The sequence below is a fragment of the Nerophis ophidion genome, linkage group LG15 (assembly GCF_033978795.1).
Source record: "Nerophis ophidion isolate RoL-2023_Sa linkage group LG15, RoL_Noph_v1.0, whole genome shotgun sequence".
Classification (NCBI taxonomy): Eukaryota; Metazoa; Chordata; class Actinopteri; order Syngnathiformes; family Syngnathidae; genus Nerophis; species Nerophis ophidion.
The window spans coordinates 29,640,116-29,712,204 of record NC_084625.1 but is presented as its reverse complement, the minus strand read 5'-3'; the positions used below and the strand labels follow the sequence as shown (position 1 = coordinate 29,712,204).

The 72,089-nt window shown below is 39.9% G+C and overlaps 1 long non-coding RNA gene across 1 annotated transcript; it reads left to right on the top strand.

Annotated features, from left to right (window-relative positions):
• The first annotated feature begins 39,700 nt into the window (after positions 1-39,700).
• Positions 39,701-60,764, top strand: LOC133569851 (uncharacterized). Its single transcript, XR_009809938.1, has 3 exons — positions 39,701-39,810; positions 59,362-59,544; positions 59,750-60,764. It is a non-coding gene; the product is annotated as an uncharacterized LOC133569851 (long non-coding RNA).
• Positions 60,765-72,089: the final 11,325 nt, after the last annotated feature.

Below are 72,089 nucleotides of genomic sequence, written 5' to 3'. Positions count from 1 at the left end.
ACAAAGGATGGGGTGAGGTACACCCCTTTATCCACAACTGCTTAAGCAAATAGTCAAACAGTTTAAGAACAACGTTTCTCAAAGTGCCATTGCAAGAAGTTTAGGGATTTCAACATCTACGGTCAATAATATCATCAAAAGGTTCAGTGAATCTGGAGAAATCACTCCACGTAAGCGGCATGGCCGGAAACCAACATGGAATGACTATGACCTTTGATCCCTCAGACGGCACTGTATCAAAAACCAACATCAATCTCTTAAGGATATCACCACATGTGCTCAAGAACACTTCAAAAAACCACTGTCACTAAATACAGTTTGTCGCTACATCTGTAAGTGCAAGTTAAAGCTCTACTATGAAAAGCGGAAGCCATTTACCAACGACATCCAGAAGCGCATGCAGCTTCTCTGGGCCCGAGATCATCTAAGATGGACTGATGCAAAGTGGAAAAGTGTTCTGTGATCTGACGAGTCCACATTTCAAATTGTTTTTGGATATTTTCAACATCGTGGACCAAAGGGGAAGCGAACCATCCAGACTGTAATTGACACAAAGTTCAAAAGCCAGCATCTGTGATGGTATGGGGGTGCATTAGTACCCAAGGCATGGGTTATTTTCACGTCTGTGAAGGCACCATTAATGCTGAAAGGTACATACAGGTATTGGAACAACATTTGCTGCCATCTAAGCGCAGTCTTTTTCATGGACGCCCCTGCTTATTTCAGCAAGACAATGCCAAGCCACATTCAGCACGTGTTACAACAGCGTGGCTTCGTAAAAAAAAGAGTGTGGGTACTTTCCTGGCCCGCCTGCAGTGCAGACCTGTCTCCAATCGAAAATGTGTGGCGCATTACGAAGCGTAAAATACGACATGTATTAGTTGAACGACTGAAGCTCTACATAAAACAAGAATGGAAAAGAATTCCATCATCAAAGCTTCAACAATTAGTTTCCTCAGTTCCCAAATGTTTATTGAGTGTTGTTAAAAGAAATGGTGATGTAACACAGTGGTGAACATGCCCTTTCCCAACTACTTTGGCACGTATTGCAGCTGTGAAATTCTAAGTTAATTATTATTTGCAAAAAAAAAAAATAAAGTTTATGAGTTTGAACATCAAATATGGTGTCTTTGTAGTGCATTCAATTGAATTTGGGTTGAAAAGGATTTCAAAATCATTGTATTCCGTTTATATTTACATCTAACACAATTTCCCAAATCATAAGGAAACAGGGTTTGTATATATATATATATATATATATATATATATATACATATATATATATATATATATATATAGATACATATATTTGTATATGTATCTATATATATATATATATATATATATATATATATATATATATACATGTATATATATACTTAAGTTAAAGTTAAAGTACCAATGATTGTCACACACACATATATAAACACACATGTATATATGTAGATGTGTGTATATATGTGTGTTTTTCCAATGCAATCAATCCACTTTATTTATATACCACATTTAAACAACAATAACGTTTGTTGATCAGCCATGTTAAAAACAATATTTAAAAAAAAAACTATATTATGCTCCACCAATGACAGAATAAAAACAAAAAATAAATAAATATAAAACCAATAAAAACGATATAAAAACAAATATGATTAAAAACTATTTTAAAGGGTAAAATAATATTTGTGTAAATATTATTTGTATGTATTTATGTAATATATGTATTCATATCTAAATCTATAAATTTAGGGCAGACACAAGTAAGAAAATAAGTGAAAACAACGTAAAAAGTGAAATGTTAGTACAAGGTTAAAATATAAAATCTATATAAATATATGTATAAATTTTCATTGGCCTTCTTAAAAAAACATGCATCATCTATGGCCACTTACGCAAATTATATACAACAATGTCATATTGACACCACGCCCCCGCACCCACAAATGAATTGCCATTCTGTGGGAAACTCTGACTGGTATATGTTTGTATGAACACGTCTAATGAAAACCATTTTGTGCATGCTAATTTTTTCCCTTATTTTGCCATATTTGATGTCCGTGCTGTCCAAAAGAAGACATTTTGTTCTCGTTGTTGAAACCACTGAAGCTCACATCCTCAGAAAGTGGTGGTGATGTCATGTGAAATGAATGTTTTTTATACGTCCGTCATTTTTACGATCTAAAAACCTTATATATCCTACCCCTCTTTTTTTTTGCTTTTTTACCAAAACTAATCTGATAGATGTTAAGAAAGACCCCATCCCCCCCTCTTCCCCTTTGTTCTGGTCAGTGGGCTCATGCAATGTTTATTAGATTAAAAGTCAGTCACTGCGACGAGGGGAAAGGTTGGAAAGGGAAAATGCAAAAACATGAAGGCAGAGGCTGTCATTGGCTGCGGCTTCCCTGCAGTTATTTTCCTTATATATTACATACATTGTGGAAGGCAGCACAGAGCTGAGGAATAGATGTGTCCGTGATTTAAACCAGCAGCACTGCTTTAATGATCAGACACCAATCAGAATAGACATATGTGAAATTAATCAAGGATGACCAAATGGCGAGGGAAGTGCGGGTAGGAGAGTTCATCCTTCACATGTGAATTGTCACAGCAGCTTGCATGATGTGCCACATAGTGGGGGTTGATTCCCATTTGCCTGGATTTTTGCGACTTTGTGACCGGGAATGATTCACTCACACTGACAATCTCATTACTGGTCCTTGCACAGCACAGGGCTACTGATTCTATCTAATCACACCAAATAGCTGGAATAAAACAATATGAGCGTGCTGTGTAATTGTAAATCTAAAGCGAAAAAGAGCGCCCGGTAGTATCTAGTGATTGTATCAGCGAATAAACACGGTACTGTTTGAAATGTATTCTTTCTGCATTGTGATTGCACATTGATTGCACGCCGGTTAATTGTAAGTCACTGACAACTTTACGGGAAAACATGTTCCATTCAGAACATTCTTAGAAAGGGAGTTTTAGTCACAAATAGAGTTATTAGCTGTTTGATTGGGCTGCGGAGCTACCATGAATTGATTTACGTGGACCCCGACTTAAACAAGTTGAAAAACTTATTCGGGGGTTACCATTTAGTGGTCAATTGTACGGAATATGTACAGAACTTTGCAATCTACTAATAAAAGTTTCAATCAATCAATCAATCAAAAAAGCTGGCACTGAGCGCCAGGACGGACAAGCTCCACAGTGTCCTGGCTGAATGAGCAGGTATCTGACACCTCGGTCTCCTTGGACGCATCCTCGCTCATCCATGCGGACTGGACACAGGCCGAGAGTTGGTGGGAGGCCGAGGGTGGGGTCGGCTCTCTTGGTTGCTTTGTTGGGTCTGCTCCTCTCCCCGGCCATGCTCCCCCTACCCCAGCAGACGATGACGTAGAACACGCAGTGTCTGTTTTATTTTTATTATTTTTATTTTCTAGCTCTATGTAAACATGGCTGGTTGCATCAATCAATCAATCAATCAATGTTTATTTATGTAGCCCTAAATCACAAATGTCTCAAAGGACTGTAGAAACCATTACGACTACGACATCCTCGAGAATTCACATCCAGTGGGACGCCAGTGACAATGCTGACTATGAGAAACCTTGGAGAGGACCTCAGATGTGAACCTTGATGTTTCCCTCTTATACACATGTTTATGTGTGCTATGGCTATGAGTTTTTCCCCTCAACCTCAGTCTGAACCTCTTCTCCAGGGGCCCAGGCTTAGACTTGGTTGCACCTCCTTCACCACCTTTGTGACTTTCCAGACTTTACATGGCTCAGAGGGCTGAACTCTCACACTGACTCCATTCTTGAGACAATCCAAGTCCTTGACTGAGCGGTTGTACTATTTTTCCTGCCTCACTCTGTTGCCTTTCAGTCCCAGCTCATAGTCCATGACCCTTGGTGTCAAGAGGGTATATTTTGTTGGCAGTAGGTTTCAAATCCTCCTACTACACAGTCTCTGTGCAGGGCTTGTCTCCAGGCCTTGACTGGGTGTGTTTCGATGATCCAGCATGCCCGGCAGCCCTCAGATTCATCACTTTGCTGTCATTACGGCAGACTCGGCCATCCCATCGCTCTGTGGGTATCCCGGTGATGAAGTTCTGTGCACAAACTCCCATCTTTGGCTGAATCTCTGGAACTCTTCAGACAAATATTGTGGCCATTGTCTGACACAACAACATCCGATTTGCCATGTCTTGCAAAGTGAGCCTTGAGATTACGAATTACAGTGCTGCTTTTTGTGTCAGGTAGGTAATCGACCTCTCATAAATTGGAGTAACAATCTACTGTAATCAAATAATCCCTATTTTTCCATTTGAACAACTCTGTTCCAACTTTGGCCCATGGTCTAAACACCATATCATGTGGTTTAAGTGTCTCTCTTGGCTGCCTGTGGTCTACTGATCTACAAATGTCGCACTCTGACGCAAAAGTCTTTACCTGGTCATTCATCCATCCATCCATCCATTTCTACCGCTTTGTCCCTTTTTGGGGTCGCGGAGGGGCGCTGGTGCCTATCTCAGCTACAATCGGGCGGAAGGCTGGTACACCCTCAACAAGTCGCAACCTCATCGCAGGGCTAATACAGATGGACAGACAACATTCACACTCACATTCACACACTAGGGACCATTTAGATTTGCCAATCAACCTAACCCCAGGTGCATGTTTTTGGAGGTTGGAGGAACCCGGAGCACCCGGAGAGAACCCACGCAGTCACGGGGAGAACATGCAAACTCCACACTGAAAGATCCCGAGCCCAGGATTGAACCCAGGACTACTCAGGACATTCGTATTGTGAGACAGATGCACTAACTCCTCTTCCACCGTGCTGCCCCCATGTAATTCATACCTTGCCAATATTTCAAATTCACGTGGTCTCCTGAGACATCTCTCAACTCCTAAATGTGATGAATGAATGCGGCGTATAAGATCAGTTGTCAGTATATCAGGAATAACTGCCATTTCGCCCCTAAATACAATACCATCCTGTACACTAAGTTCATCCTGAAATGAAAAATAGTGCTGAATGTCATTTTGCAGCTCCTGTTTAGTCCTTGGCCAACCTGACAGAATAAAGCCTAAAACTTCCTGCAGTTTAGCATCTTCCCTACTGGCATCTCTAATGGCAGGTAGTCTCTCTACCGCATAGGCAAGTATTTCACCATGTTCACATTCTTGACCTCAGTCTCGATATCTCCTTTCGTGCTGTCTGGCAAATAGGCCCTGTGTAAAGTATCCGCTAATAGCATTTCTCGCCCAGGCAAATACACAACATTTATGTCATACTTTTGCAGCCTAAGTAGCATCCGCTGCAATCTTTTATGTGCACTAAGGAGTGGCTTTTTGTGAATATTCTCTAGTAGCCTGTGATCACTCTCCACTGTCACTTTCCTGCCATAGGTATACTGATGGAATTTTTCCGAACCAAAAACAATATCTGCGAGTAAACCTCTTTCGGTAGCAGTGAGAGCCCTACTACCAAACGCCACGGGATTGCCTTCCAGAGTTAAAGCAGCCCTAGACCAGTGTCTGACGCATCACATTGTAGTGTCAGTTCCATGTAAAGAGTAAACTCCTCTTTACAACATTTCCACGACTTTGCCAAGTTAGTAGAGTTCAAACAAAGTATCGGCGGGAGTCTCAGTTGCTCCATTTCCGTTTCCCTCACATTACTCGATGCCACGGTTTCTGTCAGCTCCGGTCCCGCTAGCTGTTAGCCGTTAGCGGCGCTTCTTCACGTTTGTGGCGGTCTCAAAGTTTAACTTCTGCTGCCACCATGTTTCACTCTCGTCTGTTATGTTCCTAACAGTTAGAGCAGTATAGTTGCTCACTTCTTCTTTGTTGTCAACTTCAGCGCAGTTACAATCTAAAGTGGCTCACTCACAGGAGCCCGCTTACTTCCTGTACAGTGTGTCTCACTCTAAACCAGGGGTGTCAAACTCAAATACAGAGTGGGCCAAAATTTAAAATGAAACAAAGCCGCGGGCCAAGGTTGGACAAATTAACCTTTTAAGGGGGATCCAAAAAAGTTTTGCATCGAATATTGAACAGGCAAAGCTTATAAAACTTTATAGTGACATGCAAAGTCGAGTTTCAAATTATCCATCCAGCCATCCATTTTCTACCGCTTGTCCCTTCTGGGGTCGCTGCAGCCTATCTCGGCTGCATTCGGGCGGAAGGCAGTGTACACCCTGGACAAGTCACCACCTCATCACAGGGCCAACACAGATAGATAGACAACATGCACACTAGGGCCAATTTAGTATTTCCAATCAACCTATCAATAATGATTTAAAAATATCAATGGCATACCAAATGAAATTTAAATTAAAATTGGAGGGGGGGGGGGGGTTTGGTGGTAGCGGGGGTGTATATTATAGCATCCCGGTAGAGTTAGTGCTGCAAAGGATTCTGGGTATTACGTGTGTTACAGTGCAGATGTTCTCCCGAAAGGTGTTTGTCATTCTTGTTTGGTGTGGCTTCACAGTGTGGCGCATATTTGTAACAGTGTTAAAGTCGTTTATACGGTCACCCCTAGTGTGACCTGTATTGGCAGTTGACCAAGTATGGCTTGCATTCATTCGTGTGCGTTAAAGCCGCAGATATTATGTGACTGGGCCGGCACATTGTTTCTATGGCGGAAAAGCGGACGTGACAACAGGGTGTAGAGGACGCTAAAGGCAGTGCCTTCGAGGCACGCCCCCAATATTGTTGTCTGAGTGGAAATCGGGAGAAATTCGGAAGAATTGTTGCCCCGGGAGATTTACGGGAGGGGCAGTGAAATTTGTGAGGGTTGGCAAATGCGTTGTAACAGGGCACCGCCCCTGTATAATTCCGGCGGGCCAGATCTCATCTTAATTTGATATTAGCTCAAGGGCAAAATTAAATCACACGGCGGGCCAAATTTGGCCCACGGGCCTGAGTTTGACGCCTATGCTCTAAACGTTTCCCCCTGCAACATGTATTAATATGCTGGAGTGTCAACGTAACAATCATACTGTAACAATGTCAAGAATGAGACGTAGGTCCCGTTCTCAGACATATTGAACTATTGTGCTGCAGACGTAATTGTACACGACAAAACAGATGGAAACTTGGAAAAGCATGGAGATCTGCAACTCATTTCTGTGTGAAGGAAATAGGTATCAAGACTTTCCTGGATAATTATGCATCGTTTTTGCTCAGTTAAGGTTGCATTTCATGATTTACATTTGCGTCGACTGCCATCTTTGTTGCTTTTGCATGTGCTGTTTATGAGTTGTGTTTTATAATTCCAAATGTCAACATTGTGTATGTGCTGTAAGCTTCATTTATGATTGTTGCCTTTGGTAAAATGATTAACTCTTTTAGGTTTTGCTCACATTTACTTTCTTTTATTTAGACTCGCTGAGTTGATGATTTTCAAAACACTTCTAGCAAACATGTATTTAAGAAATAAATTATAAATGGGTTGTACTTGTATAGCGCTTTTCTACCTTCAAGGTACTCAAAGCGTTTTGACACTACTTCCACATTTACCCATTCACACACACATTCACACACTGATGGAGGGAGCTGCCATGCAAGGCGCAAACCAGCACCCATCAGGAGCAAGGGTGAAGTGTCTTGCTCAGGACACAACGGACGTGACGAGGTTGGTACTAGGTGGGGATTGAACCAGGGACCCTCGGGTCGCGCACAGCAACTCTCCCCACTGCGCCACGCCGTCCCTATAATAATAATAATAATATCAAGATAATGCTTAAATGGGAAATAATAGCAGAAGATCAGATATCTTTTATTTATTCCCACAATGGTGACATTACGTTGTTGCAGTGCATGTTTTACATAAAATAACAGAAGTAAAGTGTAAAGAAACTAACCCTAACCCTAACTCTGAAACAAAAACAAATTGTAATAAATACTACATATTGCAGGCAGCACAGTGAAACAGTGGTTAGTGCATGTGCCTCACAATACGAAGGTCCTGAGTTCAATCCCAGGCTCGGGATCTGTGTGAAGTTTGCATGTTTTCCCTGTGACTGTGTGGGTTCCCACTGGGTACACCGGCCTCCTCCCACCTCCAAAGACATGCACCTGGGGATAGGTTGATTGGCAACACTAAATTGGCCCCAGTGTGTGAATGTGAGTGTGAATGTTTTCCGTCTACCTGTGTTGGCCCTGCGATGATGTGGCGACTTGTCCATGGTGTACGCCGCCTTCCACCGGAATGCAGCTGAGATAGGCTCCAGCACCCCCCATGACCCTAAAAGGGACAAGCGGTAGAAAATGGATGTCAGTCAGCCGGCTCCTATTTTACCTGCTTTGTTCCTCCAGTCAGTGCTGGATTATTTTCGCTCTTGTCGTTGCTACCTGTTGTGTCATGTCGTATCATATTGTATCAATGCAGCGTTGCGGTAAGCTATATTTGATAGTGGTTTGTAGCTTATTGTCTTTTGTTCCCTGCTTCCAAGTTTGTTTTCATATTATAAGTACGACTTTTGTTTCTCGCTCGATACCTGCTAGCTTCCACGGTAGGCCTTTTTGTTTGTTATCCGCCCATGTGCGCGCTTTTTGTTTGTCCCCTTTGTTTGTTTTTTTGTCTTAGTCTTTTAAATTAAATAATTTATTCTCATTTCATGCCTGTCTCCTTCTAACTAACTCTGACAAAACTCAGGCATTCTTCAGCTTTGCTTCCTTGGACTGCTTTTTTCGCCGCTGTTTCGTAAAATCTTGCACTCTTCCGCCCTTTTTGACTACCTCTTGAAGAACTCTGAAAAAAACTTTTTTTTTTCTCGATTCCATCGATTCGTACAGCCGAAAACAATGCAAGCATAGGGCATGTTTTCTTTGAGAAAGGCTAAACGGCACCTAGTACCCATTGAGAACAGTGCTAGCTTGACTACCACGTACATTCTATTGTGGGACGTGACATCAGTAAAATCCAAGCAATACAGTAGGGATCGACCTAATGATATTATTATACAATTGCATTTGATTATATGTTTCACATACACTTTAAACAAATAAAATATTTCCAGTTAAAAAAAAATAATTGCAGTTCAGTCTTCCCAATTTAACTTTAAAATTAAGGTATTTTTTACAGCATATTACTGGAAATGGAATAAAAGTACTACAGTTTTTTTTACAATAAAATTTTGGCAACTAAGCTGTCAGTTTTTACTGTAAAATCTCATGATTTTTACAGTGTTCAATTTGTTGAAAAACTTGCTTTGAAATCATACGCCAAAAATATTTTTTATTAGTGTCTTTTTTACCTACAAAATAAGTTTGAAATGAATGATAGTGTAATAGTTGTTGCATTTGAACATTTAAAAGATATGCAATTGCATTCAGCACATAATTTTGGTAACACTTTAGTATGGGGAACATATTCTATTCAACAAAGACTTAATTTAGAGTTATTTGTACACGAGGGGAACATATTGTAAGTAAAAAAGACATAAACGTTAGGGTCAGGGTTGTTGTAGTTTTGTGTTTTGTTATGTAAGAACAGACCATATTCATTAAAGTGGTATTAGTGGGAGAATCATATACAACAACTTCCTCACTTAGTACTAATTAGCAATACTTCTGAGGATATTGAGGGAAGACTCCTAGTTAATGGCTGAAGGCCATGCAGAATAAGGCATTAATAAGTACTTAATAATGACTACCGTATTTTTCGGACTATAAGTCGCAGTTTTTTTATAGTTTGGCAAGGGGTGCGACTTATACTCCGGAGCGACTTATGTGTGAAATTATTAACACATTACCGTAAAATATCAAATAATATTATTTAGCTCATTCACGTAAGAGACTAGACGTATAAGATTTCATGGAATTTATCGATTAGGAGTGACAGATTGATTGGTAAACGTAGAGCATGTTCTATATGTTATAGTTATTTGAATGACTCTTACCATAATATGTTAGGTTAACATACCAGGCACCTTCTCAGTTGGTTATTTATGCGTCATATAACGTACACTTATTCAACCTGTTGTTCACTATTCTTTATTTATTTTAAATTGCCTTTCAAATGTCTATTCTTGGTGGTGGGTTTTATCAAAAAAATGTTCCCAAAAAATGCGATTTATACTCCAGTGCGACTTAAATATGTTTTTTTCCTTCTTTATTATGCATTTTCGGCAGGTGTGATTTATATTCCGGAGCGACTTATACTCCGAAAAATACAGTAATTAAGAGCCAATATTTTACTAATTTGCATGTTGATAAGTAACTAATTAATAATTGTTCCCCATACAAAAGTGTTACCATATGTTTTTTTCTGTCGACATGGTGAAAACAAAAACCTTCAGAAAGAAAAGATTAAGTACTTTATTGACCCTCATTATTTCAAGGCTTTCACGGGCGACTTTGATGATGTGGCGGGCCAGGAGTTTGACACTTGTTCTTAAGTATTACACCGTCATCATTTGCTATTAAAGTAGGTCTTCAGTTTCTTAATTCTAAGTGGTATTACATACAGGACCATCGAGAATGTTTCTGATATATAAATAACCTTTTAGATAATGCAAGTTATCATTTTTTTGTTTCTATTTTGTGTAATTTACTGTTGAGTACTGTAGTATTTTGTTCAATTTACTACCACTCTGAGCTGAGCTACCTCCTTTGTCCCTGATTGGCAATTAAGATGCTTCTTATGCCACCTATATCCTTTGTGCACTTTACTGCTGCACATATTTGTTATTTTGTGTTACTTGGGTTTTCCTTATTAAAAAGGGCTTCTTTTCTGCACTTACCTGACATCTCTGTGGCCTGGGGTACAGACAAACACAGACCGTGACATGTACTCTCTTGTACTTCCTCATAGGAGGACGTGGGCCTGGACTCAGCATGATTGCTAATGCAAAACGGCATGCATTACCACCCGTGGGTGTGTCATATAATGAAAGCTATTCTCACCTGATATTGATAATAACCACCGCCTTGCATTATAGAAATAAACAAAACTACTCAAAATAACCGAACAAAATAAATCTTACCACTACCACTATTTTATCATGCTTTTTTTATTAAAGGCCTACTGAAATGAGATTTTCTTATTTAAACATGGATACCAGGTCCATTCTATGTTTCATACTTGATCTGTGGAGGTTTCCTGCGTCTCGCCCGGCTTCTCCTGACCACAGTATCACACAGCTCAGGATACAGGTTTGACACAGTATTTAATACATCTTTTACTTTACACAATTGTACGTCTTTCCAGCTCTTCGGTTTGACACAGTATTTAGTACATATTTTACTTTACACAATTATCCGTCTTTCCAGCTTTTCAGCTGTCTCTTGTTCGTCTCTGTGCGTCTCTCCTGCGTCCTCCTGCGTCTGTCTCCCTTCATGGTCTCTAGCGCTGCTAATAAAGGGAACAGGTGATTAGATAACTTGTTCCAGCTGAGGTATCCACTCACCTGTTGGCTGCTTCATGGCCGGCCCCTGCACACACCCCGCCCGCAGGGGACGCGTGGAACACGCCCCTCTCCACATGATCATTTCACGATGTTGCCATATTTTTGCTGAAAGGATTTAGTAGAGAACATCCACGATAAAGTTCGCAACTTTTGGTCGCTAATAAAAAAGCTTTGCCTTTACCGGAAGTCGCAGACGATGACGTCACAAGGGTGAGGGCTCCTCACGTCCTCACATTGTTAATAATGGGAGCCTCCAGCAGCAAGAGCTATTCGGATCGAGAAAACAACAATTTCCCCATTAATTTGAGCGAGGACGAAAGATTTGTGGAAGATGATATTGATAGCGAAGGACTACAAAACAAAAAAATAAAAATAAAAAGTAAAAATAAAACATGCGATTGCATTGGGACGGATTCAGATGTTTTAGACACATTTACTAGGATAATTCTGGGAAATCCCTTATTTTTCTATTGTGTTGCTAGTGTTTTAGTGACATTAAATAGTACTTGATAGTCGGAGGGGTGTGTCCATGGGTGTCTTGACGCCAGTCTCTGAGGGGAGTCGACAGCAGCTGCATGGACGGCACAAGCTCAGCTGATCTCCGGTAAGAGGCGACTTTTTACCACAATTTTCTCACCGAAACTTGCCGGTTGACAAGTGGTCGGGAACCATGTTCGCTTGACCACTCTGATCCATAGTAAAGCTTCATCTCTGGGAATTTTAAACAAGGAAACACCGTGTGTTTGTGTGGCTAAAGGCTAAAGCTTCCCACCTCCATCTTTCTACTTTGACTTCTCCAATATTAATTGAACAAATTGCAAAAGATTCAGCAACACAGATGTCCAGAATGCTGTTTAATTGCGCGATGAAAAGAGACGACTTTTAGCCGCAAATGGTGCTGCGCTAATATGTCCTCTACAGTCCGTGACGTCACGCGCACTGGTCATCATTCCGCGATGTTTTCAACAAGAAGCTCTGTGAGAAATTTAAAATTGTAATTTAGTAAACTAAAAAGGCCGTATTGGCATGTGTTGCAATGTTAATATTTCATCATTGATATATAAACTATTAGACTGCGTGGTCAGTAATAGTGGGTTTCAGTAGGCCTTTAAGAAGAAGTAACTTGCAGATAAAATTATATCATAAACAACTACAGTGTTCCCTTAACTAGGGGTACGATCTTTTACATTGGCCTGGGATCCAATATCATTCCTTAATGTAACCAATTTTCAATACTTTTTAGTTTACTTCATGAGGTCTCAGCGCATCGCAAATTTTTAAGTAACAATTAGTACAGCGAGATTTCAGTACCCATTTGAGTTTGCATTGTACAATGACCCAGGTTTTTAAGTGTATGACGTGTTAAAAGCACAAGTGACACATTACTGCATGGCCTTGGCATTTTGTGTTCCCAGAATGCCGAAGGACAGGCACCAGTGTGCAAGTAAGAGTGTTTTAATCCTTGAAAGGAGCACCAGGAAGTACAGCAAGGAAGTGCAAAAATAACCACATGAATGGTTTGCCACACAGATAACAGCTAGTGACATTAGAATACCGCTAGACTGAAACGTAAACCTGAACGTAAGCAGTCACATAAAGCAAACAATGCATTGAAAGCAGAGTGACGCAGTTATATAAAGCTCTCTGATTAGCGATTTGAAGCAGGTGAGCCTCCTGATCACTAATCAGAGGCAGCTGAGATTAAGTATTTATAAGTCCATGCAAAAGCTGTGTGGACTGTGGGTTTATTTAGACTTTAAATGCATGTCCATCCATCCATTTTCTACCGCTTATTCCCTTTTGGGGTCGCGGGGGGCGCTGGCGCCTATCTCAGCTACAATCGGGCGGAAGGCGGGGTACACCCTGGACAAGTCGCCACCTCATCGCAGGGCCAACAGAGATAGACGGACAACATTCACACTCACATTCACACACTAGGGCCAATTTAGTGTTGCCAATCAACCTATTCCCAGGTGCATGTCTTTGGAAGTGGGAGGTGTAATATTCATAAAAATCTATATAAATAGCGTCCCTACATTGTGGAAATTCACGGCAGACCTGCCACGGACATCTTTTTTCGAAGATGTATTTCTTCAGTTCAACGAATAACATCCGTTGCTTCTTCTTGTCAGTGTCCTTCACATTTGCTATTTTTGTTTCCATGGTTGGAAAACAAAGTTATGTCTTGTTAGCTATTAGCCAATGCTAGCTAGTGAGTCACGGAATGTTTTTGGTGGGCTCTTGCGTAGTTTACAGGGAAAATCTAGCTGTGGAGAGGCTCGTAAACCGAAGTTTTGCTCTCAACCTAAGGCCACACTTGCCAACCTTGAAACATCCGAATTCGGGAGATGGGGCAAAGGGGTTTGGGTTGGGGGGGTTTGGTGGTTGCGGGGGTGTATATTTTAGCGTCCTAAAATAGGAGTGCTGCAAGGGCTTCTGGGTATTTGATCTGTTGTGTTTATGTTGTGTTACGGTGTGGATGTTCCCCTGAAATGTGTGTGTCATTCTTGTTTGGTGTGGGTTCACAGTGTGGCGCATATTTGTAACAGTGTTAAAGTTGTTTATACGGCCACCCTCAGTGAGACCTGTATGGCTGTTGACCAAGTTTGAATAGCATTCACTTGTGTGTGTCGCATATATTGTGTGACTGGGCCGGCACACTGTTTGTATGGAGGAAAAGCGTACGTGACGACAGGTGGTAGGGGACGTTAAAGGCAGCGCCTTTAAGGCACGCCCCCAATGTTGTTGTCCGGGTGTAAATCGGGAGAAATTCAGGAGAACGGTTAACCCGGGAGATTTTCGGGAGGGGCACTGAAATTCGGGAGTCTGCCGGGAAAATCGGGAGGGTTGGCAAGTATGCCTAAGGCCCTTTCTACACTAAAGTTATCCAAAGTAAATCCCACCTAACCTTATCCTTGTCCACACACACACACGATGGTCGTTTAAGACCCCTTCACCCTCCTTCGTCCGCTGGTGCAACGTGACCTAGTACGCAGGCGCAGAAAATGCGCACATCATAGTAACCTCCAGTTTGGTGCAAGTTCTTAAATTAAGTTGGAACTTATCTGAACATTATCCAGTGTTGTGGTATTTAAATGAACTGGAATCCAGCGTGCTGTGAGGCCCTATTGTAGTGACTCACACCTGAACTGACATAAATAATAAAATCTTTAATGGAAATGTAAAAGTAAATAATGTGACAAAGAACATTTTACATCAATCAATCTAGGGATTTAGATATCTGGTCAGAACGCTCCTCACTCTTTTGCCTTCACCTTCACTGTCCATTTGTTTTTGGTGACTTCATATATTCTGGACCTAGGCGTTGAGTTTGCGACATATATGGCGGACAATAACTGATACAGTCTGCTTCGCCAGACCAAATTTATGATGTTTTCCATAGTCTTTCCCTCGACGTCCAGGTAATACAAAGCACACGCTACCTTTTTTATCACATCCACGGGAGCCCGTAATCTTGTTGACTCTCCTTCGACAAATGGATAAAGTTTTTCTGTAAGTAGAATCACAGCTGACCTGGACTTTCGAAAGTTCTCTTGCCGTCTGAGATGTGTTGTATCCCAAATAGCTGCAATAGCGCGTTTCCTTCACTTAAGGTATTCATGTGTGATTTCCACAAGTGTGAGGAATGACAAACACGGACATGTCTGGATGACTCGCCTCCATCCATCCTGCTTGTTATGAATCTGGCCGTGGCGCGTTTTTTTTCTGACGTCACTTCCTGTGTGGGGCACGGTCTTTCTGGTGTCACTTCCTCTCAGAACTGTTTGTAAACAATAAATGAATCCATACAAAGTCAAGAGCCGGAGATTCAAGAAATACACGGTGCACTTACCCGTGTAAAAATGGTCTGATGAGGGGGACCTTAAACTATAGTTTAGTGTGGCCGAAACGAGGCTTTGGCTAAATATTTTTTTGTTTAAAGGGTTAGTGTAGACCAGGGGTTTCAAACTCGATTTACTTGAGGGCCGCTGGATGCAGAGTCTGGGTGAGGCTGGGCCGCAAGAAAAGATTTCTTAAAAAAATGTTGCATACTCCTCAGCATGTCTAGTTGTATAATGACATTTCAAATTGTATCCCTTGTGCTACGCAACTTTTTCCGTGCAAATAAGACACATTGAGGTGCCCCTGTGCTCAACAAAGAAATATTGCATCTCCCACTTTTCCTGGAATAGTCTTTGCACATATAACCTTTCTCTTCACTGCAGGCTTTGAAAAAGACATAATATATTTGTATTTAGCCGACGCACGGAGAATAATGTTATTTCCGCAATGTGTGTCATTCCGCTTTTCCTCCCTACAGCAACACGTCGGTCGGCGGATAATAGCTGGGAAAGTACCTGGATAGCAAGCGCAAAAAAGTGACGGCTCCCAGAGTGTTATCCGGCGTCATATAGAAGTATATGTGTGATGCAATGCAAATTAAACAATAAAAAAAAATAACGGTTTGAATTGGTCCAGGTTATCGGGGACTGTTATTACTGAAGGACAGGTGGTGCGGTGTGACTGCAGCCAGGCACGTAAGACAACCCTCGTCTTCATGGCAACGTCTGTCGCTTTCACTCATTTGCTGCTTTTCCACTAACGCAGGGGTAGGCAACCCAGAACTTTGAAAGAGCCATTTTGGACCCAAATAACACAACGCTGTCAAGCGCCATTCATATAAAACTTGCGGGCCACACTAACATTAAACTTTCATATTGAGGTAAGGGCCACAAAATAACGTCTCGTGGGCCGCGTGCCTGAGACGCCTGGTTTAGACATAGCCTGAAACATTACAATTAACCGAGGAACAGCTCATATGTCAAGACTTGATAACTTCTTCTTTAAATCGGACCAAAATTCAATGTGTTTTCCGCACGCCAGAAGTGCCGCGTTCTGACTGTATCGTCGTCCATATACATCTGCAGGATAAACCCAATCCAGACCACACGGCTCTATTATATACAGTAAGTGGAGCTTTTCATGTTACATCCCTATTGCTTCCATTTCTCTGTCCAAATTTAACCTCACTCAGAGTGTTTCATGTCTGTTCACGTCTACGCGGCTCAAACCGCAAAATTGGGTACAGTAGATAATATGTGTGCACAAATCAATAGCACTCTCTGCCTCCAACCGTCAGCTGCATATAAGTCCACCTTTCAACAGGCCACACCATTGATCCTTCACCTGGCGGGGGGTCTTTTCAATGCGATGCCTAATATCCTCATTATCTGTCATGCACGTTCCCCCTGTTGCTGCTGAGGGGCTAATTATCCTGTGATTAAGAGAGCTGGGAAAGCGAAAGCTCTGTCACACTTTAAGGAGCTCACCATGGTACAAATTTGAGATATGACTTTATATATCAAATAAAGGAGGATTAACAGCAATAAGCAAATATGCATGATCGGGCTTCCTTATACTCTTAATTTCTAAATTGTGTAATGTATGTGCAATCATGGTCAAATGTTTACATACACTTGTAAATAACAAAGTCATGGCTGTCTTGAGTTTCCAATGCTTTTTAAAACTGTTATTTTTTTTGGTGAAAGATTGATTGGAGCACATACTTGTTGATGATAAAAAAACATTCATGAAGTTTGGTTCTTTTATGAATTTATTATGGGTCTACTGAAAATATGACCAAATCTGCTGGGTCAAAAGTATACATACAGCAATGTTAATATTTGCTTACTTGTCCCGTGGCAAGTTTCACTGCAATAAGGCACTTTTGGTAGCAATCCACAAGAATGTTTGACCACTCAACTTGACAAAATTGGTGCAGTTCAGCTAATTGTGTTGGTTTTCTGACATGGACTTGTTTCTTCAGCATTGTCCACATGCTTAAGTCAAGACATTGGGAACCTTAATTCAAGCCTGATTTAGCCATTACTAAAAACTAAAGACAATGGTGAAGTTATAACACCGAAACACCCTCAGTAAGAGGTGCTTTAAGACATGGCTAGCTAGCTAGCGGCTAAAGTATCATTCCTGCAGGACGAGAAATAGCTAAACGTGCTTCAGGGGGGTGGCTGATGTTGTGACTGGTGGCAGCGTGCGCGTAGTGGTTGTCTGGGCTGACGAACTTGCCGGCTTCATACTCGTTTATTGTCGTGTTGGTTGGCTTGTCGGTTGTGGGCTTTGGGTGCCTTTGCGCCCTTCGCGCCCGGTGTCAAGCCGGCGTCCGGGGAGGGCTTGTCGGGACTTGTCACTGGGTGATGGAGGTGCGCGGTTGGCAACTGCATCCGGGCTGCGTGTCTGGAGCTCCTGGGTCCCACCTTCCGGGTGCCCATCTTAGTTGGTTGGGGCCTGCTGGGTCTCGTCCCCGCGTCCATTGTGATAACTTGGTGCTGCAAGATATTCCGAGGTGCTGGGAGTCAGCAATCTGCTGGGGTAGTGACCTTGTGTGTCAGCATGTCTTTGATCTTCTTTAAATATATATATATCCATCCATCCATTTTCTACCGCTTATTCCCTTTTGGGGTCGCGGGGGGCGCTATATATATATATATATATATATATATATATATAGATAGATATATATAAACATATATATATATATATATGTGTATATATATCTATTTATATATATATATATATAGATATACATACATATATATATATATATATATATATATATATATATATATATATATATATATATAGATATATATACACTGCTTGGTGCCTCGTCTGAGCTGCTGTGACTTACATTACCACAGTAACTAATTACATTACCATTGTAACTAATTACATGATCATAGCAACTAATGACATGAACATAGTAACTAATTACATGAGCATAGTAACTAGTATATGATGCAGATTCCAAGCATGTAAAGACTTAGTATAGTTGAAGACTTAGGGTCATTAAAAAAGATGGGTGCAAATCATCATGATGGCAGCTACACTCATACTTGCCAACCTTGAGACCTCCAATTTTGGGAGGTGGGGGGTGGGAGGCGTGGTTGGGGGTGGGGCGGTGGCGTGGTTGGGGCGGGGGGCGTGGTTAAGAGGAGAGTATATTTACAGCCCGATATTGACAAGCAGGCCCAGAGCATATCCCCAGAAATATACATACATATACACACACACACACACACACACACACACACACACACACACAGATATATGTATATATATATATATTTTTTTTTTTCTTTTTATATTGGCTCTAATTAATATATATATATATATATGTATATATATATATATATTTTTTTTTTTTATATTGGCTGTAATTAATATATATATATATATATATATATATTAATATATATATATATATATATATATATATATATATATATATATATATATATATATATATATATATATATATATATATAAAATAGATAGTTGAATTTCAGACAGCACCTATCAAATACACAGTACTAAAAAAACAGTTGTTTTACTAACTGTACTGTGCTTGCTGGGTACTAAAAAAAAACAACAACACTTACCTATCACTATTTGAGTAACGTCACTTTCGAGTTTCCAGAAGATGGCGCCAGTATGTGCTTTGTCCTGCCGTCTCTTGATGTCCCGCCTCGTGGCTCCTCTCCCCCGCCACCTGTGGGCTGTCTGTCGGGCCCGACCTGGATTAGCTGTGTCCTTGGACGTGCTGGCCCCAACCAGGTCCGGTCTTGTGAACGCATGATTTTTGACAAACAAAACGTTTATCCTGAAGGATTTCTTCACTTCCCGCGGGCGGCGGCCTTGACTTCCTCTGTGTGACGGAAACATGGCTGAGACCCGGTGAGTCCGCCCCTCTTAATGAGCTTCTGCCTCCGGAGTGTTCCTACTTTAATTCTCTGCGGCCGTCCGGTCGAAAAGGAGGAGGATTAGCAGTCGTTTTTAAAAATGATTTTAAATGCCCTCAGATCCGCCTGCAATCCTCCTTTTCAAGCTTCAAACTGTGCATGTTTGAGCTGGAAGGGGCGTGGCCTCCAGCTCCAGCTGAATTTTGGGAGATTTTCGGGAGAAAATTTCTTCTGGTAGGTTTTCGGGAGAGGCGCTGAATTTTGGGAGTCTCCCGGATTTTCCGGGAGGGTTGGCAAGTATGGATACACTTTACATCTTAAACATCTAAACAAAATGATTTAGGAATGTCTGGCGGGCCAGATTGAAAAGTTTCACGGGCCGCGTGTGGCCCCCGGGCCTTAATTTGCCCAGATCTGGTTTGAATTCCTATCCAACAAATGCGACAACAACTTTTTACCGTCCATATCGGCTGCTGTGTTTCATTTTTAAATGATTTCTGCTGGTGGTGTGCCTTTGGATTTTTTCAATGAAAAAAATGCGCCTTGGCTCAAAAATGGTTGAAAAACATTGGTGTAGATTATGCAAAAGTGCTAATTATTAAGCATATCTGAAAGAAATAAACCGTAGTGAATATACCAATGTAGTTTCTGTAATTTTTTTTTTTAATCCTCATTTCCTGCTGTTGCCGTTTTGTGGTGGAGTCTTGGTGTGTTGCAGGGAGGGTGTGAGGAGTGCAAATCCCAAGGTAATCTGAAGCACAAAGCCCAATGTCATTACAGACATGGCGGGACATTATTCTAAAATGGCAAGTGATGCAGTGCTGAGACAGTAGATAAGGCCCAGAGAAAACGCGGAGTAAAAAGGAGAGAGTGAACGCTTGGATTTGTCATGGCCAGATAAAAAACAGGCAACGGGGCAGGCTGGAGGACGCCGTGACAGCGCTGTTGTTTTTTTTTTCTCTCCTTTTCTCCCACTTTCCTCCCGCTTCCTTTTTCCACCGACCCCTCCGTATCCCCTCCCCACTCTACATTTGAGGTTTATCTGACAAACGATGAATACAGCACTTTTATCTGAATAGACAAAGAAGCAGTGACATGCAGGCGCACTCTGACGATTGGCCTTGAAAGATGAAAGAACAGAGGTGAAAAGGAAGAAAAGGCAAATGACCATGGTCATCATGGCTTCTGTCTCTTAATGGTCTCTCCCTAAGAGTCTTTGCATCGTGGGTTGTCTACATTTGTGTAGCCATTGGGCTCCTGGATAATTGCTGCAACAGTTTTGTCTTTTGTCTGTAATAATAAAATGGCTTTATGGCATCAGTTGCCAATGAATGTTATACGCCGACATTATTAGGAAGAAAAAAAGCCCTTTCGAAATCAAAAAGATGAATATCACAGGGTCATATATTATGGAAAAATACTTTTAATGGCATATACTAACGTTTATGTTTTTATATTTTTTATATCAGGAAAATTAAGTTAAGATGTTCCAAAGTCGCCATCTTAAAGCCTTTTTTTTACAGTAACAGCTTTTAACTGTTGATATGTTTAGGTTTTTAGTGTTGTATCTTTTTTAATGGCAAACATTTAGCATTAGTTTTTTAAATTTGTGATGTATTCACAAATAAGATATTCTGCTTCTTGTTATTATAGTACAAAATAAATACCTCTTGCTTTATGATTATTTATTTTGTTTTAGCTTTTACTTCATCCCCTCCATTTGATTACGATTCGGGGGCCATGATTCATTAGAAGTGTATCTATCTATCTATCCATATAAAGAGTGTCAAATTATAATCTTAAATAATGCTAATGTGTAATAATCAAATATGGTTGTGTGTAATGGCTACCAACCAATTATCTCATGGATTCCACATATTTATTTCATTCAGTTGCATTGCCACAGCGCCAATGCATTAATAAATACATAATCAAATGGTTAAACAAAGTATTATCAATAGTGATAGTATTAATACTGTGTATCACTATTATTATTATTGATATTTTTATTTTGAGATTTTTATTGCATGTTTTTATCATCGTCATAACGTAGTCAAAGCTCACCTTTAAGCATTCGCACACAGCACCAACATTTTAGAACAAGGATGAGGTGATAGAACAAAGGTATAACTATAATTTATAGGTGGCAGCGTGGGAGAAAGTTATGTATTAGTTTTCACTCTTGCATCTCATTGTATATACAGTAACTGTGGTACGTTCAAGCTCCATCGATTAAACTTACAAACAAATGAACACTCTGAAGTAAAGAACAACTTGACAGACATATAATCAGATATAAGTAAATAAATGATCATTTATATTCATATTTTTGACAATTTATTTTGGATGTATTCACACTTTTTTGTAAAAAAAAATACCTTTAGGAGTGTTATCTAGATATGTTGTGGATATATCAATACCACCTCAAAAAAAGTCAAAAACATATTGTGGAGAGGCTGAGCCGACGGTCCGGCAGAGCGGCGAGGAGGCGGAGAAGTCAAGTGAAAGGCGAAGCGGGGCGTGCCGGGAGCGATGCCGCAGACAAGTTTAAGTGTGTGGATCGCGCACCTGGACACGATTGACATATCTCCTCCTGATGTATAAAAGGGGAGAAGGAGGAGAGAACGGGGCAGAAGGAGTTGGAGAGCCCGCAGCAGCACATGCAGGGCATGAGAGACGGAGAGCAAGATGCAGACGACGACGACGGGGGCGGCTTAGAAGCGACCGAAGAGCGAGCAGTGGAGGAGGAGCTTTTAAGCGACCCGACCTGCAGACAAGCTTGATTGAAAAATAAAGCAAGTCAAACTCCGCTCAAAGAATGCCCTTCCTTGGTGGTCCATGGAACCCACACTACAGCGAGAGTATATGTTTTAAAAAGCCTATGTCAACCAAATCCATGATATATATATATATATATATATATATATATATATATATATATATATATATATATATTATGTGAGTGTAAACATACCAAGTGTGTGTCTGAGGCGGGCATAATGCGGTGGCCCTTTTGGAGTTCGGTGCTACAGCCCTGTCTTTTGCATCAATGCATTAATAAATAAGTCCCTTAAATGGTAACAAAAATCAGATAAATAAATAAAAAGTATATTGAATAAACATAAAAGTTTATTTATATAGCCCTAAATCACAAATGTCTCAAAGGACTGTACAAACCATTACGACTACAACATCCTCGGAAGAACCCACAAAAGGGCAAGGAAAACTCACACCCAGTGGGCAGGGAGAATTCACATCCAGTGGGACGCCAGTGACAATGCTGACTATGAGAAACCTTGGAGAGGACCTCAGATGTGGGCAACCCCCCCCCCCCCCCCCCTCTAGGGGACCGAAAGCAATGGATGTCGAGCGGGTCTAACATGATACTGTCAAAGTTCAATCCATAGTGGCTCCAACACAGCCGCGAGAGTTCAGTTCAAAGCAGATCCAAGACAGCAGCGAGAGTCCCGTCCACAGGAAACCATCCCAAGCGGAGGCGGATCAGCAGCGTAGAGATGTCCCCAACCGATACACAGGCGAGCGGTCCATCCTGGGTCCCGACGAGCAGTCCATCCTGGGTCTCGACTATGGACAGCCAGTACTTCATCCATGGTCATCGGACCGGACCCCCTCCACAAGGGAGGGGGGGACATAGGAGAAAAAAGAAAAGAAGCGGAAAATCAACTGGTCTAAAAAGGAGGTATTTTTAAAGGCTAGAGTATACAGATGAGTTTTAAGGTGAGACTTAAATGCTTCTACTGAGGTAGCATCTCGAACTGTTGTTAAAGTTGTTAAATATTAAGACATTCCATTTAAACAAATCAGATAAATAAGTCGGTAGCCTAGTAGTTAGCTTGTCAGCCTCGCAGTCTCTCTTGAGCTTTCCAGAAAATGTTGGTATAAAACAAACCCGTCTAAAAATATACAATTTGCGGTTTGAAATCTTTTACACCTTTTGCCCTCGCTGATTTGTACCAATGTTGTCTCCTACCACAAAATAACAAAATACAACGTTCGTACGAAGAACATATTCTGGTTTTGTACCCTGGGGTACTTGCCCAGGCCGTAAGTAAGTTGGCAAACCATGAAAAACAAATATCATGATTTAGGATCTCAAAATAAAAGTCAACCATCCCTTTGGCATCAAGATATATTCTAAAGTTAGTTTTCTGCAAAGTTAAAATGTATTGTAAATCAATGGTGGTGCTGCAAGTGATAAAAATAATCAAGCAGGGCCATAGGAGCCAAGGTTGCAGCTGTCAGACGTCTGCTGTAGCGCACGTAGTGAGCTTAACGCTCTCTGGCACACCTTGGCTTTACGGTCTACAGCTGCACACCGGAGTGGAACAAGCCTTTATACGTGGCCCACAGCTGCCATGTGTTCTGGAGATGCCACATAATAACCTGCAGCACTGACTTGACTTCTGACCACATCAATTAACAGATGTGTTCTGACACCGCTTCATAAAAATCCAGCTCGGAGCTCGGATGTGATGTAAAAGGTAACAACACTGCACGGGTTGGGGGTGGGGAGTGGTCTTCCAACTTTTTACCCTGCATGTTAGCAATTCCCAGTGTCACAAAGTCTCTGCGTCTCTGAGCTCTTTGGGGGGAACAGGAAAGCAGTCGTTTCAAAAATTCGTACTATTACTGCAGTGACAACATGGGGAAATAAGGCCATAAAACAAAGATTGGAGCATACATGCATGATAAAACAAAAGGCTTTCAAACACTTTCAACCCTTGTTTACGCTCGGAGATTGTATTGGAAAATGTCCTTTTTATGTGTTGTGCACACTTCCATGGTTGTCAAATCTTTTGAACTAAGCCTTCGGAAGGGAAGATGCCAGAAGTTCACAGACAAGATCTAAACATGCAGAAGCCAGGACGTCGTCATAAGAAAGAAAACATAAAATGCAGTGTTTTTCCATCGGGAAGGTGGAATAAAAAAGAAGACTCACAGAAGATGTTTTACTTTGGGGCAATGTCTAGTTCAACAACATAATGGCATCACTACACATATCTGTAATATCCAGTATGTCACAAAAATAACTACAGTACACCCCTCACATGACAGCCGATTTAAGTGCAGTATATTGATTGATTGATATATTTTTATTTCAAATATGCAAAAAAAAACAAAACAAACAAGAGCAAGCATGATCCAATACAGTGCTATAGCCTTAACGGCTATTATAACAAAATGAAAACAATGGAGAATAAAAAAAACAAAAAAAAAACAAATGAGCATTCGACTTTTTTTTTTTTTTTTTTTTTTTTTTTTTACATATTTGAAAAGGAGTGAGAAGAAGTATACACTTATTTAATCCCACCCCTTTTCTTTAAATCATAAATTACTCTGAGCTCGAATTTCCTTGTTCACTTTATGTACAAACTTAATGAACTTGTATATAAATAAATGATAAATATATACATACATATGCACCCTACACACATACATAGCCACACCGTTACCACAAGTGCTCATGGAAATAGTATCATGAAAAAAAAACATAAAAACAGCAGTACCAGTGCCTCAATGGGCAGCCCCTAACTCTTTTGTAACACAAGAAACCCAATATCAAAGCCCTTCTTCATGTCTGTACCTCTGGAATACCATGTACCTAAACGTCTTTTTAAACTGGTTTATGTTTGGACATTGCTTTAACTCCACATTCAAACCATATATATCTTTAAAAGAGGGGATAATCAACTAAATGGATGTTTCCAGAAAGCTAATGACTGGGGGTCCAACCTCTCCCTTCCCTTATAAAGTAAAAAAAAAAGTTAAAGTCCCAATGATAGTCACACACTCACTCGTTGTGGTGAAATTATCCTCTGCATTTGACCCATCCCCATTTTCACCCCCCTGGGATGTGAGGGGAGCAGTGAGCAGCAGGGGTGGCCGCGCTCTGGAATCCTTTTGGTGATTTAACCCCCAATTCCAACCCTTGATGCTGAGTGCCAATCAGGGTGGCAATGGGTCCTATTTTCATAGTCTTTGGTATGACTCGACCGGGGTTTGAACTCACCTTCCAGTCTAAGGGCGGACATTCTAACCACAAGGCCACTGAGCAGGTCTCATTATCATTATATCTTATTTTGTATGTTCAGAAGAACCAGCGTCCTCTACAGTAGACAGTTTGATCTGTTTATTTTTTTAGAGTTCCAAAACCTTCTGCAAAAATCTAGTCCAAGATCTTCTCTATGACAGCCCTCTAACGTTTTTAAGAATCTTCTGCCAAAATGTGAGTCCTTTAAAGGTTTTTTTTTTGTTTTGTTTTTTTAATGAACTTGCGGGCCACTCATTGAAAAGTGCAAATGATGAAAAAAAGAGGATCTAAAATGGACCCATGAGGAACACCACAGGTACAAATAGGTTGAACAAATGACTACTAGCTGCATCTGAAGGACACAACCTTCAGCAACACCGTAGTTACTCCAATCACATTATAACAAATATTTGTAGCTGCCAAAAAGGAGAGGACTTTAAGTACCAGTATAATGGAGAAAGAAATTGCCTCCAACACCAAAACGATTTACAAAGTTTGCGAGTAAATAGAAATGATCAAAATGGTATAAATCTCACAGAGATTCCCGAGCCAATGTGTGGGATAATGAGCATGAGCGGTCACGTGACCTGTGGCGTGCATGTGAGAACCACAGTTCCTTTCCAAAACAACAAACTTACCACCACGATTACTTTAGGACGAATGAGGATCCCGATATTTTTAACCTGAATACATGGAGGATGAATGACAAGATCTAGAAGCTATACGCTACGCCGATTAAGGCCTGATTTACAAAGATCCAAATACCACATGCTAAAAAGCATGTGCAAAAAATAAAATAGCGTGTACTATAAGTGTTGCGTGTGAGCTACTAGCAATGTGTACAAGTGGTGCACTCTCATTTTGTGCACATGCATGTTATCGTGCTGCTGCCTGTGTGCAATGTACAGTGGGGCAAAAAAGTATTTAGTAAGCCACCGATTGTGCAAGTTCTCCCACTTAAAATGATGACAGAGGTCTGTAATTTTCATCATAGGTACACTTCAACTGTGAGAGACAGAATGTGGAAACAAAATCCAGGATTTCACATTGTAGGAATTTTAAAGAATGTATTTGTAAATTATGGTGGAAAATATCCAAAATAGATACATGGATGATACAGCAGAGGATTGGGAGAATGTCATGTGGTCAGATGAAACCAAAATATAACTTTTTTGTATAAACTCAACTCGTCGTGTTTGGAGGAAGAAAAATACTGAGTTGCATCCCAAGAACACCATACCTACTGTGAAGCATGGGGGTGGAAACATCATGCTTTGGGGCTGTTTTTCTACTAAGGGGACAGGACGATTGATCCGTGTCAAGGAAAGAATGAATGGGGCCATGTATCGTGAGATTTTGAGCCAAAACCTCCTTCCATCAGTGAGAGCTTTGAATGGTTGACCAAATACTTATTTTCCACCATAATTTACAAGTAAATTCTTTAAAATTCCTACAATGTGAATTCCTGGATTTTTTTTCACATTCTGTCTCTCACAGTTGAAGTGTACCTATGATGAAAATTACAGAGCTCTGTCATCATTTTAAGTGGGAGAACTTGCACAATCGGTGGCTGACTAAATACTTTTTTGCCCCACTGTATGTAGCAGCCTACTGGCATAATCCTTAAAGTACCAGTCGAGTGGAAAAAAAAGTTGACATTATATGCTTATTTGTGTTTCATTGTTAACATTTAGGCAGCATGGTGGTACAGGGGTTAGTGCATGTGCCTCACAATACGAATGTCCTGAGTAGTCTTGAGTTCAATCCTGGGCTCGGGATCTTTCTCTGTGGAGTTTGCATGTTCTCCCCGTGACTGTGTGGGTTCCCTCTGGGTACTCCGGCTTCCTCCCACTTCCAAAGACATGCACCTGGGGATAGGTTGATTGGCAACACTAAATGGTCCCTAGTGTGTGAATGTGAGTGTGAATGTTTATCTGTGTTGGCCCTTTGACGAGGTGGCGACTTGTCCAGGGTGTACGCCGCCTTCTGCCGGAATGCAGCTGAGATATGCTCCAGCACCCGCCGGGACCCCAAAAGGGACAAAATGGATGGATGGATGGATGTATCCATTTAACCATATCTAATTGTATTTACAATCCGCAAATGATGTGAAAATACAGTTTAAATATCACAAAAGGCCACAAATTCAAATCAGCTATTTTGAATATTCCGCTCCAAATACCTTCCGGACAGTGATATCACGGTAGCAACGCTTCTGCACTCTGACCATGTTATCAGATCAGCGGCTTGGCTTTTTTATGCATCTGAAGTCGTAAATAAATAGTTAACAACTAAGTCCACAGGTGGAAGGTCATCTATTGCGCCCATAAAAGCTTCTGAAAAAAATCATCCAGAAATCGCCAACAATATTCCATTTACATGCCGTGACCTGGAAATGAACAAATAGTAGTGATTTTGTTATTGTCAGGCTTTCCCCTGACAGTTTGTCTATGTTTTAGTTTTTTCCTCTGCATTTGTCTGTTTCCTCTGTGTTTAGTATCTCCTGTCTTTAGTTCCTGTCTAGTGCTCTTATTTTGTCAGCTTCCTGTCTTGTTCCCTGAGTGCTGTGTTCCTCCCCAGCTGCGGCTGATTGGCACCTGGCCACACCTGTTGCCAATCAGCCTGCTCCTATTTGTACCTGCTTTGTCTTGTGTCAGTTGCTGGATCATTGTATTGTCATTCAGACTTGTCGTTGCCATGTGTTGCGCTTGTCGTGTCTGTGATTCTTTTCAGCTATTACCTGTCGTGCTACATTTTATCCTGGTCGTCGAAGCGGTAAGCTGTTCTTGTTAGCCATTAGTTATTTCCAGTTTTTCTGTTTGCTATCCTCTAGCTTCCATGCTAAAGTTCCTTTTTGTTTTCTAGCTTCCAGTGCTAGCTCCCTTAGTTTGTTATTCCGCCAAAGTGCGTGATTTTTGTTTGTTCTTGTTCTATTATTCATATTAAATAATGTCCTCATATTCCACGCCTACCTCCGTCTCTGCATCTTGGGGTTCAACAACAAATACTTCTGACAGTTATTACAGGCGTCAACTCAAGACAGACTTTTTTAGTGGCGCATTGATTGCAGTGAGCTCAAACTAGCTTACGCTGCTGTTGTTGCTGCTTCTGATTTGTCTTGAATTTGCTGGAAGGGCATGCATCTCTCACCTGGTAGTAGACAAATGTGGCCATGGACCAAAAGGCGGGTCCACTTGGATATCCTGAGATGGCGAAAAAGACCTCAAAGACCTTCATGAGGATTGCGATTAATTCTTAAACAGGATTTTGTGAGCATCCCGTTGGTTGACATACTAGTTAAAGTTTATTATGGTTTGTTATAGTTAGTTTGTATGTTTATCACCTAGTAATGCAGCGGATGATTTGGATTTTAATTTTTATTAAGGATCGGCATTAGCTGGTTGCCACAACAACCCACAAGTCTTCCTGGGGTCCACAAACTCAAAATAATTACAAGTAAAAGCATATAATTAAAACTACACAATACAGAAAAAAATAAAAGCATCAATAAGGAAACAAACAATCAATTTACAGTCACAGAATAATAATTAGCATATAAATATAACTACACAATACAAAACCAAACAAAATCATCAACAAGCAAACTAATTTAAACATCCATCCATCCATCCATTTTCTACCGCTTATTCCCTTTTTGGGGTCGCGGGTGGCACTGGCGCCTATCTCAGCTACAATCGGGCGGAAGGCGGGGTACACCCTGGACAAGTCGCCACCTCATCGCAGGGCCAACACAGATAGACAGACAACATTCACACTCACATTCACACACTAGGGACCATTTAGTGTTGCCAATCAACTTATCCCCAGGTGCATGTCTTTGGAAGTGGGAGGAAGCCGGAGTACCCGGAGGGAACCCACGCATTCACGGGGAGAACATGCAAACTCCACACAGAAAGATCCCGAGCCCGGATTTGAACCCAGGACTGAAGGACCTTCGTATTGTGAGGCAGACGCACTAACCCCTCTCCCACCGTGAAACCCTCTAATTTAAATACTCAGATAAAATATTACTTTCCTTTTAAAAACCTGTTTACAAACCCCGTTTCCTTATGAGATGGGAATTTGTGTTAGATGTAAATATAAACGGAATACAATGATTTGTAAATATAAACGGAATACAATGATTTGCAAATCCTTTTCAAGCCATATTCAGTTGAATGCACTACAAAGACAAGATATTTGATGTTCAAACTCATAAACTTTATTTTTTTCTGCAAATAATAATTAACTTACAATTTCATGGCTGCAACATGTGCCAAAGTAGTTGGGAAAGGGCATGTTCACCACTGTGTTACATCACCTTTTCTTTTAACAACACTCAATAAACATTTGGGAACTGAGGAAAGTAATTGAGGAAGCTTTGAAAGTGGAATTCTTTCCCATTCTTATTTTATATAGAGCTTCAGGCGTTCAACAGTCCGGGGTCTCCGCTGTCGTATTTTACACTTCATAATGCGCCACACATTTTCTATGGGAGACAGGTCTGGACTGCAGGCAGGCCAGGAAAGTACCCGCACTCTTTTTTTACGAAGCCACGCTGTTGTAACACCTGTCTTGCTGAAAAAAGCAGGGGCGTCCATGATAACGTTGCTTGGATGACAACATATGTTGCTCCAAAACCTGTATGGACCTTTCAGCATTAATGGTGCCTTCACAGATGTGTAAGTTACCCATGCCTTGGGCACTAATACACACCCATTTCTTCACAGATGCTGGCTTTTGAACTTTACGCCTATAACAATCCGGATGGTTGTTTACCTCTTTGTTCTGGAGGACACCTCGTCCTCTGTTTCCAAATATAATTTGAAATGTGGACTCGTCAGACCACAGAACACTTTTCCACTTTGCATCAGTCTATCTTAGGTGAGCTCGGGCCCAGCCAAGCCGGCGGTGTTTCAAGATATTGTTGATAAATGGGTTTGGCTTTGCATAGTAGAGTTTTAACTTGCACTTACAGATGTAGCGACCAACTGTAGTTACTGACAGTGGTTTTATGAAGTGTTCCTGAGCCCATGCGGTGATACCCTTTACACACTGATGTCGATTTTTGATGCAGTACCGCCTGAGGGATCAAAAGTCCGTAATATCATCGCTGACGTGCAGTGATTTCTCCAGATTCTCTGAACTTTTTGATGATTTTACGGACCGCAGATGGTAAAAGTGGTGACCCTCGCCCCATCTTTGTTTGTGAATTATTTAGCATTTCATGGAAGCTGCTTTTATACCCAATCATGGCATCCAACTGTTCCCAATTAGCCTGCACACCTTGGGATGTTTCATATAAGTGTTTGATGAGCATTCCTCAACTTTATCAGTATTTATTGCCACCTTTCCCAACTTCTTTGCCACGTGTTGCTGGCATCAAATTTTAAAGATAATGATTGTTTGCAAAAAAAATATGTTTATTAATTTGAACATCATAAATGTTTGTCTTTGTAGCATATTCAACTGAATATTGGTTGAAAACGATTTGCGAATCATTGTATTCCGTTTATATTTACATCCAACACAATTTCCCAACTCATATGGAAACGAGGTTTGTACTTTCAATGCTGGTGAGAATTTGAGGCAGGTTGTTACAGAGCGATACAGATCCATAAATAAAATAATTCCGCAAAGCATTCTTCCTGGGACGAGGGAGTACAAAATGTCCCTCTCTAGATGCCCCGGTGTTATAATTATGTATAGTGCTACTGTGAACTATTTGGGCAATGAGAAAATTAGGAGTTGTATTACCGGTTACTGATTTGAACAATAAGAGAGTATTAGCTGACAACTTGTTCTGCACTGTTAGCCAGGAAAGAGAAGCATGCATTTGGTTAACATTGGTTCTTAGTGAACAACCCAGAACCAGCCTTGCTGCCCTATTCTGGACAATCTGGAGCTTACTGAGCTCTCCACTTGCATTAGACGCCCAGACTGTAGAAAAATAGTCCAGATGACACAAGACTAAACTCTTAAAAATCTGACAATGCTAGTGTCACAATAAAGCTAAATCCATCACTCGGCTTTTAAAACTTATTGCTCATCCTCTTTATGTTCGGGTTCAAAAATAAAGGGACCTGTATCATAATTTTTCCAAAAATAATTGTTGTTAGCTCTCTCAAAGTCTGCTTGATTAGCATTGTTATTGATGGGGAAAGGATCTGTGGTTCCCCCCTCTGTCACGGATCACGTGACCTCCTTAACTCTCAAAATGGTTCGGGAATCTCCATGAGATTGATACTATTTTGAACATCTATTTATTCGCAAACTTTGTAAGTCTCTAGGTGTCATACATTTAGATATATATGATAATAGCTTCAGTATAGAGGCATCAGAAACATATGCATCACTAGCGCATTTGTGCATCTGGAACAGCACAAACACAAGCAAATGTACAATAAAATACGTATTTTCATGTCGGAGGTATATTAAAGTAATATATTTCCTAAAGTAAAGAAACGAACAACATTAAAAAAAAACAAAAAAAAAAACACCAGCAAACACCAAAACTTGTTTTAATCAGCTCCTTAAGTTATCCAGCGCAAATTAAAGTATATAAGAAAAGTACTAAATAGAGGATACTTCTAATATATATTTTTTTCAATTATGATTGTCCAAAATGTTGACACACAAACGCAGAGGATTCTCGTTTGTCTTTGCAGCGTGAGTCACTTTACACGACCTTCTGACTTGTGCTGAATAAAACGCAAAATAGTGCTCGCATTATGTCAGGGGTCACCAACACGGTGCCCGCGGGCACCAGGTCGCCCGTAAGGACCAGATGAGTCGCCCGCTGGCCTGTTCATAAAATAGCTCAAATAGCAGCACTTACCAGTGACTTGCCTCTATTTTTTTAATTGTATTTATTTACTAGCAACTGGTCTCGCTTTGCTCGACATTTTCAATCCCAAGAGAGACAAAACTCAAATAGAATTTGAAAATCCAAGAAAATATTTTAAAGACTTGGTCTTCACTTGTTTAAATAAATTCATTTCTTTTTTTACCTTGCTTCTTATAACTTTCAGAAAAACAATTTTAGAGAAAAAATACAACCTTAAAAATGATTATAGGATTTTTAAACACATATACCGTTTTAGCTTCTTTCCTGACAATTTAAATCAATGTTAGAGTAAATTTATTTTTTTTATTGTAAAGAATAATAAATACATTTTAATTTAATTCTTCATTTTAGCTTCTGTTTTTTCGACGAAGAAAATTTGTGCAATACTTCTTCAAACTTATTATGATTAAAATTATTCTGGCAAATCTAGAACATCTTTAGAATCAAATTTAAATCTTATTTCAAAGTCTTTTGAGTTTCTTTTAAGAAATAATGATTTGTCTTAGAAATATAGCTTGGTCCAATTTGTAATATATTCTAACAAAGTGCAGATTGGAATTTTAACCTATTTAAAACATGTCATCAAAATTTTAAAATTAATTTTAATCAGTAAAAATTGCTAATGATGTTCTATAAATTATTTTTTTAATTTTTTCAAAAAGATTCTAATTAGTTAGTTTTCTCTTCTTTTTTTTCGGTTGAATTTTGAATTTTAAAGAGTTGAAATTGAAGATAAACTATGTTTCAAAATTACATTTTCATTTTTTTCCTGTTTTCTCCTCTTTTAAACCGTTCAATTAAGTGTTTTTTTTCATTATTTATTCTCTACAGAAAACCTTCCGTAAAAGGAAAAAAAATGTACGACGGAACGACAGACAGAAATAACCATTTTTTTATATATATATAGATGTATTTATTAAAGATAAAATCAGCAAATTGGCTATTTCTGGCAATTTATTTAAGTGTGTATCAAACTGGTAGCCCTTCGCATTAATCAGTACGCAAGATGTAGCTCTTGGTTTCAAAAAGGTTGGCGACCCCTGCATTTGGTGATGAGTGTTGATAAATCACATAGCGTGTGCCAAATAATTATATTTGCATTTTTCTCCTCCCAGTATGTTGGGTGTTTTGACGATCAGCATATATTCTGCATATCAGTGAAGATAGCGACACAAAATGGATTGCACGCCTTATTCTGCTCACTTAACAGACACAATCCCCTTTTCGCACACATTAGGTGGATCAGCTTTGCGTGCGATATCAAGTTTGCACAGCGCATATCAAGTTTGCACTCTCCCAACTGCGCCACGCAGTTGGGAGAGTGGCCTGAGCAAGACACTTCACCCTTGCTCCTGATGGGTGGTGGTTAGAGCCTTGCATGGCAGCTCCCACCATCAGTGTGTGAATGTGTGTGTGAATGGGTGAATGTGGAAATAGTGTCAAAGCGCTTTGAGTACCTTGAAGATAGAAAAGCGCTATATAAGTATACACCATTTACCATAAACCAGGCCCTAAGCATCATGTAGCAGTGTTGCTAAGTGCTAAACAAGAAATACAAACTAATAAAATTATGTAACAATCACTTACTGTACAATGACTGCTGTCACTTAGATGCCGACTGATGGGACGTTAAAATCATCTTTAGATGAAGATCATCATAATCCAAATGAAGGGTTAAAAAAAATGTGCTGCAATGAGCGTCTTTTCATGTCTTTCTCGACATCTGCGGGTCAAACTTGGACCTCAAAGTGTCATGCCTGTAAGATTATGTTTTGTTTTTTGCCATGTTAGGTCAGGTTATGTTTAGTTGTTTGGACATTTAGTTCTGTCTTTGCACTTCCTGGTTTGTTTGCGTCTCCATGCCAACCCAGGAGTTTCACCTGGTCTCCTAGTCACGTCCCTCTCCTCAGCCTCACACCCGTTGTCACTAATCATCACAGCTGCTATTTAAGTCATTCTTTTTCTGTCTTCGTCCTGGCATCTACCTACATGCCCTCGTCCACAGTTCCATGTCCTGTAAGTTTTTGTTTATAGTTCATATTTAATTACCTTTGTGCTAAGTCTTTTGTTTTTGTCCATAGTTTATGCCAGGGGTCACCAACCTTTTTGAAACCAAGAGCTACTTTTTGGGTACTTATTAATGCGAAGGGCTACCAGTTTGATACACACTTAAATGAATTGCCAGAAATAGCCAATTTTCTTTAATTTACCTTTAATAAATAAATATATACCTATAAAAAAAATTGGTATTTCTGTCTGTCATTCTGTAATTTTTTTTCCTTTTACGGAATGTTTTTTGTAGAGAATAAATGATGGAAGAAACACTTCATTGAACGGTTTAAAAGAGGAGGAAACACGAAAAAAATAAAAAAAACGTTGAAACATAGTTTATCTTCAATTTCGACTCTTTAAAATTCAAAATTCAACCGAAAACAAATGAACACAAAAACTAGCTAATTCGAATATTTTTGAAAAAAATAAAAAAAATAATTTATGGAACATCATTAGTAATTTTTCCTGATTAAGATTAATTTTAGAATTTTGATGACATGTTTTAAATAGGTTAAAATCCAATCTGCACTTTGTTAGAATATATAACAAATTGGACCAAGCTATATTTCTAACAAAGACAAATCCTTTCTTGTAGATTTTCCAGAACAAAACTTTTAAAACAAAATTCAAAACACTTTGAAATAAGATATACATTTGATTCTACAGATTTTCTACATTTACCAGAATATTTTTTTTGAATTTTAATCATAATAAGTTTGAAGAATTATTTTTAACAAATATTCTTTGTCGAAAAAACAGATGCTAAAATGAAAAATTTTATTAAAATGTATTTATTATTCTTTACAATAAAAACTTGAAAATTGATTTAAATTGTCAGGAAAAAGGAAGGAATTTACAAGGCAAAAAGGTATATGTGTTTAAAAATCCTAAAATCATTTTAAAGGTTGTATTTTTTCTCTAAAATTGTCTTTCTCAAAGTTATAAGAAGCACAGTAAATAAAAACTGAATTTATTTAAACAAGTGAAGACCAAGTCTTTAAAATATTTTCTTGGATTTTCAAATTCTATTTGAGTTTTGTCTCTCTTAGAATTAAAAATGTCAAGCAAAGCGAGACCAGATTTAAATACAATTTTAAAAAATAGAGGCTGCTATTTGAGCTATTTTTAGAACAGGCCAGCATGCTACTCATCTGGTCCTTACGGGCTACCTGGTGCCCGCGGGCACCATGTTGGTGACCCCTGATTTATGCTTTTTGCAAGTATTTGTTTCCAGAGCCAGTTTTGTACCTCCATTGTGAGCGCTTTTTGTTTGTCTTTTGTTAGTTATAGAGTTAAAATAAAAAGATGTACTCACATTCACGTCTCGCTCATGCTAAATTCCCTCTGCGTCGGAGAAACAACCTTAATCCAAATCCAAGTCTGACACAAAGTTGATCAACTCCTCGAATCATGGCCTTCTCAGTTTGTCAATACAGCGGCATAAGATAGTTACCTCTCCATTGTATCTTGCTGTATATTGCATTTGTGTTATTAGGAAATATTCAAGCCATAATGCTGCACTGGCTTCTCTCAAGGGGCAGCACGGTGGAACAGATGTTAGTATGTGTGCCTTACAATACAAAGGTCCTGGGTTCATCCTGGGCTCGGTATCTTTCTGTGTGGAGTTTGCATGTTCTTTTCGTGACTGCGTGGGTTCCCTCAGGGTACTCTGGCTTCTTCCCACCTCCAAAGACATGCACCTGGCAACACTAAATGGTCCCTAGTGTGTGAATGTGAGTGTGAATCTTGTCAATCTATCTGTGTTGGCCATGCGATGAGGTGGCGATTTGTCCAGGGTGTACGCCACCTTCTGCCTCTGTGCAGCTGGGATAGGCTCCAGCACCCCCCCGCTACCCCGTAAGGGACAAGCGGTAGAAAATGGATGAATGGCTGGATGACTTCTCTCAAGTATATGCAAGTTTAATTTCTATAGCAGTGTCCTTTGAGAATACATATTTTTGTTTTAGGTGGCGATTATCTTTCTTAGACACCCCCCCATACAAAAAAAAATACAGAATTGTTTTAAATTACATTCTATAATAACTTCCCTTTGAGGCATGCACAGTATTGCAAATATGGAATTATAAGCAACCTCAATAGTGCGACTATGTGTGACAAACATATGCAACCGCCTTATTATTTCCAATAAATCAAAAATAATCCCTCTTAAAACCATAACTTTATTACGGATCAATGTGGATTATCCCGAAAATGTCAACCTTTTTGTTTTGTCTTTGTCTACATGAAACTGTCGTCTTTTGATGGGCAAAGTCTTTGGTGGCCTGGAAAAATAACTTTTTTAATTTGTATCTCTGCATGGATCGATGTTATGTGCTGACGAATTAACGCATGAAGCATCAAGTGAGACAAGTTTCTATTTTCCTATGTTAAGCCTCTCGAGTTGGATTTGCATTCAAATTAAAATGTTTTCAACGGACTGCACTGTACAGTATCACGTCTTAAAACCTGCTCTGTGTTAGAGGGAATATATTTCAAAAACAAAAAATACAGAGTAATAGTTTAGGATGGAAAGAAAAAACATTAGAAAATATTATTAGAAAAATAACTTTTCTTATGTCACAAGAGGTGAATGCCTCCATCCGGACAGTGATCTTTTAATCTGCTAATGTGAGAGCAAGAATAATCCCACATCTGGAAGTTTTACTACTCCGTAATTGCTCCTTCCAACCGTGCCTCCGGAGAAAAAAGAATGACCCGCATTCAGTCCCGGTGCGACAACATTTAGTTAATTCCAAATGGCTTGGCGTTTCCAAGCCAATTAGATTTTTCTCGCACTGTTTATTGACATTTGTGCTAATACGACGACTCTGACACGCATTTCGACAACAGATGGATTCATAGTTTTCCTTTCTGCGTTCATCTCTTGCACTCTCCTGCAGGGTTTCATCTAGACAGGTGCTTCCTGTCCGGGCTTTGACGTGAAATTAAACACAAGTCCAGATGTGAAATTTGGACTTCTTGTGCACGGCCATTTAAGGAAAGTGGCGGTTGTAAAAAAAAAAAAAAAAAAAAAAAAAGAAAGAAAAAGTTTGACCATGAATGAAAAGGCTGTCAACTTTCCCTGAACCATGACACTATTTCATTATATATTTTTTATTGTAGCTAAAACAAGTGTACAAAACTTAAAATCACCAACTTTCCATTCATTGTATTACAGTTGTTGTGAGCTTCAATGGGAATTAGGAAAAAAATAGATTTTATTTTTTTTCCATCAAATATCCTTCCAGAAGTCAGAGTCCAATGCAGTGGCTGTTTGCGCACATGCATAACACATTATGTTGAATGTATTGGGTGCCATGATTTTAAATACTTGATATAATAATAAAAACAATTGTATCAATAGAGCCACACTGCAAAAAGTCAGGGTTCAAAAAATAGAAAAAAAAATACAAAAATGAGGGGTATTTTACTTAAACTAAGCAAAATTATCTGCCAATAGAACAAGAAAATTTGGCTTGTCAAGACTTTTCAAAACAAGTAAAATTAGCTAACTTCAATGAACCCAAAAATACCTTAAAATAAGTATATTCTCACTAATAACAAGTGTACTACTATACGAGTAAGTATTTTCTATTGTTTCATTGAAAATAAAACGGCAGTTTATTTGGCTGTCATCTGTTTTAATATGAGAAACAATTTTGTCAAAGTCATGATTTTGTTTTACGTTCTTAAAATAAGAAATTCTTACTTTAAAAAGTAGTTTTATACTTGTGAGTGTTGATGACACAGCTTTGCAACATTTGATATTCTAGTTTCAAGCATCCATCCATCCATCCATCCATTTTCTACCGCTTATTCCCTTTCGGGGTTGCGGGGGGAAGCATGTTTTACTCAATATAGGTCATCAAATCTCAGCTACAAGCTGTGATATCTTATTGAGATCATTTAGGACCTAAACACTTATAACAAGTATAAAATCTTATGTATGGCCGCGCAAGTCCTGGGATGCCCAAAATGTCCATAACACACCCAGTCGAGTCCCACGGGGAGGGGGGATGAAAGTTGTAAAAGTCAGCAAAAGTCCCAAAAATGTTCAAAATACCTACACAGGTTCGAGTCCCACAAGTTCTGCCGCCGGCCGGGATGCCCAAAATGTCCAAAACGCGCCCAGCAAAGTCCCACGGAGAGGTGGGGAGAAAAGTGAGAAAAGTCGGTGAAATGTTCAAAAGTCCCACCCGGGTTCGAGTGTGCACTCAAACTCAAACTCGAACCCGGTTGGGACTCGAACCTTGGTAGGTATTTAGAAAATTTTGGGGGACTTTTGCCAACTTTTTCAAATTTTTCCCCCCTACTTCCTGTGGGACTTTGCTCGGTGCGTTTTCGCAATTTTTTGTATCCCAGGATTTGTGTGTCCGGCGGCGGGACTCGTGGGACTGGAACCCGGGGAGGTATTTTGGACACAATTGGGACTTATGAACATTTTGGCCGCCTTTTCCCCCTCTTCTTCCCCGCCTTCCTGTGCACCATTGATGGGTGTGTTTTGGACACTTGGGCAAAAACAGTTTCAAGCATATTTTACTCAAAATAGGTCATAAAATGTCGGAAACAAGCTGTAGTATCTTACTGAGATCATTTAGGAGCAAAACCCTTAAAACAAGTAAGACACTAACATAAAATCTGCTTAGTGAGAAGAATTATCTTATCAGACAGAAAATAAGAAAATATCACCCTTATTTGAGATATTTCATCTTACTTAGATTTCAGTTTTTGCAGTGCATTAGCTCATGATTTATGTATTGCCGTCAACTTATGTTTTTTTGTTTTTCTAATTACTCACACTTTAGAATTTTGATTAATCACATGTGATTATGGTCCGTGTATCTTCCGTTCATTCCATTTTCAATTCTTAAATGCAAATTAAAAAACTAATTTCAGGCCGTTTTTTTCTATTATCTAGAAAAACGAAATTCCCTGAAAGCAAAACATTACACCCTTCATTTTATTTCTAATTCTGAAACGCAAATAAAAAAAACTAAATTAGGGCTGTTTTTCGATTTGTATTATATATGGCAGATTTTAAAACAAAAAGGGGTTGATTTTCATTAAATATTGCCATAAAATTGGATTTTGTGCTGTTTTCCTTTTATGGATTTTTATTTTTCCAGTTAAACACAAACATCGAATATATGTTCATCCAAAATGCAAAAATGTGTGGTTATCTGTGTGATGACAAATTGAATCGGTAGCAGTATTTTAGCTTTTTCTTTGCCTTTAGAATGTTTGTAGCATAACGCTAACATCTTAGTTCAGCAGAAGTCCTATTGTCGTTTTAAAAAAGTGTTATTAAATATTTTTCTAACTTTTGTTTCAGAAATGAAAATAGAAAAAATGGCCTGAAATTTGTTTTTTGATTTGCATTTAAGAACTGGAAATGGAATAAACGGAAGGTACACATACCGATTACTTGCATGCATAGTAAAACAATGTTTAAAAAAAGCAACACTATTTGTATACACATTCAATTATATGGTCAGAATTTCACCCAAGAACGTTTTTAAATGTTTTACTTGAATACACGCTATTTATTTCCACAAAACTTGGTAACAGTTGTGTTTGAATTTCTTCCAGGCTGTATTTTGGAGGGAAATCTTTCAACGAGCACATCTTTCAGAGTCTGACGTATGCATTGATTGCTGACCATATAGCGGTTAAGGTAAATTAAATGATTACATGATTTAAAGTGTGTTCATGATTTTGTTGAAACAGCTTATTATTATCATTATTATTATTATTATTATTATTATTATTACTATGCCCAATGTACCATCAGTATTATTTATCTTCTCATAATCAATATCACTTTGTTTTTTATCTCGTTTGTATCTCTTCTGAATCTTTTGTCCTTCATTTTAAAAACATTCTATATAAATGATATTTAAATGGTGGTATCTAAAAATGAAATATAATTGTTGTTGTTTTTTTTGTTTATAGTGTGTATTTTAGGGAAATGTGCTAATTTAAAAAAAATAGTAATAATAATGCTGGTTCTGACTCCTGATTGTCTTGCACGGCCTAAAATAATAAATGTAAAAAACTAAAATAAATCCTTATTAAAGGTTACAGAGGGCTAGTTAATGATACCTTTTCACATTTGAACCAATATGGTGGAATCGAAACCGGTACTTAACAGCAACCATATTTGGTCATTTTATGTGTGTTGATAAAGGTTATTTGTGTAATGAAAAAAATCATTTTTTCTGATAATTGTGATGTGTAGTTTGTATATCTCAATTTCTGACACTCTTGAGTCTCATCTGCAAGTACTATACAGTCGACTTTGCATGTGGTTGCAAATCCAAGACATTAGATGGCAGGAGTGTGTTTTTCCTTGCCAGGAAAGTAGTCTTTGCTATTAAGCTTTATGTGGCAATCTAGTATTGCATTTTTTATCTACTTTCTCATTTATTGTAACATGTATCTTAGTTGTAGTTTTGATTTGAAAATGTTGAGGTGTTGAAATTGCACTGGAAAATCACTGATGCTAATCAGTAGCATTTCTATGGCAAATCCAACATGAACCTGCATCAAGCAAGCACATTTAAGGAAAAGTGGAGTCTTACTTTACATTTAAGTGTTTTTACATTCATTTTTTAATTTTTTTATTTCCTTCATTGATGTGCATTTTTGATCAATAGACAACACACATTTGCTTGAGAAGGAACCGGATGAAGAAAATCTTATATTTCCTGCCCCTTTTAACATAATAAGTAGTCTTACTTAATGGATAGCCCCGATTCACAAGCATACAAACCAAACAAATACATCCAAATATAATGAAAACAAACAAAAAACACACAGGAAAAAAAAAAAAAACAAGTGCAAAACTTCATGACGTACAAACCGAACAAAAAAAATAATATACAACTCACGGGATGATACAAAAATTACAATACCAGACAAAAAATAAGTAAAATAATAAGTATAAAGCAAAATGTAGACACAACAGCAGTTCTCTATCAGGCATGCTTGCTTTGTAGTGTGGATAAGTGCTTAACTGCTTGTTGACCTGCCAAGTGTTTGAGCCGGTGCACAGTATGGAACCGGACGTGAGGTGACAAGCAACAAACTTAGCAAAATATAGCACTGTTTAGACTAGACTAAGACTTAGACTTCCTTTTTATTGTCATTCAAATTTGAACTTTACAGTACAAACAAGAACAACATTTCGTTGCATTAGCTCTTGGTAGAGCAGGATAAAAACAAAGAAGAAAAGCAATAAGGTGCAGATATAAATACATAGATTACTGTATGGTTAAATACATTGCACTTTTTCACATGCGTCCATGTTTATGGATGTATGTTATATTGTCTTTTTTATTCCAGCGAGTTAATCCATATTGGGGGGAGTTGAGGGTATAATTTAATTATGATGCGTTGAAGAGTCTTACGGCCTGAGGAAAGAAGCTGTTACAGAACCTGGAGGTTCTTCTACGGAGGCAGCGGAACCTCTTCCTAGAGTACAGCAGTGAAAACATACCTTGGTAGGGGTAGGAGGAGTCTTTGCAGATTTTCTGAGTCCTGGTCAGGCAGCTGCTTTTTTGCGATCTCCTGGATAGGAGGAAGAGGAGTCCTCAGAATCTTTTCCGCCGTCCTCACCACTCTCTGGAGAGACTTCCAGTCTGAGGCACTGCAGGCTCCAGTCCAGACAGAGATGCTGTTAGTTTTATGTGAATCGATACCTGGCAGTACCGACGGAATATGTGGAGCGGTATAGCTCGGTTGGTAGATTGGCTGTGCCAGCAACTTGAGGGTTCCAAGTTCGATCCCCGCTTCCGCCATCCTAGTCACTGCCGTTGTGTCCTTACATTTTAAACCAGTGCCACCCACACTGGTTTAAAATGTAACTTAGATATTGGGTTTCACTATGTAAAAGGGCTTTGAGTCACTAGAGAAAAGCGTTATATAAATATAATTCACTTCACTTCACAATATGACCAATATATAAAAGTACTGAATGTTTTACCCAACCGTTGTGTTTTGATAGGAATGAAGGAAAAAAAGACACATAATAATTAATCAATTCTAAACTCATGGCACCATTGTATCCACACACGGAAAAAAAACAAAAATGTCAATTAATGATAGTGTTTTCTGTCGAAGACATTGCAGTGTTATTCAACAATGGCAGCACATAATCCAAAGAATTGCGAATCCAGGTTCATATCATCACAACACGACTGTCAAAGACCAATTAAATACAGTCGTTTAAAGGTTTTTCAATGATTCCCTCGCTTTTGTCTTCCTTGTCTTACACGGAGACAGAGAGGGAGAGAGAAAGGAAGCTGAGGAAAAAAAGAAAAGCACAGAGAGAAATGGAAAGGTCAAGAGTGATGGATGCTTTGTGTGGGTCTGTCATTCCCAATTACTGAAATTTGCCTTCTAAAGCATCGCTTAGATGCATTTCTCATTTCTGCCTTTCTGACTGATGAAGAACAGGCTCTGACTGCGGGGCACTGTGTGTTTTTTTAAAGAGCGCCTTGCTAGTCGCTCGCTATTTACTTCAGATGCAACACACAGTACTGCAGTAGCTTCTGCCATGCTCCGGCATTCCACTTGAACTTTCTTGATCAGTATTCAGCTGCGCTGTTGCCAAATACACAAAATAGTTCATGTGACACATTTAATCCACAATCAATTCAAAATCAGTAAATCGGGTAAACTTTTTGGAGAACCTGCGTCCACCGCAGTGGACGTTTGTGTTTTGCACAAAATCTGATGAACAGACTAAAAACAAATGTCCACTGCGGAGGATGCCAGTCCTAATGACGTTAGTGTTGTGTCATTCGCGAACGATTCGTTCGAACGAACAAATCTTTTGAGGGAATGTACTGAACCAAATCACTTCATGAACTGATTCGTTCCTTTCTCAGTTCAGTTGAGCTCCACGGCGACCATGCCGGTATGAGTGGAACTGGCGCATTCTGTGACTCATTGAACCCTCAACGTCGGCGAACGAGGTAGCCAGCTGGGGGCGGGGGGAGGGACTGCGCGAACAATTCATTCACCGCGGATTAACGACATGAATCACTCAGTGAACGACAACACTCTCGCTCTCTAATACCGCGAGTGATTCTTCTCCCGTCGCGGGGATATGTTTCATGCCATTGACATCCGTTCTCCATTCATTCACCAAGCTAACGGCTAATGTTGTCTCAAGCCACATGAAAGCAAATACACACACACGCCCCGTCCCCATTATCTCAACACATAAAGTTTTTATTGCATTTTTAATTAGATTTTTCCATTCTTATATTTTTAAATGTAAGCTACAAAAAATGTTGTTTTAATGTTGGCATTTCTGGCACTTGGTTTAATATTTGTTTTGTTTTATTTATGGTAGCCTATTTATTTTCTTTTTGTTTTATGGACAGAATTTCTAGGCGCAGTCAAGGCATTGAGGGGTTCCGGTTTGGTGGCCGCGGGATTAGGTCTCTGCTTTTTGCGGACGATGTGGTCCTGATGGCTTCATCTGGCCGGGATCTTCAGCTCTCACTGGATCGGTTCGCAGCCGAGTGTGAAGCGGCCGGAATGAGAATCAGCACCTCCAAATCCGAGTCCATGGTTCTCTCCCGGAAAAGGGTGGAGTGCCATCTCCGGGTTGGGGAGGAGACCCTGCCCCAAGTGGAGGAGTTCAAGTACCTAGGAGTCTTGTTCACGAGTGGGGGAAGAGTGGATTGTGAGATCGACAGGCGGATCGGTGCGGCGTCTTCAGTAATGCGGACGTTGTACCGATCTGTTGTGGTGAAGAAGGAGCTGAGCCGGAAGGCAAAGCTCTCAATTTACCGGTCAATCTACGTTCCCATCCTCACCTATGGTCATGAGCTTTGGGCCATGACCGAAAGGATAAGATTACGGGTACAAGCGGCCGAAATGAGTTTCCTCCGCCGTGTGGCGGGGCTCTCCCTTAGAGATAGGGTGAGAAGCTCTGTCATCCGGGAGGAACTCAAAGTAAAGCCGCTGCTCCTCCACATCGAGAGGAGCCAGATGAGGTGGTTCGGGCATCTGGTCAGGATGCCACCCGAACGCCTCCCGAGGGAGGTGTTTAGGGCACGTCCAACCGGTAGGAGGCCACGGGGAAGACCCAGGACACGTTGGGAAGACTATGTCTCCCGGCTGGCCTGGGAACGCCTCGGGATCCCCCGGGAAGAGCTAGACGAAGTGGCTGGGGAGAGGGAAGTCTGGGCTTCCCTGCTTAGGCTGCTGCCCCCGCGACCCGACCTCGGATAAGCGGAAGAAGATGGATGGATGGATGGATGTTTGCACATTTAAGTTGACATTTTCTTTGTTATATTTTTAAACGTAGGTTACAGATTATTTAGTTTTTATGATGGCATTTCTGGCTCTTAATTTATTAGTCTTATTTTGAAGGTATTTCTTTTGTTTTTATTTTCATATTTAAGTTAAAATTTTCTTTGCTACAGAACATTTAGTTTTATGTTAGCATTTGTTAAGGGTTTCTTAATTTGATATTTGTTTTTGGAGAGAGCGATTCACATCTGTCGCCCTCTGGCCCACAGAACTGTAGCTGAGTGATTCAGGTTCGCTTCACGAACATACAAGAACTGACTTGTCGTCGCTGAGGACGTGAATCACGTTCGCGCCGCACTCACTCATTCAGAATCAGGACTCGCGAACCTACTGACACAGAGAACTGACTGTGTCGCGGAGGAGGACGTCACATTGAGGCTCTCGTTCAATCACTGTGCGCGTCGTTCATTGGGTGCTGAGGGCTTGTGTCGTTCACGAACTGACACACACTGAGATCTGCCGCTGGGGAAGCTGTTACTGACTGACTCATGATTCGTTGACCTGCACACAGAACTGCTGCTGCAGAAGTGATTCGGTGAACGAATATTTTGAATGAATCAATTTAAGGAACTGATTCTAGTGATTCAGTACAGTCAAAAGAACTGCAGATCCCATCAGTAAATGACGTTATACGCCGTCATGTGTTACGTCGGACAGGTGCAGAGTTACAGTGTTGCTGTAAAAAGTACATAATGGTGCTTTTTGTAAACACACACACAATGCGCAGATGCGGTTTTTATTTGTCCAAATGCATACAAAACCATAAAGAAATGCCCTGTACAGAGGATGCTCGTTTTTATGGATTGTCCTGTCATATCTGCTGAACTGTTTTCTTTGATAATCTCCAAAATGTGACTATAGGCACCTGCTTTTTAAATACACAATATTTGTTAATGATAAAGGCAAACAGCACCAGATTCTCCTGACAACCAGCGTCCACTTCAGTGAACATTTGGGTTTTACATAATATGGCTATTTTTTTTCTTAGAATGTTCAAACTCTTACAAAATAAATATGTTGGTATTTTTCTTGAAATTGCATAACAAAGCACTCTTTTCTGAAAATGTTAACTCTGATAGACAATGTATTTGCGGCTTAGTTTGTAAACAGAGAGGACCTTTTAAAACATTCATAGACAGTTTACTATCATATACTTTTGTTGAAATAATGGACAACAGCAGCAATAGATCCCACTAAAAAATAGCATCCATGTTACATCCTTGTAACTGTTTTTGGACTCATGTTTGCTTTTTCTCTGCGTGTGGTGTTTTAGTTTCTGTCCTGTGCCCTTATTTTGTAATGTTCACTTCATCATGTTGTACGCAGGTTTCAACTCCTGCTGCCTGATTCGCAACCGAGACACAGTCTCCTATTTCAATCTTCCAGACAGTCTCGCATCATCGCCACATGTTTGACATACACGTGTTGTTCCCTGCCCAAAATAAGTTCTGTGTCTTGCGCATTTAGTTCAGCACTTGCCTTCTTTTGTTTCTCCTCCACTTCTTCCGTGAGTGAGTTTTCCGTTATTTTCTCCTCTCCCTGTGAGTGCGCCTTTTGTTTATATTGAATATTATTATTTTACTCAACATCTGCCCTCGTCTCTGCATATGTGGGGTCACGCCACTAGGTAGCGTTCCAGCTAATCACCATCCACTGATTTCCTGAATGTTACACACCAAAAAACAGTTTTTTGGCGATAAAGGACAACAGCAGTACAATATCCTAGAACCAGCGTCAACTGCAGTGGACAGATATACGGGTTTTACATAATGTTTAACTTTTTCAGAAATATTTAACTCTGATAGAAGAAATAGACGAAAAACAAATGTCCACCGCAGAGGATGCTGATTCTCAGAAAGAAAAATGTGTAGTTTCCTCTCATATCTACTGAATGTTTTACTTAAATGTTTTATACTTAGACTTTCTTTTTATTATCATTCAAATTTGAACTTTAAATTACAGATAAGAACAACATTTTGTTCCATTAGCTCTTGGTAGTGCAGGATAAAAAAAGCAATAAGGTGCAGATAAAATTAAATTACTGTACAGAAAAATATATTGCACTTTTGCATATGCATTCATGTTTATGGATGTATGTTATATTGTCTTTATATTCCAGCCAGTTAATCAATTTTTGGGGGAATTGAGGGGATTATTATGACAGGCTGAGGGAAGAAGCTGTTACAGAACCTGAAAGTTCCGCTACGGAGGCTGTGGAACCTCTCTCTAGAGTCCAGTAGTGAAAACAGTCTTTGGTGTGGATGGTAGGAGTCTCTGCAGATTTTCTGAGCCCTGGTCAGGCAGCGGCTTTTTGCGATCTCCTGGATAGGAGGAAGATGAGTCCTGATGATCTTTTCCGCCGACCTCACCACTCTTTGCAGAGACTTCCAGTCTGAGGCACTGCAGGCTCCAGTCCAGACAGAGATGCTGTTGGTCAGTAGTGCCTCTGTAGAATGTGGTGAGAATGGGGCGAGGGAGCTGTGCTTTTTTCATCCGACGCAAAAAGTGCATGCGCTGCTGAGCTCTTTTTACAAGAGCTCCGGTGTGTAGGGACCAGGTCATATTGTCAGTTATCTGCACACCCAGGAACTCAGTACTACTTACCATCTCCACCGCTGTGCCGTTGATAAAGAATGGAGTGGATTGGTGCTTCCTGAAGTCGACGATAATCTCATTGGTCTTGTCGATGTTCAGGACCAGGTTGTTGGTTCTGCACCAGTCAACCAGATGCTTCACCTCCTCCCTGCTGTCCATGTCGTTGTTGTCACGGATGAGGCCCACTACTGTCGTGTCGTCCGCATACTTCACAATGTGGTTAGTAGTGACCCTGGCGCAGCAATCATGGGTCATCAATGTGAACAGCAGCGGACTCAGGACGCAGCCCTGGGAGGAGCCGGTGCTCAGGGAGATGGCACTGGAGGTGTTGTTGGCCATTCTCACAGACAGGGGTCTGTCTGTGAGGAAGTCAAGCAGCCACTTGCATAGGGGGGTACTAAATCCAAGTGGGGCCAGTTTGCTGATAGTGTTGAACGTCAAGCCGAAGTCCAGAAACAACCTCCGCACATGTGTGTCCTATCCAAAAAAATTTCATTACTACCTCGAGCCTCAGTAGCCACAGCCAAGCGGTGCGTCGTCATCTTTACAACATTTAACTACAAGCATGATAGTTTTGCAACCTGTTTTGTAAACTCACAGGTGCTTATAAAAACTCATAGCAAGCTTGTAGCGATTATGGAAGATTAATGTGATAGCACCACTCGATCCTACTGAGAACCAGCATCCACTGGAGTGGTGTTTTGTACAACTGATTTTTTTTTTTCTCTTCAAAAATATGTAACTCTGTTAAAAGTAATGGACCAAAAACAAATGTCCAAATGACAAGGACAGTGGACCTTTCTGTTTTGCATAGCAGGGCAATTTATTATACATTTTCAAAACTTCCTGAGCAAGACATATGTGGAGTGTCTTATCATTTCTGTAGATCCTTCTTTTTTTTAATGTTACACAAAATGTGTTTATATGCACAATGTATTTGCAACCTATTTTGTAAACACATAGGACATGTCAAGACAAGGGGTTTGAAACAGCTTACTGCGAGGATTGTTTTCCCAGTAAGCAAACTGACTATTACGAACCAGGCGTGAAGGTAGGAACATATTTAATTATTAACTATCAAAATAGGTACAAACAAAAAGGTGCACAAGGCGAAGGCACAACTTAGCTAAGGATACAAAACCTAACACTTAGGTAGAAACTATGGACAAGAAACAAAACTCGCTATCTGTGGCATGAATAAACAAATACAGAGCATGAATCTATGGCATGAACAGAGCAGCGTGGACTAAGCAAGAAAGGAGAAATGTCGCCAGTTCGACTAACTGGCAAAAACAGGCTTAAATAATAGTCTCTGATTAGAACACATCCGAACACATGAGGCAGGTGAAACTAATGAGTTGTCATGGAAACTAAAACGAACGAGTGCATAAAAAACAGGAACTAATGGAGTCCAAAACTAACAGAACATAACTAAACAAAACATGATCTAGTCCATAGATCATGACAGGAAATAATAAAAACTAGGAATATTACTGTAGAATAGTTGTTTTGTAGAAGATAAAGCACAACAGCAGCACTATATCCTACAAAAAACTAGCGTCCACTGTAGTGAACAAATATTGATGTTTTACATAACACGGCTATTTTTTTCTGAAATGTGTAACACTGAAAAAAGACACAGACCAACATTAAACATACGTGCATTGTCCTGTCATATCGACTTGCTTTTTTGACTCTAAGCACAACTGTGTTGCAACATGGCAGGCGCTGATAAAAACCCAGACAATGTTTACTAGAGTAGAGTCCATATTCTCTGGACAACCTGTGTCCACTGCAGTGGACATCTGTGTTTTGCATAACAGGGCTATTTTTCTTTTCTGAAATGTGAACTCAGATATAAGAAAAAGTGTCTACTAAAGTAGAGTTTTTGTGTTTAATATAAGGTAATTAGCAGCAGCCCCACATACTATCCTACTGAAAACCACCATCCAATGCAGTGGACCTTTTTTGTTTTACATAATAGGGCTATTTGTGTTTCCTAAATCAGTAAACCTTATAAAAGATATATACCAAAAACAAATATGTTTTTGTTTTTTTTAGATAAAGTACAACAACATTACTTAATCATACTGAAAACCAGTGTCTACTGCAATGGACTTCTGTGTTTTGCATAACAGGGCTATTTTGTTTCTGAAAAATGTAACTGATAAGTTGTGTCCTTGTCCACTACGATTGTGTTTTGTTGAACACAAAATGTATTTGCAGCACTAGATCCTACTGAAAACCACCGTCCATTGCAGTGGATATTTGTGTTTCACAAATCTCTAACTCTGATTAAATTAATTGACCAAAAACAAATGTCCACTGCAGTATAATTGTTTTTTTGTTTTTTTAAGATAAAGTACAACAGAAGTACTAAATCCTACTGAGAACCAGCGTCCAATGCAGTAGACATTTGTGTTTTGCATAGCAGGGCTATTTTTTTGTGAAATGTGTAACACTAACAAAATAAATAGTTCCACGGTGAATGCGCAGTCCCGCATGCCTTCTGCTGTAAACACGGCCGCTCGCTCTTCCCGCATCACAGCCGCGCCCCTGCTCGGCTGCAGGCAATCTACAAACAGCGCACCTGTGTCTGTTAAGGGCAGACAGCATAAAGACTAGCGTACCCGAAGACCCAGTGCCAGAATGTAGTTATCTGCACACAGTAAGCAATCGTGTCTCTGGCTCCCCTCCCGCGTACTTGCTCTCTTTCGGTTCCTTCCCAGTTCCCGCGTCTTATGTCCTCTGTGTTTCCCACAGTGCTATCACTGTCTCCCTCGATCCTCGACCCCTGCTGGGTCACGGACCTTTTGACGCCTCGCTATACCCCATACCCACCATGCCTTTGGCTTCCAGGACTTCCGCCTCTAGCTCAAAACTCACGGTAACACTCAGCAAGTAATTCCCACAAACCGTCTCGAACCATACACTCTTCAATTTAGTCACACTCCATTTCTCAAGTTTATAATATTATTGTTCATACAAACCCCATTTCCATCTGAGTTGGGAAATTGTGTTGGATGTAAATATAAAGGGAATACAATGATTTGCAAATCATTTTCAACCCATATTCAGTTGAATATGCTCCAAAAAACATATTTGATATTCAAACTGATAAACAGTTTTTTTTTTTGCAAATAATCATTAACTTTAAAATTTGATGACAGCAACACGTGACAAAGAAGTTGGGAAAGGTGTCAATAAATAGTGATAAAGTTGAGGAATGCTAATCAAACACTTATTTGGAACATCCCACAGGTGTGTAGGCTAATTGGAAACAGGTGGGTGCCATGATTGGGTATAAAAACAGCTTACCAAAAAATGCTCAGTCTTTCCCAATGGATGGGGCGAGGTACACCCCTTTGTCCACAACTGCGTGAGCAAATAGTCAAACAGTTTAAGAACAACGTTTCTCAAAATGCAATCGTAAGGAATTTGGGGATTTCAACATCTACGGTCCATAACATCATCAAAATGTTCAGAAAATCTGGAAAAATCACTTCACGTAAGCGGCATGGCCGGAAACTAACATTGGAATGACCGTGACCTTTGATCCCTCACGCGGCAGTGTATAAAAAACCGACATTAATCTCAAAAGGATATCACCACATGGGCTCAGGAACACTTCAGAAAACCACTGTCACTAAATACAGTTTGTCGCTACATCTGTAAGTGCAAATTAAAGCTGTACCATGCAAAGCGAAAATAATTTATCAACAACACCCAGAAACGCTGCCAGCTTCGCAGGGCCTATGCTCAACTAAGATGGACTGATGCAAAGTGTAAAAGTGTTCTGTGGTCTGACGAGTCCAAATTTCAATTTTTGGGGGGGAAATGTGTAAGTTGTGTCCTCCGGATCAAAGAGGAAAAGAACCATCCGGATTGTTGTAAGCACAAAGGTGAAAAGCCAGCATGTGTGATTGTATGGGGGTGTATTAGTGGCCAAGGTATGGGTAACTTACACATCTGTGAAGGCACCATTAATGCTGAAAGGTACATAAATGTTTTGGAGCAACATATGTTGTCGTCCAAACAAGGTTATCATGGACGCCCCTGCTTATTTCACCAAGACAATGCAAGTCACGTGTTACAATAGCGTAGCTCCATAGTAAAAGGGTGCGGGTACTTTCCTGGCCCGCCTGCACTCCAGACCTGTCTCCCATTGAAAATGTGTGGGGCATTATGAAGCGTAAAATACGAGAACAAGGCCCTGGACTGTTGAACAATTTAAGCTGTACATCAAGCACGAATGGTAAATAATTCCACTTTCAAAGCTTCAACAATTAGTTTTCTCAGTTCCCAAACGTTTATAGAGTGTTGTTAAAAGAAAAGGGGATGGAACACAGTGGTGAACATGCCCTTTCCCAACTACTTTGGCATGTGTTGCAGTCATGAAATTCTAAGTTAATTATTATTTGCAAAAAAAAATAAAGTTAATCAGTTTGAACATCAAATATGTTGTCTTTGTAGTGCATTCAAATGAATATGGGTTGAAAAGGATTTGCAAATTATTGTATTCCGTTCATATTTACATTTCACACAATCTCCCAACTCATATGGAAATATGGTTTGTATATATATGTATATATATACATGTGTATATATATATATATATATATATATATATATATATATATATATATATATATATATATATATATACATAATGAAACATAGAGTTGGTACGCCCCCTTGTGGTCTGTGCCGTCGACTCCCCTCTGTACGTAACAAATAGACCAAAAAAATGTCTAAGTCAATATAATATTTTTTTTTAAGGACAACAGTGGTACTATTACTGAAAACCAGGGTCCACTGCAGTGGACAGATATTGGTGTTTTGCATTAAAATTGGTAACTCTGATAACATAGACAAAAAACAAACGTCCACTGTGAAAATGGTGGTTTTCAGGAGGATAACAAGTCTGTGTTGCCCTGTTCTACTTCTTCCGACTCTTTAAAACATGTTAAAACAGTAGGAAATAAAACGTAAGCATGTTTTCTACAAATAGAAGCAATCGATGGCCGCTGTCGCTGCTCCACAAATCCATGTTTGGGTCAATACAGCTACAGTTTGTTGCCTTATAATACTTTTAAGGCAAATGTGTTGCGTTGCGAGGGACAGGTGCTTCTGCAGAAAGCTCGGTTGATCTCCCCTGTGCTTTGTCAGCCTTCTTGCGAAAACTTCTAAAAAGTGTCATGTTGACTCGCCGTCACACTGTGACACTCCACAGACACAGGAGCAGGATGGAGGGAGGGCAGAAGAAAGAAGAAGAAGCAGTTTGATACAGAGCAGACACCGCAAAGAAAACTGTTGATAAAAAACAAGAAAATATTCCATTTGCTTGCCCCTTTTGTTTGCCCCTCCCACCAACCGCTTGACTATATTAAAATCATAATACATCTATTTTCTGCTCGTGAAAACCTCCCTAAGTGTCCCGATAAAGGTGGAGGTGGTTTGCGAGGTCGGCCCGAGGAGAGCTTTACGAGACAAGCCGCGCTGATATATGACTCACAGAGACTCCATTAAAACCCTGGACCTGCGCCATTCGGGGGAAAATGGAGGGCACTCATGCTGGGGTCACAGGACATCTATAAAATCAAACTTTTTCTTAATATCTAGTCGTATATCACCTGTTTTTTCTTCCTTTTCTTTCCCCCTCACTTATTCTTGAATTTTAAACAATAGGTCTAGGGGTGAAGATGATCGTTTTTCAAGAGGTAGAGGCGGGGATGCTGGATGTGTAATGTGCTTAGGGGGGTTGCTGGTGGGTGATGCTCAGCGTCTGATAAATGTACCATATCAAGGCTGCGGAGGTGCATAAGGGGAACAAAAACCCATAATCTTGCCAGGAGCAGAACAGGTGACACAGGTGTGTTTTTCTCCCCCCTGCACACCTGTCATAGCTTTTACTGAAACCGCCCTTATGATTTGGACTTGCAGCTTTTTATATAGTTTTACTCTGCAGGGAACCCTTTTTAGGGACTCCATGTTTATAGGCGCCAATCTACATTTCTGCCAGTGGGTGCTCGGTGTGTGTGTATTAGTGTTGTCCCGATACCAATATTTTGGTACCGGTACCTGTACCAAAAGTATTTCAGTACTTTTTGATAATTTCAAAATAAATGTCATTAATGGCTTTAGTTCAACAAAACATGTAAGGGTACATTAAACTTTCCTATTGCAATCCATCCATCCATTTTCTACCGCTTATTCCCTTTCGGGGTCGCGGGGGGCGCTGGCGCCTATCTCAGCTACAATCGGGCGGAAGGCGGGGTACACCCTGCAATGTTGTCTTTAAATAAAATAGTGAACATACAAGACAACTTGTCTTTTAGTTAGTAAGTAAACACACAAAGGCACCTAATTAGTCTGCTGACATACCGTATTTCCTTGAATTGCCGCCGGCCATATAGTATGCGCCTGCCTTGAATTACTGCAGGGTCAAACTCACGTCGCAAAATAATTAGCGCATGCTTAGTATTAACGCCGGGTCAAACTAACGACGTCATGAGTGACACTTCCCCTGTCATCATTTTCAAAATGGAGGAGGCTGATTTCATTACCGGTAATTTGAAATCGCATAAAGGGAAGAAGATTAAGAGCTATTCAGTTGGATTTAAATACCGGTATGCTAAAAAGAACAGTAAGCAGCTATGTTTTATTAATATACCGTAGCTGAGTGTGTCAAATATGAGTCATTAAATGACTCCCGCTTCCTGGTGGCAGAGGGCGCTAGTGATCCTTCTTGCGACTACTCGGCTGCAGAAGAAGTGACAACGAGTGACGTGATATGTGCTGGGAACGGATATGACGCGGGGGGTGCACAACGGACCTTTTAGGATGTAACACAACTACTCCTATGCTGGCTATGTTAACAACCGGGCTGAAAAAAGCATGTTCAAGTCCTAAATACCCAGTGTATTATTTATACAATAACACTTCATTGTGGCAGCGGCGGGATCAAGAGATCACCCACGGAGCAGTAAGGGAAGGGGAGTTGTCCGAGGATATTTCTGTCGTGTGTAGCCGAGCTAACTCATAGCAGTGGTCTGATAGCAGTTTTCTAAACAGGACTTTCAATTGAAGCAGGAGGTAATAAAGGAAGATCTCCATCGAGACAGAGAGACTGAAGAAAGAAAAGGAAGACTTCTACAAACAAGTTATCGATGCTTTTGATCAGAAGGAGCTGGCATGGACTTCATTTATAAGTAAAAGTAAGACCATAATAATTTTTTTTTTTATTAAATGTGATTTTCATGATGGTATCCTTACATCACACTCACATTTATACTGCATGCCTCTGGTAAGTGCCGGAGTGAGAAGGGGTTTTAAAATAATTAGAGCATGCTTACCTTTACCGCATGCCTTTGGTAAGCGCAGGAGTGCCAAGAGATTTTAAATTAATTAGCGCCCCGGCGGCAATTCAAGGAAATACGGTATGTAGTATCACATGAGGCGGGTCGGGTCGAGATTTGTTCTCCCGGAATGCAGGACGGACAGCTCTGGAGAACAGCGTGAGGTAGGAGATGATTTATTAAGCATAAATCTTACAAGTACTAAAAAGAGGGATACAAACAAAAGAAAAACGTGCCGATCGCACGGGAAGCTAAGGCGAAAACTCAGCACAGGAATCAGAACAGGAATCAAGAACAGGAATAAACCAACATGATAGTTGCATACCGCAAACAATGAAGCCACACCGACTGTGGCGAGCAACGTGAATAAATAGCTCTCTGATTAGTGCTCAACAGCAGGTGAACGTGCAGAGCACTGATCAGAGGCAGGTGAAACAAATTAGTACCCATGGAAACCAAAACAAATGCCCAAAGTGCACAAAACAGGAACTAAGGGAGTCCAAAACTAACAGAACATAACTAAACAAAACATGATCCGGTTCACGGAGCATGACATGCAGTAACATATTGTGTCATTTATCATTCTATAATTTTGTCAACATTATTAAGGACAAGTGGTAGAAAATGAACTCTTAATCTATTTGTTCATTTACTGTTAAAATCTGGTTATTTTCTGTTTTAACATGTACAATCTACATTTTTGTTAAAATGTAATAATCATTTATCCTCTGTTGTTTGATACTTTAAATTAGGTTTGAATGATACCACAAATGTGGGTATCAATGCGATACCAAGTAGTTACAGGATCATACATTGGTCATATTCAAAGTCCTCATGTGTCCAGCGACATATTTCCTAAGTTTATAAAGATAATATACATTTAAAAAAAACAAAAAAGATTTTGTGATGTTAAAAAATATCAATGCAATCATAGTAGTATCGACTAGATACGTTACTGTACTTGGTATCATTACAGTGGTTGTTAGGTGTAGATCCACCAATGGCGTTTGTTTGTATCAGGGGTCACCAACCTTTCTGAAACCAAGAGCTACTTTTTGGGTAGTGATTAATGCGAAGGGCTACCAGTTTGATACACACTTTAAAAAATGCCAGAAATAGCCAATTTGCTCAATTTACCTTTAATAAATAAATGTATATATATATAAAAAATGGGTATTTCTGTCTCTCATTCTTTCCTACATTTTTTTTTCCTTTTACGGAAGGTTTTTTGTAGAGAATAAATGATGAAAAAAAACAATTGAACGGTTTAAAAGAGGAGAAAACAGGAATAAAATAAAAATTTGATTTTGAAACATAGTTTATCTTCAATTTCGACTCTTTAAATTCAAAATTCAACCGAAAAAACGAAAAGAAAAACTAGCTAATTTGAATCTTTTTGAAACAATTTAAAAAATAATTTATGGAAGATCATTTGTAATTTTTCCTGATTAAGATTAATTTTAGAATTTTAATGACATGAAAATCCAATCTGCACTTTGTTAGAATATATAACAAATTGGACCAAGCTTTATTTCTAACAAAGAAAAATTATTTCTTCTAGATGTTCTGGGACAAAAATTTGAAAATAAATTCAAAAGACTTTGAAATAAGATTTCAATTTGATTCAGAAGATTTTCTAGATTTGCCAGAATATTTTTATTTTTATTTTAATCATAATAAGTTTGAAGAAATATATCACAAATACTCGTTGTCAAAAAAACAGAAGCTAAATTTAAGAATTAAATAAAAATTGATTTATTATTTATAATAAAAAAATAAATGTACTTGAACATTGATTTAATTTGTCAGGAAAGAAGAAGAAGGAATTTAAAAGGTAAAAAGGTATATGTGTTTTAAAAGTCCTAAAATAATTTTCAAGGTTTTATTTTTCTCCAAAATTGTCTTCCTGAAAGTTATAAGAAGCAAAGTAAAAGATAAATGCATGTATTTAAACAAGTGAAGAACAAGTCTTTAAAATATTTTGTTGGATTTTCAAATTTTATTTGAGTTCTGTCTCCCTTAGAATTAAAAATGTCGAGCAAAGCGAGACCAGCTTGCTAGTAAATAAATACAAAATAGAGGCAGCTCACTGGTAAGTGCTGCTATTTGAGCTATTTTAAAACAAGCCAGCCGGCTAGTCATTTGGTCCTTACGGGCTACCTGGTGCCTGCGGGCACCGCGTTGGTGACTCCTGGTTTATATTGTAGCGTCCTGGAAAAGTTGGTGCTGCAGGGAATTCTGGGAATTTGTTCTGTAGTGTTTATGTTGTGTTGCGGTGCTTCTGGGCCCAAGCACCCACGGATATCGGAGCCACAGTCTGGCTTCAGGAGTCTTTACTTTTGTAAGAGAGGGTCTGCCGCTGGTCTGCGCTCTAACAGCCTAATCTACTAAGATCCAAGAAAGCGTTTGCCAGGGGTGTCAAACTCTTTTACATCGCAATGATGGCTGTCCTTGAAGGGCCACATGAAACAGTGAATACATATGAGTATGGTCAATGGTAAATGGGTTATACTTGTATAGTGATTTTCTACCTTTTTAAGGAACTTAAAGCGCTTTGACACTATTTCCACAAAATTACCCATTCACACACTGATGGCGGAAGCTGCCATGCAAGGTGCTAACCAGGACTCATCAGGAGCAAGGGTGAAGTGTCTTGCTCAAGGACACAACGGATGTGACTCGGATGATAAAAGGTGGGGATTGAACCAGGAACCCTTAGCTTGCTGGCACAGCCACTCTCCCAACTGTGCCATACCATCCCTTATACTAGTATCAATCAATCAATCAATCAATGTTTATTTATATAGCCCTAAATTACAAATGTCTCAAAGGACTGTACAAACCACTACAACTACGACATCCTCGGAAGAACCCACATACGGGCAAGGAAAACTCACACCCAGTGGGCAAGGAGAACTCACACCCAGTGGGACGCCAGTGACAATGATGACTATGAGAACCTTGGAGAGGACCTCATATGTGGGCATCCCCGCCCCTCTAGGGGACCGAAAGCAATGGATGTCGAGCGGGTCTAACATGATACTGTGCAAGTTCAATCCATAGTGGCTCCAACACAGCCGCGAGAGTTCAGTTCAAAGCGGATCCAAGACAGCAGCGAGAGTCCCGTCCACAGGAAACCATCCCACGCTGAGTCGGATCAGCAGCGTAGAGATGTCCCCAACCGATACACAGGCGAGCGGTCCATCCTGGGTCCCGACTCTGAACAGCCAGTACCTTCATTTATGGCCATCGGACCGGACCCCCTCTACAAGGGAGGGGGGCACAGAGGAGAAAAAGAGAAGCGGCAGATCAACTGGTCTAAAAAGGAGTTCTATTTAAAGACTAGAGTACACAAATGAGTTTTAAGGTGAGACTTAAATGCTTCTACTGAGGTAGCAACTCGAACTGTTACCGGGAGGGCATTCCAGAGTACTGGAGCCCGAATAGAAAACGCTCTATAGCCCGCAGACTTTTTTTGGGCTGTGGGAATCACTAATAAGCCGGAGTCCTTTGAACGCAGATTTCTTACCGGGACATATGGTACACTACAATCAGCAAGATAGACCGTGTAGTATTTTATACGTAAGTAGTAAAACCTTAAAGTCACATCTTAAGTGCACAGGAAGCCAGTGCAGGTGAGCCAGTACAGGCGTAATATGATCAAACGTTCTTGTTCTTGTCAAAAGTCTAGCAGCAGCATTTTGTACCAACTGTAATTTTTTTATGCTAGACATGGGGAGACCCGAAAATAATATGCTACAGTAAACGAGACGAGACGTAACAAACGCATATCCCTGTTACACATTTTGCAAAGGAAACAGTTTTTGATGAATTGTATAATGGATAACTTGCTTTGAAATCACAAGTCAAGATGACAAGCAGATTTAAGTGTTTATTTTTGAAAACCAAAAAAAAAAATGTTTGGAACATCAGATACTACTAAAGTAATATGTTTTCCCTCACAACTGAAAGAACAAATGCATTTAGCCAGAAAGTGCTTTTTCATTTCCAGCCTTTAAATAATAAATGACATGGTGGGCCAATTTAAAATGAAATAGCAGGCCACAATATAATTATGTGCTGTGTCATGTTAAAATTATTAAACGGGCCAAAAAAAATAAAAAAATCATCCTTTCTTAGCATCGAGCACACCCTTATCTTCGTGTCTCTTTTAAGCCCAAGTGTGTGTCCCGTCTCTCTGCCTGCCTCCGTAGGCGACTGTTTCTAGGCGTCATTTGTTTGAGGGCTTTCAAACTGTGGACCAGCACAACCTCAGTCCACCGTGCCCTCGTCAATCATCACTGGAAAGGAACACGTAAAGGAGAGGCGGTAAAAGACTTGAGGTGATGTCATGATTAGTTGTCTGTCCACATGCCGGCCATCATCAGCCGGTACCATCTCTCCTGTCTTTGTCCCTCGGCTGCATCTCAAACATCGTATTTCTTTTTTCTCCTTCCTCGCCTCCCCCTCCCTGCATCCTCAGAAGCCATTTCTCTGTCCGTCTGTCTATTTTTCTATCAGTCTGGTTGTCTGACCCCAGCCCCAACGGTGGTCTCTTTTGTGACTGCGGACAAATGAGGATGACCTTTTATTGTAAAACAGACACCCATCGGGAGGGATGAAACTGCCGAGTGTTTAAATTAACAACAGAGAGAAGAGAGGGCGACTTTGAGGCCGGGGCGGGAGGCTGTAAAGTTTTTGAAGTTGTCATAATTATGGAACAGTGTTTTCGTCAAACTAGCATGGCCCCCCCCGTTCGATAATAAAGTCCCCTACCTGGCAGGCAACTATTGATGAATGAAGAGGAGCGGACCTCTTGAACGTACCCTGGACCCATCACTATGGGTGCATGAATTATAAATGGCTTTGACAGCGGAGGCCGGAGTAGACAGAGTATTATTGCACATGAAGGTCTGTTCTGATTTTGATTATTTTTATTCCAGGGGCTCACAAAAGGCCAGGAGACCGTTGGTGAATATTCAAAAAGGGCAGACTTTGATTCGGGGAGCCCTAATAGCCACTTCAAACAGGATCGGACAGCCTGGAGGAAGGTGGCATTGGTGTTAAAGGACAGTAGACGCTGGACACAAAGGAGCCATGTCACGTTTTATTGTGGTGACCTCCAGGTAACAATATTTTACTGAACTTTATATAGTACAAACATCTACTAAGGAGCATTTTTTGTGATTTTACCTGTTTGAAAAGAGGGGTTCTGATAGTTGACCGTATGCTTAAAGTGCAGAGAAACCATATCCATGACTATGGAACAACGAACTAAATAGAATATATTTTTGTAAAATGGACAAATTAATTAATTAATTTCATTTTCAGCCCTGCGATGAGGTGGCGACTTGTCCAGGGTGTACCCCGCCTTCCACCCGATTGTAGCTGAGATAGGCGCCAGTGCCCCCCGTAACCCCAAAAGGGAATAAGCGGTAGAAAATGGATGGATGGATTTCATTTTCATTTTCTTTTCATTCATTTCATGAAAATGCATATGTACAAGCCATTTACAGTTCATACTTTCATTGTTTTTAGTTTGAAGACATGTCCATGATCAAAAAGGAGCGGATGGAAGAATAATATTATTATATTCATCTGCCCCCTTTTTTTAAACAAATGATTTTATATTAATTCATCACTGTTCCCTCCACCAACATCCGAACTCCAACATACTTTTTAATTAAAAACATCCAATCAAAATCAAAAATCAGTTTGATATAATTCCAGTTGTCTCTTTTTGCAACTCTTTTTAAATTCAAAAATATTCTTGTAACTTTTTAAGTTACTTTTATAGAATTCCATGCTTTCCCACCAACAACAAACAAGCACATTTGATTAAAATGTGTTCGCACTCTTGGATTTTTGAAGTCATTCGGCCTTCTGTGATTCTCATCTTCAGACGTGAACACGAATAACTTTTGTAAATCCTTCGGAATAACTTTATTTCGAGCTTTGAACATCACTAATAGAGTATGCAATTTTACAATGTCTTTCAGTTTTAATAATCCTGACCTAATGAAGAGTGTATTTGTGTGATCTTTATATCCTACTTTAAACCTTATACAAATTGCTCTTTTCTGTAAAAGAAATAAAGGCATTATGTTGCTGCGGTATGTATTTCCCCATATTTTTGTACAATATTTGAAATAAAGTAGAATAATTGAGCAAGATAACAATGTCATTGTATTATACAGGAAACAGTATTTAACCTTGTAGAAGCCTTTAGGTACCTTATTTTTCACATGCAATATATGAGCTTTCCATGTCAACTTTTCCTTTTGGATGACCCCAATAAATCTGATTTCAGACACCTTCTCAATTTTCACATCATTAACTTTAACGAAGAAACATCAATTAAATTGTCGGTTCAATTCAATGGGAGACATTGATTTGACATACAAGTGTTCTGAGTTAAGAGCTGTGTCACAGAACCAATTGAGCTCATAAATCGAAGTACTCTGTATTGCCCAGAAAACGGTCAAACTTGAACACAGTGTAGCACTTGGATTTTATACATTATATACATTTAGCAGGATGATTTTTATACATTTAATTCTTACACTACACTGCAAAAACTTGGGAAATAAATATCTTAAAATTAGAGGTGTCCTGATCAGATACTGGATATTAGTCCAATATAAGCATCAACAGAAAAGTATGAGATTGTAACAACTTGCTTCAAAAGTCTCTGATAAAAGCAATCCTGCAGTTTGTTTACTTGTGCAAAGCTGGACAGCCAGTTAACATTTAAATTTAAGCACACAAGGTTGGTCTTTTTCTGTATTGAGTCATTTAAAAAAGGTAAGTCTAGCAGGAGCTAGCACCTAGACAGACATACGTCATAAGTGTCCCCAACTCAACAATATTACAACTTAAAACACAACATTTGTCAATACAAACCAGTATCAAGTATTTATATTTACATATTACTTACAGATACAGAGTCTCTAAGGAAGAAATATATTAGAAAGTATCCAGTAAGAAAAAGTGTCCACATCAGAAATACTGATCAGTATTTTTATTTTTTTTTCCAAGATGGCGCTGCTGTAGTGGCTGCTGTAGGCAGGAGCTCTGTGCTCTTGTGTCATCCCTTTGTGTTTCCCTCTTGTTTTCATGTGGTATTATATTTTTTTGCATTTTGGTCCGGGACCCTTTGGGTCTGTGTGACAAGGGGTGGCACTTTCGTGACCTCTGTGGTGCTTTTTTTGTGGACTTCTGGATCTGCCTCCCGGGAGCCTTTTGGCCATGGAGACCAGCTGCAGGGTCTCTGCTACATCAGAGTCTGTTTGGATGTACTGGAGGAGATGCGGATGAGGGGGACAGGACTGCGGAGCTAGCACTGAGCGCTGGGACGGAGAGGCTGCGCGGTGTCTTGACTGGGTGAGCAGGTGTCGGACACCTCAGTCACCTTGGACGTATCCTCGCTCATCCATGCGGACTGGACACTGGCCGAGAGTGGAGTCGGCTGTCCTGGTTGCCTTGTTGGGTCTGCTTCTGTCTCTGGCCATGCTCCCTCCACCCCAGCAGACGATGGCGTGGAACACCGCAGAGGCCACAACAGTGGATATGTTTCTTTTACTTTTTATTCATAGCTGTATGTAGAAGTGTCTGGTTGTATCTGCTGCTTTAATGTCTTTAATGTCCTCTGTGTTCTTTGATGTTTCCCTCTTACACGCATGTAAGAGGGCTGTGTACCATGGCTATGAGTTGTTGTTTTTTTTTTGTTTTTTTTTCCCCTTGGCCTCAGTCTGCACCTCCACTCCAGGGCCTAGGCTAAGACCGATTTTTTAATTTTATTTTAATCTTCTATATCTATATCAATACCGGAATTTAAAAATGCCTGTATCAGCACACCCCTACTTAAAATAATTACATTGGTCCAACATAGTATGAGATGTAAGTCAAAAATATCTATTTTAAGTAATAAGTGCCATGATCTAAACAGTAATACTCGCAAACATAAGTAAAATACACCAACAAAGCAAGAACAATTGTGTGTTAGATAGACATTTTATTTCTACAATTGAGATATTAGTACATACTGTTGTACTCAAATGGGTCAAATATTCTCAGTCCAAATCAAGTATTTTTTACACTGATTTCAGTTATTTAGTCGTAACGGGATTGGCCCTAGTGTGTGAACGTGAGTGTGATTGTTGTCTGTCTGTGTTGGCCCTGTGATGAAGTGGCAACTTGTCCAAGGTGTACTCCGCTTTCCGCCCGATTGTAGCTGAGATAGGCTCCAGTGCCCCCTGCAACCCCGAAGGTAATAAGCGGTAGAAAATGGGTGGATGGATGGGAAAACATATACTTAAGTATCTAAAATAGACAATGTCTGCATATTTATATGTATGTGAACTAATGCATATAAACTATGGCAGTAAATATACTTACATGTAATATTAATGATATCAATTCAACTGTATAGTCATAACTCATTTGTTTAGCAGTCAGATGCTATTTAGCAAAACCAGAAGTGGAAGTGACACTTTCAAAAGTAAATAAGTGTCTCCGTTAAACGCGTACAATCAACCGCGGCAAATAAATAAATGGGAAACATGGTCCTTCATAGGCGCATGTGTCAAGGGGTGTGTCGTGGAGACGACGAAGGTTGTAGTAATTTTAAGTGCAGCTGAACGAGAAGGCAGCGTGCAGACAAAATCGGGTATTTAATGATTAAACAAACAAAAAGCGAGAGCAACAGGAAAGTGCTCTGACAGGACAGACTATGAAGGAAACAAAACGAAATGCTGGAACCCAGCAAAAACTGTGACGTTTAGTTCGCATTGTGCTGCGTGGGTCGTTCTCCCAAGAGGCAGATGGACTCCGGACACAGTGTGCAGGTAGGATATGTTTTATTTTACCAATAAACCAGGCAGGAACAAACAAAAGTGTGCTGATAGCACGGGAGGCAAAGCTAAGGGGGCTTGCGTGGGAGCTAGCATACAAAGAGGAAATCAAAACCATCGTCAACTGTTGCATGTAGCAAAGTAGGAAGGCAGACTGACTGGCGGAAAAAGGAAGGCCTAAATAACCCTCTGATTAGTGCTCGGGAACAGGTGAGCGTCCCAAACACTAATCAGAGAGAAAGAAACACAATAAGCGCTCACATTTCACATGTGCATACAGACAAGGTAGATTGCAATCCTTTCACAGACGCTTTAAACTCATTCAATGTGACAAGGGTTTGAAGTTGAATATTTGAGTATAGGTTATTCGGAGCCTTCGGTGCTGAAAACCTAAATGCTTTGACCAGTTCAGTTTTTACTTTGGGGATGACAAATTGAAGAACATTCATTGAACCCAGATTGTGACTTCCTTGTTTTTTTGTTAAAAGACAAGATAGAGAAGATGGAGTGATACAAAGAATGGTTTTGTAGATGAAAACATACCAATGATTGAGGCGTCGAGCACATAATGATGTCCAGTTAACCATTGAGTATAAGACACAATGGTGAGTAAGGGGAGCGCAGCTGGTGATGAATCTCAGTGCCCCGTGGTACACACTATCCAGCTTGTGGAGACAGCCAGCAGTAGCATTCATGTACAACACATCTCCATTGTCAATAACAGGTAAAAATATTGTTTCCACCAATTTCTGTTTCACAGTAAAAGAAAAGCAAGACTTGTCTCTATAACAAAATCCCAGTAAAAGTTTCAGTTTTTTTTTTATAATATACTGAATGTGCTCCTTAAAACTCAGGTGGTCATCAATTAAAAATCCCAAATATTTAAAAGAAGATACTAACATAATTTGTTGCCCATTTCTCGTTAAAATGTTTTCACACAGTGCTGATTTTACAGTTTCTGATGTGGTTAAGAACATACACTTTTTTTTCTCTGCATTTAAAACCAGTTGAAGATAGCAAAGTTGTTCTTGTACTCTTGTCAAATGCATATTTTAGATATTTAAAGGCCTACTGAAACCCACTACTACCCACCACGCAGTCTGATAGTTTATATATCAATGATGAAATATTAACATTGCAACACATGCCAATACGGCCTTTTTAGTTTACTAAATTGCAATTTTAAATTTCCCGGGAGTTTTGTCTTGAAAACATCGTGTAATGATGACGTGTACGCAAGACGTCACAGATTTTTAGAAAGTATGAGCGCTACGCATACACACAGCTAAAAGTCATTTGCTTTAACGGCATAATTACACAGTATTTTGGAGATCTGTGTTGCGGAATATTTTGCAATTCTTTCAATTAATATTGGAGAAGTCAAAGTAGCAAGATGGAGTTGGGAAGCTTTAGCCTTTAGCCACACAAACACACGGTGATTCCTTGTTTAAAATTCCTGTAGGGTGAAAATTTACTATGGATCAGAGCACGGTCAAGCCAACATGAAACACGACGGAATGTCAACCAGCAGGTTCCGGTGAGAAAATTGTGGTTAAAAAGTCGCTTCATACCGGAGAAAAGCTGAGCTTGCCCCGTCCATAAAGCTGCCGTCGACTCCCCTGAGACACCCGTGGACGTACACCTCCGACTATCATGTACTATTAAACTCACTAAAACACTAGCAACACAATAGAAAGATAAGGGATTTCCCAGAATTATCCTACTAAATGTGTCTAAAAACATCCAATGCAATCGCGTTTTTTTTTTTCACTTTTTTTTTTTTTTTCCTAGTCCGTCGCTATCAATAACCTCAAACACAAATCTTTCATCCTCGCTCAAATTAATGGGGAAATTGTCGTTTTCTCGGTCCGAATAGCACTTTTTGTTGAAGGCTCCCATTGAAATCACTGTGAAAATGTGAGGAGCTGTAACGCCAAATTTCTTCCCCCAAACAATTACCTTCCCCCCCATTTACTTCCGGGGTCATGATTAATAGAGACGTTTTAATAACGCTATATTGTAAAGATATAACACTATACTATAAAAATAGAGGCGTTTTGTTAACGCTATATTATTAAAATAAAATTTAAAAAACTATTTACAAACACAAGCTATGGGAAGACGCATGTACTTCCGGGGTTATGTTTCCTCACGTTTCCTCATAAATCATCCCATACCTTGTGTTTGTAAATTGTTTTTTTAATTTTTTTTTTTTTTTATAATATAACGTTGACAAAAGTCTGTACTTTTATAATATAGCGTTATATTTTTATAATATAAATAAATAAATAATAAATGGGTTGTACTTGTATAGCGCTTTTCTACCTTCAAGGTACTCAAAGCGCTTTGACACTACTTCCACATTTACCCATTCACACACACATTCACACACTGATGGAGGGAGCTGCCATGCAAGGCGCCAACCAGCACCCATCAAGAGCAAGGGTGAAGTGTCTTGCTCAGGACACAATGTAGCGTTATATTTTTATAATATAGCGTTGAAAAAAATGTCTGTATTAATCGTGACCCCGGAAATAAATGTGGCGGTGAAGGTTTTTGTAGGGGGAAGAAATTTGGCGAGACAGAGCCCTCAACATGTGACGTCATCGTCTGCCACTTCCGGTAGAGGCAGGGCTTTTCTCTTAGCACCGAAAATTGCGAACTTTATCGTGGATGTTCTCTACTAAATCCTTTCAGTCAAAAATATGGCAATATCGCGAAATGATCAAGTATGAAACATAGAATGGACCTGCTATCACCGTTTAAATAAGAACATCTCATTTCAGTAAGCCCTTAAAGGCCTCAGCAGGAGTTGGTGCTGTAGTATATGACAGTATCATCAGCATGGAAATGGAAAGTTGAGTTCAGAATATTCTGTCCAAGATTATTTATGTAAATACTGAATAATAAGGGGCCAAACACAGAATCTTGAGGGACAAAATAAGAGCGCAAGACAGGAACTCAAAGTACACACAGGAAATTTGCAATAAACTCAAAATAAGGCACTGCGTGGTGTCTACTTTTGTTGGTTCTTCCGAGAATGTTGTAGTCGTAATGGTTTGTACAGTCCTTTGAGAAATTTGTGATTAACGGCTATATAAATAAACATTGATTGATTGATTGATTGATACTTTAGCCCATCATATCAAAAGGATTATGGCGACAAGTTGAATGGATTTAATATACGCACAAATATTTACTTGGAACTAATAGATCTTGGTGTCATCAGGTGCACATACATAATATTATCTTTAACATGCACCCTCACTCTTTTAATTTGAAATAATGAGCTGGGCTAGGTCACGCAAGACAAATCAATACCTCTAAAAAGAAATATTTAAATGTGACCTAGAAAACAAAGCTCGCACCCCTGTTTTATTTCCTCATTGATTTAGTCTTTGGGGGGATTTTATTTTCCCCCTCCATCTAAAACAAAACATCAACACTTCCTCCAAAGCACATGGCGAGAGAGAATGAATATTGAATTTGGATTCAAGCATCATCGTCTCAGGCGGGACAGCGGTATGAATATGAGCTTATTTGTCAATAACGTAAGGTGGATGTGCTTCACGCCTCTAAGGCTGCTTACAGTGATTCGGAAATCAATGAGCAGTGTTGCACCCGGATCATTGTCTGATTAGTTGTTTCTTTCCTGCAGCTATCACATTCATTTATTGTTCACAATAACCATAATAATAGTCTTTTCTCTCATGGCATGACCACATTTTCCTCCTAAAAACAACTTGCATTATAGTTAAAAACCTCCCAGGAGGGAAGGAATTGTCCGTGTTTGTCAATCGTAGTATAGACAGATTGAAAATGACACAATGTCCTGTAAAACTTATTCAGGATCTAATTACACTTGTTTATTTTGTGTGTGCTGTATTTTGAGTTGGAGGTTTACATAAGCTCATCATGGGCATGGATGTCATTGTTTTGGACCCTGAATGTTTTTGTTTTTAGAGTGCATTGATGATGCAATACACAATGATATGTGAAAACTATATTTTGTTTCACAAGATTGAACTTAACAAGACATGCTTTGGGTAACACATGGCACATTGACACAGCTTAACATATTAGTACTATAACAATCTACAAGGTTAATATAATTGGCTTCCTTTTCTTCCCCTCCATTTATATGCTTTCTTGTGTATTTCAGGTCATCATTACATATATGTATTGTTGCATCTGAACAATTGTATTGTTGGTAATAGAGGTAATTGTTATTCTTCATTATCAATAGTGCTATGTCTATTGGTATTTGTATTGCTCCATTTGTAGTGTAAATATGCTCATTGTCATTTCTGTGTTAGTATTTATTTCATTAACTGCTTCTTTGCTATCACTTTTACGATCATATTTGTACATATCGTATGTGCTGGTGTTGTTCTATTGTTGTTGTTGTTATTGTTGTGTTTGCTGTCGTTGACTCTCTGTCTTATCCTCCTCTTGTTCCCACAATTTCCCCCTTTCTCTTATCCCCCTTTCTTTGTCTATCCCCTCCTGCTCCGGCCCGGCTGCACCAAATAATATTATAAATCCATTTAAATAAAGTCAAATGCAATACCTACTCAGTGGCCTAGTGGTTAGAGTGTCCGTCTTGAGATCGGTAGGTTGTAAGTTCAAACCCCGGCTGAGTCATACCAAAGACTATAAAAAAGAGACTCATTACCTCCCTTCTTGGCACTCAGCATCAAGGGTTGGAATTGGGGGTTAAAACACCTTAAATGATTCCCGGGCGTGGCACCGCTGCTGCCCACTGATCCGGGTGATCAAGGGTGATGCGTCAAATGCAGAGGACAAATTTCCCCACACCAAGAGTGTGTGTGACAATCATTGGTACCTTAACTTTAACTTTACAAATAATGAAATAAGAGAAGTTTCCCACACTCAATTTTGTAGAGTAAATCTGAACACCCGATATGGGCATCTACATCAACTATATGATTTGCCTGAGAAATGTCATATTTTATACATCTTTGGGTTGTTCCTTTTCCCATCCATCCATCCAGCCATTTTCTACCGCTTGTCCCTCACTGGTTCACAGGTGTTTCTTACAAAAAATACTTAAAATAAAACATGAGTGTGTGTGTGTGTTTGTGTGTGTGTGTGTGTGTGTGCGTGCTTGCGTGCGTGTGTGTATATATATATATATATATATATATATATATATATATATATATATATATATATACATATATTAGGGCTGAGAATCATTGGGTGTCCTTTGATTCAATATCAATTCTTGGGGTCACGATTCGATTCAAAAATCTATTTTTTTCAATTCAACACGATTCTCGATTCAAAATCTATTTTTTTCCCGATTTAAAAGGATTCTCTATTCATTCAATAAATAGGATTTCAGCAGGATCTACCCGAGTCTGCTTATTCCCTTTGGGGTTGTGGGGGGCGCTGGTGCCTATCTCAGCTACAATCGGGCGGAAGGTGGAGTACACCCTGGACAAGTCGCCACCTCATCGCAGAGAACAACAACAAACACGTTTTTTTTATGTTTTTTTTTATATATATATTTTTTTATATTTTCTTGAATCATTGCAGGGCTTCACGGTGGCAGATGGGTTAGTGCGTCCGCCTCACAATACGAAGGTCCTGCAGTCCAGGGTTCAAATCTAGGTTCGGGATCTTTCTGTGTGGAGTTTGCATGTTCTCCCCGTGAATGCGTGGGATCCCTCCGGGTACTCCGGCTTCCTCCCACTTCCAAAGACATACACCTGGGGATAGGTTGATTGGCAACACTAAATTGGCCCTAGTGTGTGAATGTGAGTGTGAATGTTGTCTGTCTATCTGTGTTGGCCCTGCGACTTGTCCAGGGTGTACACCGCCTTCTGCCCGACTGTAGCTGAGATAGGCGCCAGCGCCCCCCGCGACCCCGAAAGGGAATAAGCGGTAGAAAATGGATGGATGGATGAATCATTGCAATGAGCTTAAGTGTCAACATGCTATTAGCATGCATACAATTTGGCTACATGCCATGTATTTGCTGATGTATGCTAAAACACACACTCCTGTTACTTATATTAACTTACAAACATTTTACAAAAATTAAATAAAGTTTCATTGAATGGACTTGTATACATTTTAAGTAGGAGTAAGTTGTGTTTGTCAGATTTAAAGGTGAAAGAAGTAGATTGCAATGGCACCACTTAAGTTGAATTGAACCTGCAACATAATTGTGTATTTTAAAAGTTACAACTGCGTAAAAAGAACAGTTCAAGTAAATAACTAAGATTTGAAAATGAACATGACACTCATGCCTATGTTGAGTGTGTGTAAATAAGTAAGTGAAGCCCATCAGTGGTTCTTTGTGCTTGACTCGCGTTTGTGTGTGTACTTTTTTTGTGAGTCGGGATGAAGGAGAAGATATAAACCGGGATTATGTTCACAGGGTGGTTTTTATCCTTGCAGGGGGTCTCAAAAAAGGAAAACGATGCATGCAAGGTGACCCTGTCTTGACAACACACACACACACACACACACACACAAGCACACAGGTGGGCTTAGAAGCAACACACTCACCAGCCAGCTTGTAAACACACACATTCCCACAAGGGCACATGGAAGTGTACTTGGAGAAATAAACATGTGACCACACACACGCACAGACACACACACATGCACACACACAGGTGCGTTGATCCCCAAATAGGGATTATAAAGTGCTGATGTAAGAAATCAAAGAAAAGACAGCTTTTTGCCAAAGCTTCCTCTCCATTGTCACGGTGATAACGCTAACAGTATTGACGGTGGGAAAAATCTGCGCGTCAATAACTTCACTCGTCTTCTTTTATGTCGTGCTGGGAAAACAAACATGGCTGCCGATGCACTGACTTTTATTGCCATGCGACAAAAGAACAAAACTTTTTTTTCACCAAGTACCACCTCAGAAAAAAAAAGTACAGCCGTAATGACCTACATTAAACTACAGTAACGTGGTGCGCCTAAGTATTCGTTAAAAACAAGGCATAGGTTTCATTTAAAAAGTTTATTTAATATGTTTGGTCCATTGTAACATTACACACGGTTTGAACAGTAAGACTGTGTTTAAATATAGGAAAATAAAACACTGTCCTTTAATCAAGGGATTCTTTGGTGATCCACTAGACCAGGGGTGACAAACGGACGGCCCGAGGGCCGTATCAAGCCCGCGAACAGGTTTTAACCGCCCCGCGGGATGAGTTTGCTAAGTATAAAAATGTACCTGAAATTGTTGAATGAAAAAAACATCTGTTCTAAATGTGTCCCCTCGATGTCGCGATAGCAATTCTTTGTATATTTGTAGATGATGCTACATATCCATCCATCCATTTTCTACCGCTTGTTCCCTTTTTTGGGGTCGCGGGGGGCGCTGGCGCCTATCTCAGCTACAATCGGGCGGAAGGCAGGGTACACCCTGGACAAGTCGCCACCTCATCACAGGGCCAACACAGCTAGACAGAGAACATTCACACTCACATTCACACACTAGGGACCATTTAGTGTCGCCAATCAACCTATCCCCAGGTGCATGTCTTTGGAAGTGGGAGGAAGCCTGGATTACCCGGAGGGAACCCACGCATTCACGGGGAGAACATGCAAACTCCACACAGAAAGATCCCGAGCCCAGGATTGAACCCTGACTACTCAGGACCTTCGTATTGTGAGGCAGACGCACTAACCCCTCTTCCGCCGCAAAGCTCGTTAGTACATCAGTCAAGGAAAATGTTTAAACTACATGAATAGCATCCTGTAATTTGATTTTAATAAAATTGTTTTATCTTGATGGATTGAAAATGAACACCAATGAGTTGACTGATGAACATTATCACATCATTTATTATGAAAATATAAATAAAGACAAACACATTATTAACTGCAACATGTAAGTGTAAAAAAAAAACAACATTATGATTTGTACTTTTTTAGAACGTGCTTGTTCTATTTTTAAACAACGCAAACAATCGGAAGTTGTCCTCATTATTAAGTTATCGTGCTGTGATTTTACCAGTCCGGCCCACTTGGGAGTAGATTTTTCTCCATGTGTACCCCGATATAAAATGAGTTTGACACCCCTGCAGTAGACGGAGCCTGCGTACCCCGAGTGGTACTCGTACCGCAGTCTAAAATAGATTGTTGTGGAATTTCTCTTTGTCCGCATTGCAGAAACAAGGAAATGTAACTTTCTCATTCAAACCCTCCACCTTATTTTCAGTTCCTCCTCGCTGTTGCTTTGTGCCCGCGACAGCATCACTGATCACATTTGGCCAACGGAGATGGGATTCCGGGTGACTCAGTTTTTTACCTCCATGGCGTGACCTTTTTCGCCTTCCCCCCACTTCCGCCCCTTTTGTGTGTTGAAGCGATCGGTCATTGCAGGCACAAGCCGCCTCTTTCTGAAGTGGATTTGACACAAACTCCGGGTGCTGTTTACTTAGAGTGAAAACAAAGTGGGAGGAGAGCAAATATGGCAGCATGTGGACATGAAAGGCGGGAGAGTTCAAACTGGCTGTTTGGGTCTTGCAAGAATGCCCTTTGAAGGGGAAGTGGGCATGTTAGGTCAGCATCCGTGTCACATTGCTCTTTTTAAAGGCCTACTGAAACCCACTACTGCCGACCACGCAGTCTGATAGTTTATATATCAATGATGAAATGTTAACATTGCAACACATGCCAATATGGCCGGTTTAGTTTACTGAATTGCAATTTTAAATTTCACGCTGAGTTTATTGTTTAAAACGTCGCGGAATGATGACGCGTGCGCGTGACGTCACGGACTGTAAGGAAGTATTAGCGCTGCACGACTCGCGGCTAAAAAACGT